Genomic DNA, 72,089 nt, shown 5'->3' with positions numbered 1-72,089 from the left:
GCCAGCCCGCTGCACAGCCCAGTGTGGCATCTCAGAAAAGGAAAGTTAATATCAAATGAAAACATTTGCTCTCTCTACACTTACGACTTACATTCAGTCTCTTGAAAAAGGACCCGCTTTTTATAGCTCTTGAGATAGGCTTATCTGCCAACCTCTACTCAGTCCCCTTCAGTTCTTGTAATTGTTTGGCTTGGAGGTGCATTGTGAACTCAAAGGCAAAGGCAGATGTTTTATGCCACGTGCCCTTTCTCCCCTACAACCAACTAGTAAAACAAAATTAACAGTGCCCAGTAAGTGAATCTATCTGAAAACCAAACAGCCCTGCTACTTCTGTGGCTCATTGGACACTCAACACCCAACTTGATGATGGGCATCTCAGTCCTTTGATTTCGGTGACTCAGGGATCACTCTGGGGTTTTAGAGCTGGAGGGGATTGTACAGATTATACAGGCCAGTGGTTTCCAAAACTGGTTCTGTTTCAGAGTCATTGGAGGGACTTCTAAAAAATTCATACAACTGAACTCAGGCCAGATCTGGCGGAGTTGAGTTCTCAGGCGTGGCTCTGGCAACCTCCCCTGGTGATTCTGGTTTGGGGACCAGTGATCTGGTCTTACATTTTTACTTAATAAAAGCCTGAAGAGATGGGATTGTGTATCATGGAAAACATGGGATTGTGTATCATGGAAAAATTTAGATTTAATGGAATTAAATGACTTGTCCAAGGGTTGGTTAGGGACAGAACTAGGACAACAACTCATATGTCCTCGATTCCAATTTTCTTTTCATACCACCATCCAGTCCTATGGCCAGCATCACTAGAAAGCACATAATTTGTACCCATTTGTGAATAAAAGAAGTGTACACACACACACACACACACACACATATACACACACACACACCAGATCTTTCCTGGGCTTTCTGATTGCCTTTGACACACCTTTCTCCAATTCCATCCCTCGATATTTTAATCATCTCCTTGACAATGTTCCCTGAGCTCCACCTTCTCTTTGGCTGTTTAACTCAGTCTCCTCTGAAGGCTTCCAAAAGCCATTCATCTGTTTCTACTCATTTTCCGCCAAGACTGTTACTCATGGTAGAGCTGGTCTTTACCGTGTCTCACCATCTTCCATTCTGTTCCTGTCTTCCATTCTGGAGGTGTTTAGGTCTCCTGTATTCATCTTCCAAGTGGTTCGTTTTCTCCCTGGTTATTTCTGTATCTTTATCTGCTTGCTTTGAGCTTTGAGACATTTCTTCCACCTGATTTTGCGATTCCCTAACCTGGTTCTCCATCAGGACCTTCTTCCTCTTCAATTCAACTACTGAACGTTTTAGTCCTTAGATGCTTAGTCCTTAAATACATATATTTATATTTTCTCTAAGGAATTGGTTTATTTGACTATGGAGGCTTAGAGGACCAAGATTAGCAGTTGACAGGCTAGAGACCCAGAAATACCGATGGTGTGGTTCCAGTCTGGTTTGAAGTCTTGATGGCCAAGCCATGTGTAAGTTACAGTCCGAGTCTGAAGACAGGAGAAGACTGATGTCCTATCTCAGAGAATGAATTCTCTCTTACTCAGCCTTTTATGCCATTCAGGTCTTCAAAGCATCGGACAAAGCCCACACGCATTGGGAGGGCAACGTGCTTTACTCAGTCCACTGATTCAAACATTAATCTCATCAGAAACACCCTCACAGACACACCGAGAAATAACGTTTAACCAAATATCTGAGTACCGTGTGGTCCAGTCAAATTGACACGTAAAATGAGCAAGTTCACCCCCTTGTGTACTTGGCATCCATACACAGCTCCTTAGCCCATACTCAATCTCCAAAAATAGACAACAATGAGGTCATAATTCTGCCTTACAGGATACAACTTACTGAGTACAACTGGAAACTCACTAACCCCTTCTTCAGAAGAGGTTATCCCCTAACCTCCTTCCTGTCACTTTACTGAGGATCAAACTAGAGCCTACCTACAGCCTTTGTCTTTTCAACATGGAATTAGATTCTTTCACCACATCATAGCACCAGGAGTAGATATGCCATTAGTATTCACAGTAACTGCAGTGACCAGCGATCATATAGTTTACTAGGTCACTAGGCCTTCATTTCAAATACAGGACGTCACCTTTTAGCTATTCCTCCACAAGGACCTTTTAATGTATCCCAATTAATTACCGACTTTTATAATCACCTGCCCGACTATGATTCCTTTGCCCGTTCTGGAGTCCCCACCAACTGACCATGACAGCGGTTAAGAGGTCAGTGTAGGATGACCTCTATGCTGTGCGGGGGTGGTCAGGATGAGCCATGGTGGTTCCAGCAGAATCAGTGGGCCTGTGGGCTCTGGGCCCCCTGCATCCCTGCTCAGGGACAGTGGTAGGCCCTGGGTACCACTTCCGTCCCATTTTGCCTCTTCAGTCCTTCCAACATGTCTACAACCAAATCACCGTCACAATTCTGTTTTCACATTTTTGTTACTAATCATTCCGTTCGAAATAACCAGAAAACTTTCTCTTTCCCTGGCTGGAAACCAACTGACATATTTAGATAATGAGACTTCTAGAAAAGAGTCTTGTTTACAGTGAGCTCGACCATGTTATCAAACAGAGCCATCAAACAGAGCCATGGGTCTTTCAAGCCATACTTGGTAGCAATTCCTCCACGAGCTGATTCTCTTCCCATGGCTCAGTCTAAGGTAATTGCACCTCGCAGAGGCAGCTATGCAGTTTCCAGGGGCTGATTTCTTCACATGGCAGCTCTGCTGTCTGTCCCTTCCCCTGTTGGGTAACTGCCCTGTCCCTCATGGAGGCCGTTCAGGTCGAGATCTTTGGCTAGCTGACAGCTTGCATCCAACAAAGCAGTGAAGTAGGAGAAAACATTGTGTCTGTCATCTACACTCATGATCTGACTGGTTAATGTAGCAATGACTTTCAGTGCATGGTAATCTCCAGTAGGTACTTTCTTTTAAAGCATTTAGTCTCTGATTTGGAATTAAAACCTTTTCCCACTGAAGGCATTTTAGGCACCAGGCAGAGGTTTTTCATCAGTGCACACTCCGGGGATACCGTGATACCACACTACTCGCCAAGCCAGTTCTGAGTTTCACCCTGAGGGGTCACTGCAGTGTGAATCCTTCTGAGGAGAGAGGGGTTGATGCCCCAGGAAGAATGGGAAGGCACCAATGGTGACCTTTTCTCACTGATTCATAAATATTTGTGAGAAACAAATATTTACAAATCTTCATATGCAGCAGGTACGTGCTGGGCACTTTTTGTTTTGCATATTCAAGGTTATATGCAGCCCTATTTGATGATACTTTTCTACAAAGACCCCTGTCCTCATATCTGAGACTTCATTCCTCAGCCTCCTGCATTATTTCTCCCTGTGATAATGAAGCTTCTCACAAAGCTGTATTCAACACATTCTCTTTATTAGTAATGATATTCCTGTATAAAAATTATTTTGGGGACTTCCTTGGTGGCACAGTGGTTAAGGATCTGCCTGCCAATGCAGGGTACACGGGTTCGACCCTGGTCCATGAAGATCCCACATGCTGCGGAGCAAGTAAGCCTGTGAGCCACAACTACTGAGCCTGCGCTCTAGAGCCCGGGAGCCACAACTACTGAAGCCTGCGTGCCTTGAGCCTGTGCTCCACAAGAGAGACCATCGCAATGAGAAGCCTGTGCACCACAATGAAGAGTAGCTCCCCCTCGCCACACCTAGAGAAAGCCCGCGCGCAGCAACAAAGACCCAATGCAGCCATAAATAAATAAATGAATTTATTTAAAAAAAAAAAAAGAGTGGTGATGGGGTGGAGAGCTGTGCGTCTTATTAAAAAAAAAGTTATTTTGCCAAGATAATGCCAAGGCACTGCTTAGTAATCAGAGAATATTCATAAAGAAGTCATGTTTGACGTTTCCCGATGTAAGACAAAGTCTAAAACAGCCACTGTATCTAGTGTAAACTCTACCTGCTGCCTGATCACCCAGTATAGCACATTTTTGGATTTAACACAGGATTGCCAAGGAGGATCTGGGGAAATGTCAGTGGCAGCGACACAATGATGGCTGTATATTCAAAACTTCCCCAAACGGTCTTTAAAATAATAAAAGGAGGAAATGAAGTCACACTGCTGCTGGGAATATTTATATAACACTACTCCTTTTCTAAATTAAAATGTGTCCCTTCTATAATATTAGAATATTATGGGTCATAGTTATAGATTTTTATGGCTATTTGACATCACTTTAATTTGCCCCAATAGACTCTATTTCCCTGTATTTCAGGGCACCCCTGAAAGCAGAGTCTGAGGAAAAGGGGTTAAGGTAGTCTATGTCGGGAGTGAACTTGGAAGTGAAATATGGAGAGGGCGAGCCCAGGCGAGGATACAATCCTGAGTCAGCGCTGCGAGGGACTGAGGCTGCACCACTGGCATCCTTGGGCATTGCAGAGGATGCTGGTCAGAACTGCCTCCTGGAGAGGAAGGGGAGGGCGTCTGCTCATCTGTGCTCCCATTGGCTGAGGGTCACCCACCGGGTGTTGAGTCCCCCGCAGGTGTCTGGGGGCTTGTGCGGAGCTGAGCGAGCCCGGACAGTGGGAGGTGTTTGGGGGAGAGGTGCTGTGAGGTGGGGCTGGACAGAGCTCTAAGGAGCTGCTGGTGGTGCGTCTGTTCCCCCCCTCAGGGGCACAGGAGGCCGTGGGGCCTGGTTCCAGAGTGTCCAACATGGGCTACCAGCGTTCAGTTGAAAAAAAAAATTAGATCAAAGGATAAAAATTGTTCATAAGGAAAACGATCCCGTTTGAAGATTGTCCACTTTCCTTAACTGCTAAAATCTGTATTTCCCTATTTCCATATAAAGACAACTCATCAGAGTTAGATCATTGAGTTAATTAAATATAATAAATCTGCGGTTTGAACACTAGGTAGGGTGATTAATTCTGTATTCCCTAGTCTAGCCTCATTTGAAACAGACCCCTGGGACACTGTTCTCACATTTATAAATTATGAACTCAGTGAACCTAATATTTTGCTGATAATGGGATATAATACATTAAGGCGTGCTTGCTTAAACAGACATTCTTCTTCGGAGCAGTTAGGATGGGGAATGTCTCTTGTGGTGGTACATCTTATTTTCAGGCTTTCTTGTAATTTAGCTTAGTAATTATAGGATCATTAAAGCAATGTGAATGCATTAACCCTCACAAATTTGAACAAAACAATTATAAAAATGAAAAGAGGAGTGAGAACTGGAATGGAAAGATATGGTGAGTGAGAAAAAGGAGTGTTTCCCAAGATCCACGTAAAAGAGTGGATTCGGAGGAAAGGACCCAGGGAGAAACCCTTGCACTCACACATCGGGAGAGAGGTCTGTGTTACTCTGCCTTTTACACCATTCAAAGTCCTCAACAGCTTTCTGTTGTTTTTCAGAACAAGCCCAGGTCATGTCACTTCAAGGACCTCAGCAAGCCAACCCCAGCTTACCTTTTCAGACCGGATCCCAGGGCTCGCTGGCAGGCACTGAACCCGCCTAAGTGTCTAGGAGGTGCCGAGGGGCGCACAGGTGAGTGATCTGACCCAGAGCATCAGCTGGTCGGTGGGGCAGCCAGGATGGGGACCCAGCCTGACTCCGGAGTCTGGGGTCTTCCTGGTCACATCCCTGCAGGGCTGCTTTCCTTATGTAGATGGTGGCCCTCCCTCCTTTCTACCTTTTGAAGCCCACTGGTCCTTCACGGCTGAAACCAAGTTCTACTGTCCTCCAGAAAGCCTCTGAGGCTGGACGGCTCCTGGTCAGCCATTCTTCCTTAGGTTATAGAGACTGCAAGTGGGCATGGGTCCCTTGGTCCCCCACCACCACAAAGCAGGATCTGAGTCCCGGCACGCATGCATTTCTCCCTAATCTGGACCTGCCCTTGTTGAAGGGAGGCCAGAACCTTATTTAAAAACAAGTTGCTTTCACTTTGCGGCAGAGTTGAAGTTGAGGACACCAGGACCCCAGAGGACAGGGCTTTGGCGGGGACACCTCTTTGGGCTTTCTGTCACGCCCACTGCCCTCTCTGCATTGTGCATAGCTAGTGTTCAGAATTCATGGACGTGAACTGTAGTTGGGAGCTGTGATGATTCGGACAGCCATGGCTCCAGTTCTATTTATTCAAATGAAAGTTTAATATGCATTCCAGATTCAAAATAAGTGCAGAATGGCAATCTGAATACCAGAAATGACAGGTAATTTTTAAAGTGCTAAGAGTTGCAGTGTGGGCCTGGAAATGCTTCCTTACTCTCCTTTTCTAGGGAGAAATTGCACTTTCACAGCAAGCGGCCAGTGGCCACCATAACAGTAGTAATTAAAAGTATGCAGGCTTAATGTAAATGAAAGACAAATATACATTCAGACACACAGATTTCCAGTGGTTTTTCTGAGGGGAAAATGGAGAGAGTTGAAATACACAAAGACAGCCTCTCTTGCTCATTTCCTGCCTAACACTCTTGGTGCAAAAGCCAAAAATGCATGTGTGTGTCTGACGCCTGGCATGTTGGTGGATTCAGTTTGCCCGTCTTTGTTCTTGGAGTCAGCGTTTCCAGGGAAAGGGAGGGCAGGTGACCTCGAGAGGGTGGCAGTGGATTTGGGAGGATGCTCTCCTCACAAAGGTTACTGTTTGCATCTCAGCCCCTTCCTGGCTAAACATATTTATTGTGCCGTATCTGATGAGAGTAACAATGGCACTAATGACCATCGACTTCCCCTGCTTTGCAGGGAACCACAGCACGCACTCCAGACCTGGACTGGTCTCTGATGTCTGTTCCCTTCCTCCTTCACTAGAGAACCTGGGGGAGGGCTGCTCAGTCAGACCCACCCAATCCCCAGGCCCGGGTGCAGTGGCCAAGGTCAGTTACTATTTTGCTTAGAAGTGACTCTCTCGCTGGTAATTTCCAGACCTCACAAATACGTGGTAAAGACTCCTTTCCTCAACCGATGTTTGATTTTGTCCCTTTTCCTCTGCCTCTGTAGCTGTCCCTTGCAAATTATATCACCTTCTAGATACAGTGAGCTCCGTGAATGCAGGGTCTGAGCCTCCTAGTTTCCCCTCTGCTTTGTGAGAGAGGCTCTCCAGAGAGAGAGAAGCCTCGCAGATGTGTGGGGTGGGACATATGTTATTCCCAGCTGTGAATTTCAAGTAACATCAATGGAGTAAGAGAATTTTTAAATTAACTTTCCACACATTGGATAACTTGTAGGAAATAAAATTATCTTGAAATGCTTTTTTTTGGCGGTGGGGAGGTCAATATGATTTTTCTTTTCTTGTTTTTTTTCTTCTTTTTTTGGGGGGTGGTCAGGATTGCTGACCTCAGGAAAGAGTGCTTTTCAGCCATTCTGACAAAAAGATGTTTTCCACTTGTTACCGGGTATGTGTATATATGTGCGTAGGGGGGGAGTGAGGCTGGGAATTTATTTCACCATTTCCCCTTAATTTAAAATTATACTTCTTAATTCTATACAAAATTTAACTGGATACAGAGAAAATTTCTTAGAAGCAATAGGCATACCTATTAAAAAAAGGCCACTTGTCGTATAACCAACAGATTCTCAAACATTACTGTTGATGTGACTCACCTGGGATCTTGTCAAAACGCAGTTTGGAGTCTGTGGGTCCAGCGTGGAAGCTGCGATTCTGCGTTTCTAACAAGCTCTGGGTGATACTCCACCCCGAGCAGTAAGAAGCCACACACAAGCCAGCATAACCCTTTATTTTAAAAGAATTTCATCATTAGGGCAGCATTTGTGGGGTTTTTTTTAGCCTATCTGTGGTGGGTTTCGCATAGGTAGTAACAGTCCGCTTTCCTAGGTTTGCAGGAGGACTCAGTGATGTCCGCCCTTGGTCCGCACAGTGTACTCTGTAGGTCAGGACAGTGGAGTAACCGGGAGCCTTCCAGAAACTCCGACTCCTGGGCCCCGCGTGGGTGGACGGACTCACCCGCATTTCAGTAAGGTGCCCAAATATTGTAGGCACAAGGATGCTTGGGAAGCATGGACACAGTCCAGATGAGTAACCAGTGCACGGGAAGCAAACAGTTATCCTCTGAGTTCATTCATTTTTCCGTTTACAGGTGAGAAGACTGTACCCCAGTTAGTTACAGGACTAGAGTTCCAACCCCGTGCCCTTAAGAGAAGTGAGTGTCCCGAGCAGCGAAAGCCTGGGTGACTCCCCCTTCTTCCAGCCCCCTTTGGCCCCGGGGAGCTCAGGCCCCTGACTGGTCCAAGTCCAGCTCCTGCACACGGGGTCCCCCATGGAACCTGTCCCCCTTTCTCCAGAGAGAGACCCCTGTGCCTTGTCCCATAGTTGAATATTCCAGTGGACTCTGCTGAACACTGACTAGGTCCTGGGCTCACCTCCCCAGAGGAGTGCGCTTTACACAGGGTTTTCTGAATATAGCCATTTTGCTCAAAGAGGCACTCCTGGGGGGGGAAATTCTAGACTTTGTAGGACTGGTGAGCGTGTACTTTAGGACGTAGGGTGTGTGTGTGTGTGTGTGTGTACTATGTGTGTGGAGTGTGTGTAGTATGTGTGGGTGGACTGTGTGTGTAGTAAGTGTATGTGTGCATGTGTGTGTGCATGTGTGTGTCATGTGTGAGTGTATGTGTGCATGCGTGTGTGTGTGGAGTGTGTATGTGTGTGCGTGTGTGGTGTGTGTGTGGAGTGTGTATGTGTGCCTGCGTGTGCCTCACGATGGCTGTGGAGACGGCTCCTAGCGTCCCTGCACCCCAGCTGGTGGCGGGCACCTGCCCTGTCATGTGTGTCTGGCCTTGGGTGTCCAGATGCTTGGAGAGAAGATGTTTCTGCAGGAAAAGTCTGAACAGAAAGGGACATGGGGGGCGAGGGGAGGAAAGGACTATGGCTCTGAGGTCTGACCAGCAACGTCCAGGGCGTGAAGGACATGATTTGGGGCCAGTGCTCTGGGGGAACAGGGGTATCGTGAAGACCATTCGTCCCACCCCGAGTATGCCATTTTCAAATTTAAATGCCATTTTTGTTTCTGATTTTCCTTTCAGGTTTTCAGAAACGGGCTAATCGGCTGCAGGTGCACTGTGGTCTGTTCAGCCATGTCTCGTGGTCTTAACTGCTTTGTATCTACACCTGAGGTGCTTTCCAATTTGCTCATGTTTCTCACCGCACGGGCGCTGATTGATTTGCTTTCGTTTTGCATTTTTGCTGATAGGAATCGAATGAGTTTGCTGATTCTCATTAGGCCTGTTTTGATAGCGTCATTTAAAACTCAAAATTTTGGTTTATTCTATGGTTTTGTCTCTTGGGTCAAGACCACTTGCCAGATAATGAATTCAGAGCCTGGAGGAAAACAGGTTAGGTCTCCAAGCCTTTCTATCCCTTTTGATTTCGTTGTGATTTATATTTTGATGTGTCTTTTTAAAAAATAAATTTATTTATTTATTTATTGGCTGCGTTGGGTCTTTCTTGCTGCATGTGGGCTTTCTCTAGTTGTGGCGAGCAGGGGCTACTCTTCGTTGTGGTGCGTGGGCTTCTCATCGCAGTGGCTTCTCTTGTTGCAGAGCACAGGCTTGAGGCACACAGGCTTCAGTAGTTGTGCCATGTGGGCTCAGTAGTTGTGGCTCACGGGCTCTAGACATGCGGGCTTCAGTAGTTGTGGCTCATGGACTCAGTAGCTGTGGCTCTTGGCTCTAGAGCGCAGGCTTAGTAGTTGTGGTGCACGGTCTTAGTTGCTCTGCGGCACGTGAGACCTTCCCAGATCAGGGATCGAACTCTTGTCTCCTGCATTGGCAGGTGGATTCTTAACTATTGCGTCACCAGGGAAGCCCTGATGTGTCTATTTAGGAGTTTGCAAGCATGTCTTGGTGTTGGTGATAGCACATGTAGAGGAAGAGATCATTTCACAGGTATATTTGGGTAGGTATGAGGTATGAAAAGCAGTTCACTACCCCTGTCCTAGATCAACTTGGAAAGGCATTTATTTAGGACTAAAATGTAATAGTACAAAAAGCTTGCCCTCGGTGACTGTGAGAGACTTAGGCAAATCTGCTGGTTTGCATCAAACTCTCTGGTTCCAATGATTTTTTTCTGAACAAGGATGGACTAGGCCACTATAATGAAGAAGTGGAGAGGACCATTTACAGTGCATTCAAATTCTGAATTAAGGGACTCAGAGGTTCATCTTTCTTCCTCTGACATCTCTCCTTCTCCAGCCCCCATCAGCACCTGCATACGTATACATAGACATATGCATATATTCACTCCTCTGCCTTTAGTACAAACCATTTTATAGGCAGTTTGACTTCAGAAATCTATGGGAATTACTTCAATGATGTAGCACATTGGACCTGTCATATAATGAAACACGAAAAGTAAGAGCTGTCATGTGGCACGAATATTGTACAGTACACACACACTGTGTGTGCATGTGTTTATTTGTGGTGGGCTGAACCTCAATCCACAATCTCAGGTGGGCAAGGGATGTAACCTTGTATTCTACAACCCAGCTTCAGTTTTTGATCTTGCGCCCTGGTGTGCTGGGAGTGGGTGAAGTCTCCACACCAGCCCTTTCTGGAGTTCTCCCTGCTTCCCTCCCTGGTGTTACTCCATCATCCAAGGTCCTTCCAGTTTCAGGAGCTGAGCTGCAAAGGGGGATGGTACCTGGTCCCTGTATTCCCACTGAAGTCTCAGCGTCCTGGAGCCCCTGGCCTCCTCACATACGACTTCCCGCTGCCTGGTGCCGTCAGTAGGGACTCTCCCCTGCCCTGTCCATGGTCCTGTTTCCTGGATGCACAGCACAGCCGCCATCTCTGGGCTCTGGCCATTTCTCTTTTCTCCGGGAACTCCCACTCTCTGTTTTCCTTGTTCGTCCTTCCAAGCTTGGTCTGAAATCCATCTTTCTTCATGGTATGCCTGCTCAATCCTCTGCTCTTGGGCTTTTGGGAACTGAGGCTGGGGTTTCAGCGGGAGGGCCCCTTTGCGCCCTCCTGAGGCACCGGACCTGGATGTAAATGCGACTGGGCGGGAGTCGGTGGGAAGAAGGGCTACCCCAAACAGAGGGAAGACAGCTCAAAGATCAGCTCTGTGCAATCCTGGGATCTAGTCGTGTGTGTTTCATTCTGTAACAACTATTCCAGAACACGGTGCTGATGACTTTTCGTTTCAGTTGCAGAATCTGCCAGCAATGAGAAATCAACAAGTGTTCGCACACCCTTTGTCACTTATCAGATAGCCTGCTTGGTAGAAGAGATCCAAATTGTAAGCTGTGCAGAGAAATTACCTTTCTATTGTAAGTTTCTAAGGACGATTAATTTTCAAAGGTGGCTGGCAAATACACGGTGAAAAGAAGTGGATTGTTAAGTACCTATGTGAGGCCAAGTGTTTTTTTTTTTTCTTCTAATAAGGCACTTAAAATCTTACCTTTTAAATACACTGCTTGATCAATGTGAATTATATCTGCAGCCTGACAAATATCTTTCAAAAACCATATTCATGGAGAGAAATAAAAGCAGAAGTAAATGGATGGGTGTGAAATCCTTTCATTACTAAAATAATAGGATAATTTATGCAATACCTCAAGCATCTAAGTCTTCTAATGGCTTTTTTGAAAATATAAAAGACTGAAAAAAATCAGTTATGCCCGTTCTCTCCTTCACTGAGTGTTTGTTTGAAAAACTCCTTGTTCAGTTAATGTTGTCTTGAAAAATAATAGTGGCCCTGTCTGGAAGAAAGAGGGAAGGATTGAATTCTTGTGGTTTTCTTTTCAGAAACTTCTATAGCTGTTTTGGGGAAATGTTTTCCCAGTTATAGTCCTTTTTTCTTCCAGTATTCTGATAACAGCTTATGATGTACATCCTCGCTCGAATCTTCAGCATGACTTCAAATCTGATGCACCAACTTCCATCATCAGGTTTCTTTTTTCACTTTGAGGCCCACATTGCTGCACCTCTGGATGTCCACGGTAGCTTCTCAAGCAATCCGTGGTGAAGCACCAAGTTCCTAAACCTGCACTGCTCTTCCTGTACTAACTTCCTCGCAGATTGGACACAGTAGCTGTCACTGGTGCCTGGGCCCATACATCGTAGGGGTAGCTAATGGTGATCTTTATAAGACATCTGGTGCTTACTTCAGGACCATTTTAACTTAAAATTGGCCACTTGTTCCCCTTAAATAAGACATCTCGATGGGTTAATGACTGATCAGCCCATGCTCACACATAACTGAGATTCCATACATTTGGTATTTTTTATTTTTCAGGGGAGGCCTGCACCGACTCAGATATGGCCTTAAGACTTGGGGTGTTCCGGGGCCCCGTTCTGGAGCCCACTGTCTCTGCCTTCCCCTCCTCCCCTGCCATCCTGGATACCTTCCCAAAGTACTGCTTTCTGAAATGAAATCCTTGCTCATAATGCCGGAACTCATAGACCCTGCCTGCAGCACCCGACAACACTTGGCCTGTGTCCTGGCCATTCACCCAGACCTTCTCTGTGGCTCTTCCCCTCCCCGGGGAAGCAAGCCCTCAGCACCCAGCCAGAGAGAAACCTGTGTCCACTACACTTGGCCGCTGTGATTTCCAGATGGCCTATAACATTCTGAACCACAAACACCGCTCTCTAATTGCCTTATGTTTTCAAATGGATTGCTTATTTTAATTAATGAATAACTAATGAATTTGATGGGGAAGAAGCATGGAGGGTTTCCAGTCAGGGGGGAGTGGGGCAGGAAGCAGACCACTGTCTGTACAGGGGACAGGGGTGGTGGTGTGAAGATGGACAGGAATTCTTCACCTGGGCTCTTTAGGATGGCCCCAGGGAGCTGTCCACCCCTGATGTGAAGAGGTGTGTGGGGCATTTATGAGGGCGTACACTACAACTGGTGTATAACCTTTTCTTAATTGAATTTTTATTGACATAACTAGACTCCCGTCTTGGCTGTAATGCCAAGAGATCCCACACACCCTGCCTGGCCCCGAGTGCAGCTCCCTGGCTGGACAGACGTAACACAGCTACACTCCAGTCACGTGAACAGGACGTCACCGTAGATTCAACCCACCAAGCAGAGGCAGATGTCCCCAGGTTTATGCACATTCAGCACATGCGTAGGTTTGGGTGGCTACGATCAGAGTAAAGAGAGAGAACAGCTTCATCACCACAAGGACCTGTCCTGTTGCCCTTTGAAACCACCCTCACTTGGTTCCTCCAGCCTCACCCTACTCCTCAGCCCTGGCCCCTGCTGAACTGTCCTCCATTTCTAAATTGGGTCGTTCCAAAAATGTTACGTACATGGAAGCATTCAGTCTGTAACCTTTCGGGATTGTCTTTTTTCACTCAGCATAAGTCTTTGGAGATTCACCCTAACTGTTGTATATATTGATAGTTTCTTTATATTGCTAAGCAGTGTTCCATGGTATGGACGCATTAGAGCCTGTTTAATCATTCACCTGCTAAAGGACATCTGGGCTGATTCCAGTTTTAGGCTGTTACAAATAAGGCTGCAATGAGCATTCATGTACAGGTTTTTGTGTGAACATGATTTTTTCTTTCTCCAGGTTAAATGTCCAAAAGTGCAATGCTGGGTCACACAGTAGTTGCATATTTTGTTTAATCTCTTAAACTCATTATTTAACGTTGTTTTCCTACTGTACGTTTTTGTATCATGATGCAAAGTCCAGTTGCTGGAGCAGTTATGGCTCTGATATTAATCCCTGAATAAAACCTTCTTCCTTTCTTAGTCTTTTTGACTCTTGGAAAATAATCTTAAAACTTAGATCTCATTTTATTCTTAAAGTAAATCTATAAGCTCAATGGCATTTTACAGGAAAACTGAGACACAGAAATGTTAAGTGACTTGGTCATACAGGGAATTAATGGGATGGTCTGAAGAAAATCCCCAAGACCCCTAAAATAGAATTCTTTAAACCATACCTGACAACATATTAATGGGTCATGAAATCAACAAAGTCAGTCTCAAAAAGAATGTTTTTATAAAGAAAGTGACTAGACTAGAATACAAAATACCATAGTGCATCACACATAATAAGAGTATGTACTGTGTAATCTTTGTTGCATTTTTACAAGACCAGTGCTAACGCCTGAGCTATGCAACCACTTTGTTGCATGTATATATAGTATGTGTGTGTGTATATATATATATAAATATATATATATAGTATGCATGTGTGTACGTAAGTATATACGTATATATGTATATAGTTGGCTGCTAGTTAAAATATATGTATATAAATCAGTGATGGTTAAAATATATATATTTATATAAAATCGAGCAGTGGTTAAAAATGTTAGAAACTCTATCCCTATAGATTCACTCTTTCCGTTAAAACCCACATATATTTACCTTACATTTTCCCTTAACAAGGACTTGCAATACTCCAACTAGAATGGAGGTTTAATTAAGAATTCTTGGTTAATATTGGTATAAATGTAGGTTTGAAGGGAGATCTCTTATCCGATGGGAATTTGTCCAACTCTTATTTGTCACTTTATAGAACTTTATTTTCTTCATCACTTGAGACAGACCTCATGTACAAACGCTTCCATATTATAGGAAAAAAGAAAACTCCACCCAGCACATATGATTAAATTACCCTCACATGGATAACAAGACATTCTGATGGCAATGCAAGGAGTCAGAAGTTAGAGGACGTCCCCAAGGTCACACATTTAGAAATGACTGGAGCTAAGACCCAAGTCCGAATGTCCAACTCCCAATAATATGCTTCCCTTGAGATCTTACCCTGGTTCTCCGTTGTGGTATTTTCAAAGTAGTTACACTGATCTTGTTATGAGCAGTCTACATGTGCCAGGATTTTCATACAGAGATGAAAGCTGCAGCCAAGAAGCCTAGGGAAGACAGACGGACAGTCTGCAGACACTGGAAGGGCTGCCATGTCGGAAAGGTGGATAGCGCTTCTGTGTTACAACAGAGGCAGAAGTAGGATGAGCGTTTGGCAGTTAGGACGAGGGAAATGGGTCCATCCCAAGGAAAATATTTCTAAGTAAACTATCCAGGAATGAGAGAGCTGCCTAGCGTGGTCTTGAACTAGCCAAATGAAGAAGTACTCATGGACTCATCAGGAAACCATCTACTCTAGCTGCAGGGAGACAAAATTCTGGGATTAGACCAAATGTTTTTTAAGATCTTTTCCAAATGCAACTTCCTAGGAATCTACCGCTAAATGACTTTCTACTCTGTGAGCCATTTGTCTCTGCAAATTCTGCCCACACACCAGATATCCTTGCAATCTGTTTAGAGTAAAGAAATTATTTCAAATCAAAACCTTAACTACAATGATTTTATTTCAAATAGACATCATTTATCAAAAACTGAGCTTGAGGAATATGGTTTTTTTCCTCGTTATATTTTGGGTTGGGTCATAAATCAATTAATTCATATTGTGGAATGGAATAGAACAGGATATGTGGAATTAGGTGTTAATGTGAAACAGAGATTTGCCCCATCATAAGCTTCAAGAAGTAGGTAGGGGCAGGGCTTCCCTGGTGGTGCAGTAGTTAAGAATCCACCTGCCAGTGCAGGGGACACGGGTTTGAACCCTGTAACGGAAGATCCCACATGCTGTGGAGCAACTAGGCCTGCGTGCCAGAGCTACCGAGCCTGCACTCTAGAGCCTGTGAGCCACAACTACTGAGCCCACGAGCCACAACTGCTGAAGCCCATGCACCTAGAGCCCATGCTCCACAAGAGAAGCCACCGCGATGAGAAGCCCACGCACTGCAACGAAGAGTAGCCCCCGCTCACCGCAACTAGAGAAAGCCCGTGTGCAGCAACAAAGACACAATGCAGCCAAAAAATAATAATATAATAAGTTAAAAAAAAAAAAAAAAGAAGTAGGTAGGGGCAGAAATTCCAACAGGGGGAGAAAAAGTGATTTTCTTTGCAGGGGGAGAAAAAGTGATTTGCTCAAGGTCATGGAACTAATAAGTGATCACACAGCTAATATATTGTCATACAGCTAATGAGTCCTGGGCTTGCTAACTGGTGACTTCTTGAATAAATATTAAACTTTCCACAGGAGAATATGTGTGAAGGACACTTCTTACTTCTAATGAGAGCATTTTCAAAGGGTTATGAGTCCAACTGTGAGTGAGTTATTATGTACATAATAAAACTCACCCCTGCTTTGCTTACTAATATGTTGCTAGAGAAAAACAGAAGCTACTTCCCCCTTCCATGGGGTTTTGCCTTATAAACAGACTCTTCTATTCCGAAAGCAAAACATTCTAAATCATAAGATTTTATGTCGTGGTTTTACATTTCAAATCCCTCCACAAAAGATATTGAAGTTCACGTCAAGTACTGTCAGGAAAAAATGTGAGTATATAACTAAAATGTTCAAGTAATCCAATCCGTACCTTTTTACACTGTAGTGTCAACTAGAAAACAATATTTACATATCTTTTGCTCTCACTTGGTTTCCATTTCATCTAGTTGTATTTGAGCTCAAACTCCTGTGCGCTGGCACCAGAGAAAAGAGCGGGTGTCGACTCCAAGGTCTGACAGATGTTTTTCATAACGTCTCTGGGCCTACAGTAGTAAAAGGAGGTTTGGTTAGCTCTGATTTAGAAAGTTCTAGAGATTTGACTTGGAAAAGCCTGGATGGAGAGATGAGGGAGTTGTACTGTGAGAGTGAGTGATTACTGTATATGTGCAGGGAGTGACCTAACAGAGAAAGGGTGGCCAGGCTCTGGGGAGAACCCTATTCTATGCCCTTGGACTCCCCATCTCTACCCTGGCTGTGTGGCCCCTTGGACGTTTTAAGACATGCACAGGCGAACGGGGAGACAGCATGGAGGCCAATTTGGAAATCAAGGCTCTGCTGCTGCTGTTTGAGCCTGTTTTCCTAGTAAGCGAACTGCTGCTGAGGGCATCATAGGTCTGGGCCTCGGCAGATCCCTTCCAACCCTCCCTAGTGTTGGGGGAATTTTCAGAAATTTGTCTTTGGGGCTTAAGTCTGTGAGAGGTTTAATAAATCCCACACGTTGCCACAACCCCAAGAAGCTACTTAGGCAGAGTCCAGTAGACACAGCTCACTGAGAACTGAGTTTCAGGGATTGTTTCGGGGGCTTTTGCTCTTTCTGCATCAAGAGCTGTAAGGAGAGTGAGTGCTGTGTGTCTGGGGGGAGGGGTGCTTAGCTCTCCTGTCCTCCCAGCCCACCATCCCCATCCCTCATCCAGGCAAAACCCGAGCAGCAGTTTCCACGTCTTACTCTTCGCAGGAGGAATTTTGGTGATTAAAGGAGGGAGCAAAGGTGGATGCTTATGTTAAATTCTTTTGTCTTTACCCAGAAATTTTACTCTAACTTCTAAAAGTTCCCTTTAGAGTAAAGAAATTTCTTTACTCTAACTTTTAAAGTTTAATTTTTAAACATTCTTGATCATTTTTATAGTCTCTTCTTTAGTCTATTCTATTTATTTAAATTGATTTTTTTTTTTAGAATGGCAGATTCACAAGAAGTTGTAAGGAATAGTAGAGAGATCCCAGTTTCCTTCAGTGAAAACATCTTATGAAACTCGAGCAGAATATCACAACAGGATATCGACACGGATACTGTCAAGATAGAGAACATTTCCATCACCACAAGGAGCCCTTGTACAGTCACTTCCTACCCACCTCATCTCCTCCTCAACCCCTGGAAAACACTACTCTGTTCTCCACTTCTGTAATTTTGTCATTTTCAAATGGAATCTTATATAATAGAATCATATGTTATACAACTTTGGGGGCTGGCTTTTTCACTCTGTAATCCTTTGGGAATTCACCCAGGTTGGTTGTGGGTATCAATAGTTTGTTTCTTTTGATTGCTGAATAGTATTCCATGATATAAATGCACCACCATCCGCCTGTGGAAAGACACCTGGACTAACTCCAGGTTTTGGTTATCATGAAAAATCCACTAGAAACACTTGTAGACAAAGTTTGGTATGAACGTAAGTAATGTCTTGCCAAGTTTTATCAATCTTTTCAAGCTCTTTGGGGTGTTTGCTTTTTCTATTGATTTCTTTTCTCAATTTCAGTGATTTCTGATTTTACCTTTATTATTTCCTTACTTCTACTTGCTTTCAGTTTATTTTGCTTTCCTTTTTTTCCCCCCGCTGGGTTCTTGAAATGGGAGCTTAAATGATTGATTTGAGACTTTTATTCTTTATAATATCTTCACTTAGTGCTATCAATTTCCCTTTCAGTACTGCTTTAGTTATGTCCCACAAATTTTGATATATTGTATTTTCATTCAATGTATTAAAAATATTTTCTTGAGACTTCCTCTTTTACCCATGGGTTATTTAGAAATGTGTTGTTTAGTTTCCAAGTGTTTCAAAAATTTCTTACTCTTTCTATTTTTGATTACTAGAGTGATTCAAGTTGGAGAACACACTTTGTATGATTTCAATTATTTTAAATTTGTTGGGGTATTTTTATGGCTTGGGATATAGTCTATATTAACATATGTTCTGTGGGCACTTGAAAATAATGTATTTTCTGCTGTTGTTGGGTGGAGTGTTCTATAAATGTTGATTAGATTGTGATGATGTTGAGTTCTATATCCTGTTGATTTTCTGTCTGGTTGTTCTATTAATTGTTGAGAGGAAGTGTTAAAGTCTCCTGCTATCACTACAGATGATACATTTCTCTTTTAGTTCTATTAGTTTTTGCTTTACGTGTCTTCCAATTTTTTAATTTGGTGCATACACATTTGAGATTTTTATATCTTCTTGGTGAATTTAACTCTTTTATTGTTGTATCATGCCCTTCTCTGTCTCTCATAAATTGCTTTGCTCTGATGTCTATTTTATCTGATAGTAACAAAGTCAGTTACGCTATCCTTGATTAATGCTTATATGATATGTATTTTCTCATTTTTTAAACATTCAACCTGCCTATATTGTTATATTTGAAGTAAGTTTCATGTAGACAGCACATAGTTGAGACATGTTTTTAAATCCACTCTGCCAATTTGTTTTTTTTTTAAAACATCTTTATTGGAGTATAATTGCTTTACAATGGTGTGTTAGTTTCTGCTTCATAACAAAGTGAATCAGCTATACATATACATATATCCCCATATCTCCTCCTTCTTGCCCCTCCCTCCCACCCTCCCTATCCCACCCCTCTAGGCGGTCACAAAGCACCGAGCTGATCTCCCTGTGCTATGTGGCTGCTTCCCACTAGCTATCTATTTTACATTTGGTAGTATATGTAAGTCCATACCACTCTCTCACTTCGTCCCATCTTACCCTGCCCCCTCCCTGTGTCTTCAAGTCATTCTCTACGTCTGCATCTTTATTCCTGTCCTACCCCTAGGTTCTTCAGAACCTTTTTTTTTTTTTTTAGGTTCCATATATATTTGTTAGCATACGGTATTTGTTTTTCTCTTTCTGACTCACTCTATTCGGTATGACAGACTCTAGGTCCATCCATCTCACTACAAATAACTCAATTTCATTTCTTTTTATGGCTGAGTAATATTCCTTTGTATATATGTGCCACATCTTCTTTATCCATTCATCTGTCGATGGACACTTAGGTTGCTTCCATGTCCTGGCTATTGTAAATAGAGCTACAATGAACATTGTGGTACATGACTCTTTTTGAATTATGGTTTTCTCAGTGTATATGCCCACTAGTGGGATTGCTGGGTCGTATGGTAGTTCCATTTGTAGTTTTTTAAGGAACTTCCATAATGTTCTCCATAGTGGCTGTATCAATTTACATTCCCACCAACAGTGCAAGAGGGTTCCCTTTTCTCCACACCCTCTCCAGCATTTATTGTTTCTAGATTTTTTGATGATGGCCATTCTAACTGGTGTGAGGTGACACCTCCTTGTAGTTTTGATTTGCATTTCTCTAATGATCAGTGATGTTGAGCATCCTTTCATGTGTTTGTTGGCAATCTGTATGTCTTCTTTGGAGAAACATCTATTTAGGTCTGTGCATTTTTGGATTGGGTTGTTTGTTTTTTTGATATTGAGCTGCATGAGCTGCTTGTATATTTTGAAGAAAAATCCTTTGTCAGTTGCTTCATTTGCAAATATTTTCACCTATTCTGAGGGCTGTCTTTTCATCTTGTTTATGGTTTCCTTCGCTGTGCAAAAGCTTTGAAGTTTCATTAGGTCCCATTTGCTTATTTTTGGTTTTATTTCCATTTCTGTAGGAGCTGGGTCAAAAAGGATCTTGCTGTGATTTATGTCATAGAGTGTTCTACCTATTTTTTCCTCTAAGAGTTTTATAGTGTCTGGCCTTACATTTAGGTCTTTAATCCACTTTGAGTTTATTTTTGTGCATGGTGTTAGGGAGTGTTCTAATTTCATTCTTTTACATGTCCAGTTTTCCCAGCACCACTTATTGAAGAGGTTGTCTTTTCTCCATTGTATGCTCTTACCTCCTTTATCAAAGATAAGGTGACCATAGGTGTATGGTTTTATCTCTGGGCTTTCTATCCTGTTCCATTGATCTATATTTCTGGTTTTGTGCCAGTATCATACTCCCTTGATTACTGTAGCTTTGTAGTATAGTCTGTAGTCAGGGAGCCTGATTCCTCCAGCTCCATTTTTCTTTCTCAAGATTACTTTGGCTCTTAAGGGTCTTTTGTGTTTCCATACAAATTATGAATTTTTTTGTTCTAGTTCTGTGAAAAATGCCATTGGTAGTTTGATAGGGATTGCATTGAATCTGTAGATTGCTTTGGGTAGTATAGTCATTTTTATAATGCTGATTCTTCCAATCCAAGAACATGGTATATCTCTCCATCTGTTTATATCATCTTTAATTTCTTTCATCAGTGTCTTGTAGTTTTCTGCATACAGGTATTTTTCTCCTTAGGTAGGTTTATTCCTAGGTATTTTATTCTTTTTGTTGCAATGGTAAATGGGAGTGTTTCCTTACTTTCTCTTTCTAATCTTTTGCTATTAGTGTATAAGAATGCAGGGCTTCCCTGGTGGTGAAGTGGTTGAGAGTCCGCCTGCTGAGGCAGGGGAAGCGGGTTCGTGCCCCGGTCCGGGAAGATCCCACATGCTGTGGAGTGGCTGGGCCCGTGAGCCATGGCCGCTGAGCCTGCATGTCCAGAGCCTGTGCTCTGCAACAGGAGAGGCCACAACTGTGAGAGGCCTGCGTACTGCAAAAATAAACAACAGAAGAAAAAGAATGCAAAAGATTTCTGTGCATTAATTTTGTATCCTGCTACTTTACTGAATTCATTGATTAACTCTAGTAGTTTTCTGGTAGCATCTTTAGGATTCTCTCTATATAGTACCATGTCATCCACAAACAGTGACAGTTTTACTTCTTCTTTTCCAATTTGGATTACTTTTATTTCTTTTTGTCTCTGATTGTTGTGGCTAAAGCTTCCAAAACTATGTTGAATAAGAGTGGTGAGAGTGGACAACCTTATCTTGTTCCTGATCTTATTGGAAATGGTTTCAGTTTTTCACCATTGAGAACAATGTTTGCTGTGGGTTTGTCCTATATAGCCTTTATTATGTTGAGGTAAGTTCCCTCTATGCCTACTTTCTAGAAAGTTTTTTTTTATCATAAATAGGTGTTGAATTTTGTCAAAAGCTTTTTCTGCATCTATTGAGTTGATCATATGTTTTTTCTCTTTCAGTTTGTTAATATGGTGTATCACATTGATTGATTTGCGCATATTGAAAAATCCTTGCATTCCTGGGATAAACCCCAATTGATTACGATGTATGATCCTTATAATGTGCTGTTGGATTCTGTTTCCTAGTATTTTGTTGAAGACTTTTGCATCTATGTTCATCAATGATGTTAGCATGAAATTTTCTCTTTTTGTGACATCTATGTCTGGTTTTGGTATCAGGGTGATGGTGGCCTCATAGAATGAGTTTGGGAGTATTCCTTCCTCTGCTATATTTTTGAAGAGTTTGAGAAGAATAGGTGTTAGCTCCTCTCTAAATATATGATAGAATTTGCCTGTGAAGCCATCTGGTCCTGGGCTTTTGTTTGTTGGAAGTTTTTAATCACAGTTTTAATTTCAGTGCTTGTGATTGGTCTGTTCATATTTTCTGTTTCTTCCTGGTTCAGTCTTGGAAGGTTGTGCTTTTCTAAGAAGTTGTCCATTTCTTCCAGGTTGTCCATTTTATTAGCATGGAGTTGCTTATAGTAATCTCTCATGGTCCTTTGTATTTCTGCAGTGTCCATTGTTACTTCTCCTTTTTCATTTCTAATTCTACTGATTTAAGTCTTCTCCCTTTTTTTTCTTGATGAGTCTGGCTAATGGTTTATTAATATTTTTTATCTTCTCAAAGAACCAGCTGTTAGTTTTATTGATCTTTGCTATCATTTCCTTCATTTCTGTTTCATTTATTTCTGATCTGATCTTTATGATTTCTTTCCTTCTGCTAACTTTGGGTTTTCTATGTTCTTCTTTTTCTAACTGCTTTAGGTGTAAGTTTAGGTTGTTTATTTGAGATGTTTCTTGTTTCTTGAAGTAGGATTGTATTGCTATAAAGTTCTGTCTTAGAACTGCTTTTACTGCATCCCTTAGGTTTTGGGTCGTCGTGTTTTCGTTGTCATTTGTTTCTAGGTACTCTTTGGTTTCCTCTTTGATTTCTTCAGTAGTCTCTTGGTTATTTAGAAGTGTATTGTTTAGCCTACATGTGTTTGTATTTTTTACATGTATTTTTTACAGTTTTTTTTTTCCTGTAACTGATATCTAGTCTCATAGTGTTGTGGTCAGAAAAGAAACTTGATAAGATTTCAGTTTTCTTAAATTTACCAAGGCTTGATTTGTGACCCAAGATACAATCTATCCTGGAGAATGTTCCACGAGCACTTAAGAAGAAAGTGTATTCTGTTGTTTTTGGATGGAATGTCTTATAAATATCAATTAATTCCATCTTGTTTAATGTATCATTTAAAGCTTGTGTTGCCTTATTTATTTTCATTTTGGATGATCTGTCCATTGGTGAAAGTGGGGTGTTAAAGACCCCTACTATGATAGTGTTACTGTTGATTTCCCCTTTTATGGATATTAACATTTGCCTTAGGTATTGAGGTGCTCCAGTGTTGGGTGCATAAATGTTTACAGTTGTTATATCTTCTTCTGGGATCGATCCCTTGATCATTATGTAGCATCCTTCTTTGTCTCCTGTAATAGTCTTTATTTTAAAGTCCATTTTGTCTGATATGAGAATTGATACTCCAGCTTTCTTTTGATTTCCATTTGCATGAAATACATTTTTCTATCCCCTCACTTTCAGTCTGTATGTGTCCCTATGTCTGAAGTGGGTCTCTGTAGACAGCATATATATGGGTCTTGTTATTGTATCCATCAGCCAGTCTATGTCTTTTGGTTGGAGCATTTAGTCCATTTACATTTAGGGTTGTTATCGTTATGTATGTTCCTGTTACCATTTCCTTACTTGTTTTGTGTTTGTTATTGTAGGTCTTTTCCTTCTCTTATGTTTCCTGCCTATAGAAGTTCTTTTAGCATTTGTTGTAAAGCTGGTTTGGTGGTGCTGAATTCTCTTAGCTTTTGCTTGTCTGTAAAGCTTTTAATTTCTACATCAACTCTGAATGAGATCCTTGCAGGGTAGAGTAATCTTGTTTGTAGGTTTTTCTCTTTCATCACTTTAAATATGTCCTGCCACTCTCTTCTGGCTTGCAGAGTTTCTACTGAAATATCAGCTGTTAACCCTATGGGGATTCCCTTGTATTATTTGTTGTTTTTCCCTTGCTGCTTTTAATATTTTTTCTTTATTCTGCTCTGTGGTGGTTATTTCTACTATTTTATTTTCCTGGTCACTTATCCGTTCTTCTGCCTCAGTTATTCTGCTATTGATTTATTCTAGAGAATTTTTAATATAGTTTATTGTGTTGTTCATCATTGCTTATTTGCTCTTTAATTCTTCTAGGTCCTTGTTAAACATTTCTTGTATTTTCTCCATTCTATTTCCGAGATTTTGGATCATCTTTACTATCATTACTCTGAATTCTTTTTCAGGTAGACTGCCCATTTCCTCTTCGTTTGTTTGGTCTGGTGGGTTTTTACCTTGCTCCTTCATCGCCTGTGTATCTCTCTGTCTTCTCATTTTGCTTAACTTACTGTGTTTTGGGTCTCCTTTTCACAGGCTGCCGGTTCTTAGTTCCCGTCCTTTTTGATGTCTGCCCCCAGTGAGTAAGGTTGGTTCAGTGGGTTTTGTAGGCTTCCTGGTGGAGGGGACTGGTGCTTATGTTCTGGTGGATGAGTCTGGATCTTGTCTTTCTGGTTGGCAAGACTTCTTCCAGTGGTGTGTTTTGGTATGTCTGTGAACTTATTCTCTTTTTAGGCAGGCTCTCTGTTAATGGGTGGGACTGTGTTCCTGCCTTGTTTTTTGTTTGGCATAGGGTGTCCAGCACTGGAGCTTGCTGGTCGTTGAGTGGAGCTGGGTCTTAGCATTGAGATGGAGATCTCTGGGAGAGCTTTTGTTGTTTGATATTACGAGAGGCTGGAAAGTCTCTGGTGGAGGAATGTCCTGAACTTGGCTCTCCCACCTCAGAGGCTTGGGCCTGACACCTGGCTGGAACACCAGGGTCAACCACATGGTCCAGAAGAAATGGCAGAAAAAGAAGGAAGGAAAGAAAATAATAAAATAAATAAAGCTGTTAAAATAAAAAAACAAAAATGTAATAATAAAAAGAAAGAAAGAAAGAAGAGAGCAACCGAACCAAAGAATCCATCAGTTACAACAAGTGCTAAAAACCTGCTCCAGTGGGTGAACAGACAAGCCTCTCGGGCTACTGAGTGCTGGCCGGCACTGATCCTCTGTGCAGGAATCGCTCTGCTTTGCCCTCTGCACCCCTGTTGCTGCGCTCTCCTCCGTGGCTCCAAAGCTTCCCCCCAGGCCACTCACAGCCTCCTCCCACAAAGGGGTTTCCTAGTGTGTGGAAACCTTTCCTCCTTCACAGCTCCCTCCCAGAGGTGCAGGTCCCGTCCCTATTCTTTTGTCTTTGTTTTTTCTTTTTTTCTATTGCCCTACCCAGGTACGTGGGGAGTTTCTTGCCTTTTGGGAGGTCTGAGGTCTTCTACCAGTGTTCAGTAGGTGTTCTGTAGGAGTTGCTCCACATGTAGAGGTATTTTTGATGTATTTGTGGGGAAGAAGGTGATCTCCACCTCTTACTCCTCTGCCATCTTGAAGGTCCCCCTGACTGTAAGCTTCTTGACAGCAGGGATTGCATCTTACTTACCCTTATATTTCCAGTATTAGAAGATAGAATCCTGCCATTTTGATGCCTTCAAGAAATACCTGTTGACTGTTGTATGAATATCAGTGGTCTATCCTTACTTCACTGCCACATTTTGTTTGATAGCTGAGACTCAGAAGCCGATATCAGAGCTTAAATTCTGGCTCCATCAATTAACATTTGGGTCAAGGGTGACAATCTCTCTATGCCTCAGTTTCCTCATTTTTAAAACAAGATAATTCATTAAAGTAATAAATACATTTACTAGTGCTGAGTGAAATGGTTGGCAGATAGTTAGTTCTACTATATGCTGGCTATTGTTATATTAGTTTTGTCTTTTATTGAGAGAATGAACGAAAGAGAGAGATAGAAGGATAAAAAGGAGAGAAAACACTACTTTGGTAGAAAGTATTGTATTCTGTGCAAGATCATTTAAACTAAGCACTGGCAGGAGGCGGTCTTTATGTGTATGTTTTTTTTTAATTTTTATATTTAATTTAATTTATTTTTTTATACAGCAGGTCCCTATTAGTCATCAATTTTATACACATCAGTGTATACACGTCAATCCCAATCTCCCACTTTAGAAATGTCTATTTAGGTCTTCTGCCCATTTTTGGATTGGGTTGTTTGTTTTTTTAATATTGAGCTGCATGAGCTGTTTATATATTTTGGAGATTAAATCTTTATCCGTTGATTCATTTGCAAATATTTTCTTCCATTCTGAGGGTTGTCTTTTCGTCTTGTTCATGGTTTCCTTTGCTGTGCAAAAGATTTGAAGTTCCATTAGGTCTCATTTAAAAATTTTTGTTTTTAGTTCCATTACTCTAGAAGGTGGATCAAAAAAGATCTTGCTGTGTTTTATGTCATAGAGTGTTCTACCTATATTTTCCTCTAAGAGTTTTATTGTGTCTCGTCTTACATTTAGGTTTCTAATCCATTTTGTGTTTATTTTTGTGTATGGTGTTAGGGAGTGTTCTAATTTCATTCTTTTACATGTAGCTGTCCAGTTTTCTCAGCACCACTTATTGAAGAGACTGTCTTTTCTCCATTGTATATCCTTTCCTCCTTTGTCATAGATTAGTTGACCATAAGTGTGTGGGTTTATCTCTGGGCTTTCTATCTTGTTCCATTGATCTATGTTTCTGTTTTTGTGTCAGTACCATATTGTCTTGATTACTGTAGCTTTGTAGTATAGTCTGAAGTCAGGGAGTCTGATTCCTCCAGCTCCGTTTTTTCCCCTGAAGACTGCTTTGGCTATTTGAGGTCTTTTGTGTCTCCATACAAATTTTAAGATTTTTTTGTCCCAGTTCTGTAAAAAATGCCACTGGTAATTTGATAGGGATTGCATTGAATCTGTAGATTGCTTTGGGTAGTATAGTCATGTTCACAATATTGATTCTTTAAATCCAAGAACATGATGTATTTCCCCATCTGTTTGTGTCATCTTTGATTTCTTCCATCGGTGCCTTATAATTTTCTGCATACAGGTCTTCTGTCTCCGTAGGTAAGTTTATTCCTAGGTATTTTATTCTTTTTGTTGTAATGGTAAATGGGAGTGTTTTCTTAATTTCTCTTTCTGATCTTTTGTTATTAGTGTATAGGAATGCAAGAGATTTCTGTGCATTAATTTTGTATCCTGCTACTTTACCAAATTCATTGATTAGCTCTAGTAGTTTTCTGGTGGCATCTTTAGGATTCTCTATGTATAGTATCATGTCATCTGCAAACAGTGACAGTTTTACTTCTTTTTTCCAATGTGTATTCCTTTTTTTTCATTTTCTTCTCTGATTGCTGTGGCTAGGACTTCTAAAGCTATGTTGAATAATAGTGGTGAGAGTGGACATCCTTGTTTTCTTCCTGATCTTAGAGGAAATGTTTTCGGTTTTTCACCATTGAGAATGATGTTCGCTGTGGGTTTGCTATGGCCTTTATTGTGTTCAGATAGGTTCCCTCTATGCCCACTTTCTGGAGAGTTTTTATCATAAATGGATGCTGAATTTCGTCAAAAGCTTTTTCTCCATCTATTGAGATGATCATATGGTTTTTATTCTTCAATTTGTTAATATGGTTTATCACATTGATTGATTTTCATATATTGAAGAATCCTTGCGTCCCTGGGATCAACCCCACTTGATCATGATGTATGATCCTTTTCATATGTTGTTGGATTCTGTTTGTTAGAATTTTGTTGAGGATTTTTGCATCTATATTCATCAGTGATATTGGTCTATAATTTTCTTTTATTGAAGTATCTTTGTTTGTTTTTGGTATCAGGGTGATGGTGACCTCATAGAACGCTTCTTCTAGGTCTTTGTTAAACAATTCTTGCATCTTCTCGCTCTTTGCCTCCATTCTTTTTTTGAGGTCCTGGATCATCTTCACTATCATTATTCTGAATTCTTTTTCTGGAAGGTTGCCTATCTTCACTTCATTTAGTTGTTTTTCTGGGGTTTAATCTTGTTGCTTCATCTGGTACTTAGCCCTCTGCCTTTTCATCTTGTCTATCTTCCTATGAATGTGGTTTTCATTCAGCAGGCTGCAGGGTTGTAGTTCCTCTTGTTCTGCTGTGTGCCCTGTGGTGGATGATGTTATCTAAGAGGCTTGTGCAAGTTTCCAGATGGGAGGGACTGGTGGTGGTTAGAGCTGGCTGTTGCTCTGGTGGGCAGAGCTCAGTAAAACTTTAATCCGCTTGTCTGGTGATGGGTGTGGCTGGGTTCCCTCTCTGTTGGTTGTTTGGTCTGAAGCAACCCAACACCGGAGGCTACCTGGGCTTCTTTTTGGGGATAATTGCAGACTCTGGGAGGGCTCACACCAAGGAGTACTTCCCAGAACTTCTGCTGCCAGTGTTCTTGTCCCCACGGTGAGCCACAGCCACCCCCTGCCTCTGCAGAAGACCCTCCAACACTAGCATGTAGGCCTGGTTCAGTCTCCTCCGGGGTCACTGCTCCTTCCCCTGGATCCCGATGCACACACTACTTTGTGTGTGCCCTCCAAGAGTGGAGTCTCTGTTTTCCCCAGTCCTGTTGAAGTCCTGCAATCAAATTCCACTAGAATTCAAAGTCTGACGCTCTAGGAATTCCTCCTCCCGTTGCCAGACCCCCATGTTGGGAAGCCTGACATGGGGCTCCGAACCTTCACTCCAGTGGGTGGACTTCTGTGATATAAGTGTTCTCCAGTCTGTGAGTCACCTAGCCACCAGTTATGGGATTTAATTTTACTGTGATTGCGCCCCTCCTACTGTCTCATTGTGGCTTCTCCTTTGTCTTTGGATGTGGGGTATCTTTTTTGGGGGAGTTTCTGTGTCTTCCTGTCAATGATTGTCCAGCAGCTATTTGTGATTCTCATGTTCTCGCAAGAGGGAGGGAGAGCAGGTCCTTCTGCTTCGCCATCTTGGTTCCTAATCCCCAGGTCATTCTTACTAGCAGGAAAGTTTGGGAAAAAACATGCCAGGATCCCTCATTCCACAGGACTTCCCAAATGCTCTATGTGTATGTTATTTTATTTGAGAATCTTAACCATCAAAAGGACTGCTGCTGTGATGTGTCCCGTATGGGATGGACTACAGTGCATGGTTGAGACAGCACAATAAACAAAGGCTATAAAATGGAGTAATTCAGAGTACAGATGGAGTGACACTTTTGTTAGTGACAGCTACCTTACTATCATTTATAATATAAATTAAAAGTAATCAATAGTAGGCACATGTACCTTATAAAGAATGTCAGTAAGGTTGCTGACAGGTGCAACGCCATCCAGGTGCAGTCGTCCACTGCTGTCAGTCTGAGCCAGCACCGTTTGAAACCAGGCAGTGGCGTCTCTCCTCTGCAGTGGCAAATTACATCACATTTTTCTTTCCTGGTTTGACATCTGTTTTTCAATACAGAGCTGATGAGTGAGTTAAAAAAGCGTCTTAACCCTGAAAATGATTTCTTTCTTCATATTCAGATTGTTATTTTGATGTATTGATATGTCTATCTCCATTTGGGGAATTAGAATCTGGTGGTGGCTCTTGGCTTTGGACAACTCAGGCCATGCCCTCTCCATTTTGGAGGAAACTTGGGGCATTATTATCCATTTTTTCGGTTAGGAAAACTAAATCTCGGAGACGTGCTGTTTGCCCAAAGCCACACGGTTCATAGTAAATAATAGAGTTTGGAACTAGGGTCTGGGTTTTGCAATTTCTAGTTCAAGGCATTTTAAATGAGTTTTGAGTTTAGAAGATGGTGGAAGAAAAGAGAGAAGGGGTAGAAAGAGGAATAACCCTAAGCAGGTTTTATTTATTTCAGTGGAGTTTAGCCTCTTTTTAATCATCAGTGAAAATCTATTGTAAGCTGCTGAGCTTCCCTTCAAGAAAATGAACATAAATTTTTTTGCTGACAATTTTGGGTGAAAATAGTCCCTGAAATCCACTGATAGGCCCTTATTGAAACATACCTAGTGTGAAAAGAGTCTGGCTTCTTTTTAAGGGATCATAAATAATGCCTCCAGCCCTCTGTACTTCATTATGCTCTGAAACATCTGCTGGAAAAGGGAACATTCTCAGGGGAGAGGGTGGATGAGGAACAGGTTTTATTATTCTCGATTATTGAAAACACTAACTGTAGATTGTACAGCTTCTCCTACTTTCATACCTGATGGGTCATGACAACAAGCTATGAAATTACACTGTAATACCTTTTCTTTTTCTTTAATAAGAAAGCATTATCATATGTTCCTTCTTACCAATAACATTTGAAGTTAGTTAATGTTACCGATTATTACCAAGGTGTATATATTTCAACAGCATTTGCTTCCTAGGAATTAAAATATTCTAACTCCAAGGAGTAAAAGTGGAAGATACATTTGCTACATGGCGCTTTCAAGTTTGTAAAATTGTACTAGGAAAAAAGCAAGAAAATATCTGAGATGCTTTTAATAATGCTGACATTTTAAGAATTTAAATAAGTTGCTAAAAGGATTAAAGAAATTGTGGTAAGTAACCAGATACCTCTTTAAACATGGATATTAGTGTCAAATATGAAATCCACTAACCGCAAGTTGCTGGTGGGGACAGTATAAAAATTTAAAGAGACATTATGAAGGTTTTATTACTGGTTTAAATCCTCATTTTTACTTCTTAATGGGAAAATATGAAACCACTTCTCAGAAGAGTAATTTTAAATTGTGTAAATGAGGAATGAAATCATGGTAAAGAAGTATGTACCTTTAATACCTGTTTTAGAAAGTACAATAAGCCATTATTTATTTATCTTAAATATATAGGAAATAGCTCCAGGGCAGCTTGGATAAAATTGATCTCATCTGTCATTGGAGGTGCTTTCTATTTATTTTAAAGGTACTGGTAGGGTCTTATGAAGAATTTTATTTCTTTAATAAACTCAGGCTATCCTTTCTTTCAGGACACACTCTTTCATGCTGAGAGAGAGAGAGAGACTGAGCGTTCACGTCTGCTCTCACACAAGTACGTTTCTGTAACACAACGGTGCAACACCAGTGTGCCCCTCCCTAGAAACAGTCTATAACCAGAGTTGTCCATTGTTTGTAAAGAAGGCCACACTCTAGTTACCCCTGATCATGGTGCAACGCTCTTTTTACAGCCTGATTTGATCTAAGCAAACAACTTTTAAAGTACACTCATAAAACAGATGGACTCACAAGTGAAAACATGTGGTAGGGCTTTAACTGTAGTGGTTTCATTCCTACAGGAGAACTGGGGGAAACCATGTCTTGTCACATCAGTTTTTCTCAGAGCCTAATATAGTCAGCGCAAAGACCAGCCCAGTTCAACACCTGTTTGTTGAACACTTTTTATACATCAGGCTCTGTGCTTGGTGCTGGGGATACCAAGATGAGTGGGACTCAACGACTGCCTTCAGGATCCCCACAGATGACGGGCAAGAACGGATTCATTAGGACGTGATTTTGATACAATAGACACGATGCCTTGAGAGAGGTATGCACAGAGCATAGTGAATATGAGAAGGTACCAAGGGCACCCTGGAGACAAGAATGCTTGTCATTCAAAGAAAAGAGTGCAGTAGGGGCACGCGGGTGTTAACAAGCATGAGGACCAGCGCGAGCAGAAGCATGGTGCTAGAAACAGCAACAGTTTGGGAGTTGCTGGAGTAAGAAGCAGCTATGGGGCTGGAGAGAAAAGCAGGGTCCATATGCCATTCCAAGGAGGACCTCGTACGCCATGCTCTCCAAGGAGTGGACTTTATTCCATGTCTCTACCTGTTTATAGGGAAGAAATGCGTGGGAGGCTCGGGGACAGCATCAGAGGTCTGGAGGTCCTCAACGTGTATTAGGAACCGCAGAATGGAAGTGACCAGTGTGGGAGGGTCTGTATAGAGTAGCCTGAGGAGAGCACGGGAGAACCTCGACACTCAGTGGGTGCTCGAGGAAGGGTAAGAAAAAGACTGCGGGGTAGGAGGACCACAGTGCAGCAACACTGTGGAGGCCGTGGGGAGCCCCGGGATTAAAGCCAGGAAGTGTATCTGGCCATGAAGGGGTAACAGCGTCTTAGTTTCAGGGGTTAGTGGGTTCGGGAGTGAGGGCCACCCTGCAATGAATGGAGAAGTGAAGGCAGGTGAGAAGCTTGGCTGAGCGCAGATGGAGAAGGCTGCGGCAGGAAGTCCGTTTTCTCGGAAGGAGGCTTCGGGGTGCATTTAAAGGCTGGTGGTGGGTCTGTGGAGGTGAAGGGGAGAGGGAGTATTGCTGGAGCCAGGTCCGTGCGAATTTAGGAGAGAGCGGGATAGAGGCTCTATGAAGTGAGTTGTCTTTCAGCCGCAGGGGGACCTGTCTTCCTCCGAGACTGAACAGAAGGAAGCGAGAGATGTTAGAGCAACTTTATAAAACATTTAAGTAATTTATATTTTGAGTAGATAATTCTATCCATGCCATGATTCAAAATTTGAGAGGTATAAAATGTTATACAGTGAAAAATGTTCTTCTGCTCTCTGCTCCTTCTTCATCTGTTACCTCCTTAGAAAACACTTTATTGAACATCTACAATTTACAGATGCTGATTGCTGTACTGGAGAAGCAACAGCGGATGAAATAGAAGAAGTTCCTGCTGACGTGGCGTGTGTGCATGTGTGTGTGTGTGCGTGTGTGCGTGTGTGTGAGAGAGAGAGAGAGAGAGAAAGAGAGAGAAGGAGAGAGAGAAGGAGAGAGAGAAGAGATTGACAATAAAGAAATAAAACAAATAGTTGAATAACAAAATATATTAAATTTCTTAGAAGAAAATAAAGTAGGCAAGAGTTAGAAGGAGGCAGACAGAGAAATTCTGTATATTTGCAGGGTGACCAAGGAGGGTGCTCTGAGAAATGGATGTGGAACTAAGCTGTAACTGCACTGAGTGTATTAGGCTCTGAGAAAAACGAGTGTAAGAAAGCATGGTTCCCCCCATCCTCCTGCAGGAATGAAACCACTACAATTAAAGTTCTACCAGATATTTTCCCACGTGAGTCCATCTGTGCTGTGAGTGTACTTGCAGGGTCTCTGATTCTATCATCTATTATTATTATTATTATTTTGGCCGCGCCGCGCAGCTTGCAGAACCTTAGATCCCCGATCAGGGATCGAACCGGTGACCCCTGCGGTGAAAGCGCGGTGGAGTCTTTTTTTTTAAGATGTTGGGGGTAGGAGTTTATTAATTTATTTATTTATTTATTTTTGCTGTGTTGCATCTTCGTTTCTGTGCTAGGACTTTCTCTAGTTGCAGCAAGCAGGGGCCACTCTTCATCACGGTGCGTGGGCCTCTCACCATCGTGGCTTCTCTTGTTGCGGAGCACAGGCTCCAGACGTGTAAGCTCAGTAGTTGTGGCTCATGGGCCTAGTCGCTCCGCGGCATGTGGGATCCTCCCCGATCAGGTCACGAACCCGTGTCCCCTGCATTGGCAGGCAGATTCTCAACCACTGCGCCACCAGGGAAGCCCGCAGCGGAGTCTTAACCACTGGACGACCCGGGAAGTCTGAGGTTCCCTGATGCTGACAGAACAGTGTCCCGGGCAGCAGGAAGGCCCTGACCAGGGACAGGGTCCTGTGTTTGAGGAGCGACAGGCAGGGAGCCTGAGTGGAGCTGAGGAAAAAGTGGGAAGACGAGGATCGGCCATAGAGGTCACTGGGGGCAACGTCTGGTGTGGTTTTGTCCTAACTTTGTGTGGTTTGCTTGAAACTGGGATTAGGATGTAATGGCAAGACACTGAACACATCCCGTTAGAGAGCTGCTTCTGACTCAGGAAGTCTCAGGTGGGGCTCGAGGGTCCAAATTGCCAACCAGCCCTGGTGATGAAGTGGCTGCTGGTCCAGGCCAGGCTGGGAGTGTGGTGGTGAGAGGCTGACTCGACTCCAGACACTGGGGATGCAGAGCTGTGCAAGAGCAAGCCGCTCTCCCGAGGGATGAATACAAGGCAGGTGCAGGTTCCAGACCAGTGGGCACCTATAGGCACGCTCCAGAAAGAGGATGAAGAAGGTGTCAGTGGTTTTGCTGCTTTGTGGCTGGTTCCTGAGGGCCCAGTGATGAGAGAGAGAGAGAGAGAGAGAAAGAGAGAGAAGGAGAGAGAGAAGGAGAGAGAGAAGAGATTGACAATAAAGAAATAAAACAAATAGTTGAATAACAAAATATATTAAATTTCTTAGAAGAAAATAAAGTAGGCAAGAGTTAGAAGGAGGCAGACAGAGAAATTCTGTATATTTGCAGGGCGACCAAGGAGGGTGCTCTGAGAGATGGATGTGGAACTAAGCTGTAACTGCACTGAGTGTATTAGGCTCTGAGAAAAACGAGTGTAAGAAAGCATGGTTCCCCCCATCCTCCTGCAGGAATGAAACCACTACAATTAAAGTTCTACCAGATATTTTCCCACGTGAGTCCATCTGTGCTGTGAGTGTACTTGCAGGGTCTCTGATTCTATCATCTATTATTATTATTATTATTTTGGCCGCGCCGCGCAGCTTGCAGAACCTTAGATCCCCGATCAGGGATCGAACCGGTGACCCCTGCGGTGAAAGCGCGGTGGAGTCTTTTTTTTTAAGATGTTGGGGGTAGGAGTTTATTAATTTATTTATTTATTTATTTTTGCTGTGTTGCATCTTCGTTTCTGTGCTAGGACTTTCTCTAGTTGCAGCAAGCAGGGGCCACTCTTCATCACGGTGCGTGGGCCTCTCACCATCGTGGCTTCTCTTGTTGCGGAGCACAGGCTCCAGACGTGTAAGCTCAGTAGTTGTGGCTCATGGGCCTAGTCGCTCCGCGGCATGTGGGATCCTCCCCGATCAGGTCACGAACCCGTGTCCCCTGCATTGGCAGGCAGATTCTCAACCACTGCGCCACCAGGGAAGCCCGCAGCGGAGTCTTAACCACTGGACGACCCGGGAAGTCTGAGGTTCCCTGATGCTGACAGAACAGTGTCCCGGGCAGCAGGAAGGCCCTGACCAGGGACAGGGTCCTGTGTTTGAGGAGCGACAGGCAGGGAGCCTGAGTGGAGCTGAGGAAAAAGTGGGAAGACGAGGATCGGCCATAGAGGTCACTGGGGGCAACGTCTGGTGTGGTTTTGTCCTAACTTTGTGTGGTTTGCTTGAAACTGGGATTAGGATGTAATGGCAAGACACTGAACACATCCCGTTAGAGAGCTGCTTCTGACTCAGGAAGTCTCAGGTGGGGCTCGAGGGTCCAAATTGCCAACCAGCCCTGGTGATGAAGTGGCTGCTGGTCCAGGCCAGGCTGGGAGTGTGGTGGTGAGAGGCTGACTCGACTCCAGACACTGGGGATGCAGAGCTGTGCAAGAGCAAGCCGCTCTCCCGAGGGATGAATACAAGGCAGGTGCAGGTTCCAGACCAGTGGGCACCTATAGGCACGCTCCAGAAAGAGGATGAAGAAGGTGTCAGTGGTTTTGCTGCTTTGTGGCTGGTTCCTGAGGGCCCAGTGAAAGTTGTCTGGGTGAGTAAGTGCGTAGTATTGGGTCAGATTATGGAATGTACAGATTTTATGAGAACGGTGGACAGATACCGAGGGTGAGCTGGCACCTAGAATTGCTCACAGTGACTGAGATATACAAGGGTGTGAGGAAGCGTGGGTTTACTCCCCATGCTCCTTTAGGGGAAAAGGTACCATCAGATCCAATTTGAGCCTCCTTCATAAGATTAGGATCTTGAACAGACTGTTGTAGTGTAGTGAGGCTGGGAGTGTTGTGTGTCAGGGGCTGGGGGTCTTTCCTGGACTAGGAGGAAGTCCGGGGGTCTCCTTTGCAATCACCCTAATGGCAGGGTCAAGGCCTGGGGAAATGAACAGAGCTCTGGGGGACCCATTTGCATCCCTCCAAGGCCACTTGGGTCCTTTCCTCAAAGCATCCAATGTTACTAGTCTCCTGTGTATCCTTTCTGAGCTATTTTATGCAGACAAATAACTCAATGAGGTTATAAAACATTTCAACAGCACTATTAACAAGCTCGATCTAATGGACATGAGAATATTATACCATCAGCTGCAGAACACACATTTTACTCCTTTCAAGGACCCATGGAAGGGAACTTCCCTGGTGGCGCAGTGGTTGAGAATCCTCCTGCAATGCAGGAGACACGGATTCCAGCCCTGGTCCGGGAAGATTCCACATGCTGCGGAGCAACTAAGCCCATGTGCCACAACTACTGAGCCTGTGCTCTAGACCCTGCGAGCCACAACTACTGAGCCTGCATGCCACAACTACTGAAACCCGTGTACTCTAGGGCCCATGCTCCGCAATAAGAGAAGCCATTGTAATGAGAAGTCCATGCACCGCAACAAAGAGTAGACCCCACTCGGTGCAACTAGAGAAAGCCCACGCACAGCGACGAAGACCCAACATAGCCAAAAATAAATAAATAAATTTATTTTTAAAAAGTGAAATGTGGAGCAAACTTTAAAAAAAGAAAAAGCTAATGGAAGGATTCTGTTCCAAAAAAAAGGACCCATGGAACATTTACACAAATTGATCCATACTGGGCCATGAGGCAAGCCTCAACAAATTTCAAAGGATTTGAAATTTAAGGAACACATTTCTGAAGATATCATAACAAATCAGGAAATATTTAGAACTAAATAAAAATGGAAATTCTTTTATTAAAACCTGTTGGATGCAGCTAAAGCAGTGCCAGAGGAAAGCTTTTAGCCTTAAGTATTTGTCTTAGATTAGAAGGAAACATGAAAGTTAATAAAGTAATCATCTATATTCAAAAGTAAGAAAAACAAAAACCAAAATTAACCCTGAAAACAGTAGAAAGAACGAAACAATAAAGAATATGGATTTAATAAAATAGAAAACCAACATGCCATAGAAAGACCAAGCAAAGGCAAAAGCTGATTATTTGAAAAGAGTACATTTGCTAAACCTCTGGTGAATTCAAGAAAATAGAAAAGGAGAAGACAAAGATTAGAAATAAAAACAGGGGCATATCAATAGAAGCAGCAGAACAAAATGATAATAAGAGATATTATAGACAACATTATTTATTACAGCATTGGACATATTCCTAGAAAAATATAATTTACCAAGGAAGAAATAGAAAATGTTAGTATTCTTAGATCCAATAAATTAATAAATTTGTAGTTAAAAGTCTTCCTATTAATAAGCACAGATTGATTTACCAATACATTCAGAAAATGCTAAAAAAAATGAGTAATTCCAATCTCAGGCAAACTATTCCAGTGGATAGAGAAAAAGGGAACGCTTGGCAAATCATCATTAGAGTTTAGTTTTCATAATCTTGACATCAAACCTGATGAGGACAGTTTGAAAAAGAAAAACCTAACTCACAAACTTGGGAGAAAATATCTTAAGCAATATTAACCACATGAATCTTACAATGAAGAAATAGGTGAGTAGTGCAGGAGGGGCCTTAGAAAGAAGAAAAAAAAGAGGACAAGTGAAGAGAAAGGTGTCAGAATCTCAGGATGAGGAGTTATCAGGAGACTGGTGGGTTGATACCAAAGAGAAATCACACCTCTGCAATTTTGCCACTTCTTGCCCTAACATTACAAAGTGTGAAGGAAATGAGACCTTGAACTTTTTTTTTTTTGCGGTACGCGGGCCTCTCACTGTTGTGGCCTCTCCCATTGCAGAGCACAGGCTCCGGACGCACAGGCTCAGCGGCCATGGCTCACGGGCCCAGCTGCTCCGCGGCATGTGGGATCTTCCTGGACCAGGGCACAAACCCGTGTCCCCTGCATCGGCAGGCGGACTCTCAACCACTGAGCCACCAGGGAAGCCCGAGACCTTGAACTTTTAAATTTGTTTATTCAAGTAGTTATTAAAGCCTTTCTATGTACAAGGTATATGATTTGGAAATTTTAAAGGTACACTCTGAGGATTCTGTGAAGAAGACAGAGGCATCTCCCCAGATTCCCCTATGAAACACGAAGAACAGCCAGGATAGAGAAATGCCGGGACGCAGACAGTCTTCACAACACAACCCCCAAATCGTGGGTGAGTCATGACAAATCACCAACAGCTACGGGACCTCCTGGGAATTAGCATCCTTCCAGGTGGAGCAGAGAGAAGCAATGGAGTGTCTGACAAACCTGAAGGCTTCCAAATAAGAAGCAAGCGTTTGCCTGGAAAACTCAGCTCTTGTGTTGAGAACAGCAACAAACTGGGAGGATTTTCATGGTCCCAGAGCATCTGCGGTGAGACTGAAGGGGCTTGAATGGTCTGAGCTGCCTGCATCCTCAAAGCTACCAAACCGAGTCCCTCTCAGGACAGAGCTAGGGTGGTGTCCACGCTGAGAACAAACTGCTGAGGAGAGAATCTAAACTGCACACGTCACGGACAATAGAGACCAAAGGAATGTGACGTCCAGACCAAAGCTGTGATGGAGAATAGAACCAGGAGCTCTGAGAATGCACTTGTTCACGTAGTTGAGTGAATACATTACCAACAAGAAGAGGGGGGTCTAGAGACGCCATATTGGGAAAACTGCTCTAAGCCAAGCCTCCTTTATAAAAGTTCAGAAAATCTAATTCTATGAATTAATTCTCAGAGTCTTATTCTAAAAATAAGCAACAGAAAAGGACAGGGTTCGAATCACATTCAAATTTATTGCAGGATAAAAAGAAAGAATAAGGGGCTTCCCTGGTGGCACAGTGGTTGAGAGTCCGCCCGCCGATGCAGGGGACACGGGTTCGTGCCCCGGTCCGGGAAGATCCCACATGCCGCGGAGCGGCTGGGCCCGTGAGCCATGGCCGCTGAGCCTGCGCGTCCGGAGCCTGTGCTCTGCAACGGGAGAGGCCACAACAGTGAGGGGTCCGCATACTGCCAAAAAAAAGAAAGAATAAGGAGTAGAATCTTTCTATAGATAATGAAGGCATGTCAGATATTTTATAAGATATCCTTACAAAAATGAAAACTATAATATTCTTTCAAACTGAGATAAAAGAAGATATGAAATCATATTGAAAAACTCAGTAATGAAGTGGTAGAACTCAAGAAAGAATTAGACATAAAAGAAAAAATTCATTTCAGAGATTAAAACTAACTAGAAATATAACAAAGAGCAAACAGGCACAACAGGTAATGCTTTACAATAAATAGAAAATGAAAAGGGGGAAAATATTTAAAGATCGAAAAGGAATGATGGTGTCAGGAACTTGGTGGGGTGAGGGGTCCCTGAGGAGTTATTGTTTAATGGGTACAGTTTCAGTTTCGTAAGGTGAAGAGCTCTAGAGCTGGATGGTGTGACAGCTGTAGAACAGTGTGAGGGTATTTAATATCACTGAACTGTACACTTCAAATTGGTCAAGGTGGGAAATTTTATGTTATGTGTATTTTACCACAATAAAAAGTTGAAAGGAAAGAAAGGAAATAAATAGAGAAATGAAAAATATTAACAAGAGTATGATTCAGAGGATAGGCAGGGAAAATCCAACGTGTGTGTGTGTGTGTGTGTGTGTGTGTCTCTGTATGGACTCCATGAATAACAAATCAAACTAAGTTAGAATAATTGCCTAATCATAATTTCATAATTCAAGAAAACGTTCATAACATGAAAAATTAAAATTATGTATAGAAAGAGCACATTGCGTACCTGGGAAGCTGACCCAGGACAAATATCTGAGCGATAGACTGATTTATGAGGGAAAGAAGAGGAGGCTGTCATCAGGCTTTTGCCTTAGAGCAGAAGAAGAGTAATGGTTAAGACCTCGTAGGAAAGAAACTGTGAACCAAGGATTTTATATTCAGTCAAACCAACTTTTAAGTATAATGGCAGCAACTGGCACGTAAGGGCAGGAACTTGAGGAAGGAGTTTTCCAGACGCCTTTCCTCGGGCATATATGGAAAACGAGCTTCAGCCAAACGGGGTAACTGCAGAGACACTGACTAGAGGTGCATGTACTTACACGCAGGACAGAGGAGGGGCATTACGACTAGAGTGGAGAATGTGATGGCTTCGTGCTCTGACCCTGTAGACACAGTGTACTCTGTAATCCTGAAGCAGCGTATGAAAAATATTTAAAACAGTTTTTTAGTAGCTATACTGATAGAAGTTTTGGCGTTGTTATTCCGAGGACATTTTGTGTGACATCGAAAAAAACCCAGGATTCTTGCTGTGGACAGAAGATTGGGATGAAAGAGAAAAGAGTTTCCGTAAATATGGACTTTGAATTGGGAGTATCGGTGTGAGCACACAAGATATTTTGCCTGTAAATAAATAAACAAAACATTTGTATATATAGTTGTCATAAAATTATAAGTAATTTTTACCTATTATATTGCACGTAGAATTACACAGAATTATACCAGCCATAATGCACCAAGCTGGGAGACAGGGTTACTTTCTGTAGGACAGAGTAGTAGATGTAATGATGTCCATTCTTGGATATTATTGGAAGCCCTTTCCTCTAGGTTTGCAAGCTCCTTCCTTGTACATTTTCCCTCGGCTCTAAAGACAGTAGTTGCCTCTTGAGGTTGCTACCTTTGCATATTTCAGAGCTTATACCTTTCAGTAGTTAACCGTCTTCACCTTGCTGACAACTCTTTATATTAAATTTTACCAGCTCAAATGATAGGTGTGTTTTCTGCCTGCTGATTGGATGCCGGCCGCTGCAGGCTGTGTTTGTCCCCGAGGCTATGGGACAGAATCAAACATTTACATGCACTGGTGAGCTGCCAAAGGATTTTTGAGGAAGCCGATGATGGTCTTAAAACTTTGTGTCGGAAAGTTAAAAGTGGCTGACCTGTCTAGAAGAGGGAAAGCCAGGACGTAAGCTGTGCCACTGAGAGGTAAAAAGAGTGATTCCGGGCGTGGGCAGAGGAGATAGGAAGGAGAGATGGGAGCTGAGAAAGCCTAGGGAAAGAATTAATAGGATTTAGGACTGCTCAGAGAGAGAAGCAAAGGAGATGCTGAAAATTTCAAGCTATAGAATTTCAACGTGTCAGAAATGTTGCTGACTTTAAGCCAGGGATACTGATAAGGATGTGAGGAGAAAGATCTTGTGTTGGGAGGACCGTGGTGATTTGGGTCTTAGACATTTTGGGTTTTAAATGAAAATGAGCTATTTGGGTAACGAGGTCTGAAAGGCAGTTGAGAATAAAGGTCCGGGGCCCTGGAAGAGGCAATCTTCACAGCTCTACTGCTATATTTAAAATAAAAGGCCTTTCCATGAAAAAAAAAATTTTTTTTTAAGTATTACATTTCGTTTGGAAAAAATAAAATTAAAAGAAGAGAAAAGACTAGTGATTCAGTCACTCCTTGGAGTGTCCGTGATGTTCTGGGTGTTGGGATTCGGAGCTGACTCAGCACGTACACGGCCTCTGCCTGAGCGAGCACACACCAGAGCAGGGTGCGTCCCGTAACCGAGAGACGTCCTATATATAACTCATTCACTCGGGCATCTCCTTGTGCAGCTGACACTGACTCCTGGGGACCTCACTGGCTGCCCATGGTTTCTCAGATTTGACACCAAGGTTCAAAATCGAATCCAGGTATTCTAAATTAAGTACGCTTTCCAATCCTAGGCTACCTCTCTGCACACAGTAGGTGGTTAATACTCCACTGCCTACCCCACTAATTGAGAGAGGATCTCAGCTCTTTATTGAAATGACTTCTGCAGCAGGTGAGGTGCTTCTTCTTCCAGGGGCATTCTACTTTTGACAGACATTGAAACTTTAAAGGATGAAACTACGGTGGTGGAATTTCAGAAAGTAGCCAAGTCCTGATAGGGCCCAAGCAAGTGTCTGCTTTCTCCAAGGTTGAAGCACCCTCAGCCTGTTCCCTGGGCGTATACTCTCCCGGGTTCAGACCAAATAAAAGCAAATTAGTCAAATGGAGAAGTGCCCAAATGCATCAGGCTAAATTCCAACTCTAACTCCCCTTTCACTCATCAAAAGCTAACGTGTTTCTCACAAGGAAGTGAGAGACACCTAGTGTGTTCGTGATACTCGGGCCAACTAAGTGTTTTCTTATTTTATCAGAAGTTGAACATGTAATGAAAGGGAACAGAAAATATATTGATGTATTTGGAGGTAGACAGTCCAAATATATATATATTTATATACGTAAAATGGAATCCCTTTGCTGTACACCTGAAACTAACGTTATAAATTAACTATATTCACTGTAAAAAATGGTTTAAAAAACCCTGAAAAAAAAGAGTGGCCCCTCGCAAACACGACATAAGTGTTAATATTATTAATACTGCAGGGTCTATTATATCCCACGTACCTGATGTATTTGGTTTTCCCGATTTGCCTGTTTGTACCGCTGGGCTGGGGGCTACACGGATACGGTTGTACTCTAGGAATTTCACTTTATTTGGAAAGAGATTTACACCAGTGAAGAGAGACCCCATAGCGAGCATAAGTAAAAATGCCAACTGCACAAGCAAGTCAGTGCTCCCTGGGAGGGCGAGAGGTGGGTGGGCTTTCGTGGTGGAGATTCCCTGGGGCCAGCACAGGTGCACACACAGGTGTGTGTAGGGAAGGCTGCGGGGACGACCGAGGCATTGGGCTGAGCCTAGGTAGCAGGTGGAGGGATGGTACCACTTACCAAAATAGCAAAACCAGAGGCAGAAGCTGGCTTTGAGGGGATAACACTTTTATTGCCACGCAGGTTTGGCTGTTGGGAGGCTGGGATGAGACACAACAGGTAGATCACTCGGCACAGTGCCTGGCACAGAGGCAGCACCCATTACATGCTAGCTACAATCATCTCTGCTCTCCAGAGGGTGCAGGGTGGCAATTTCAGCGCCAGGCTAAGAAATGCTGGCCACTGATGCGTATAGAAATGTGCACATTTTCTGAATCTGTTTGTACACTTGGGTCTTTTTTTTTATGAAATAAACAAAGTATATCTTTATAGCTGTAAGATTTCACTGGAATTCTCACCACGGTTTTAGTTGTCATTGGAAAAACTGGGAGAATAAAACAGTCAGACCACAGGTGAGGACTTGCAAGCGGCCTTAGGGAGGCAAGTTAGCCAACATCCTGTCACCTTTTCGGGTTTTTTCCCACCTAGAATAAACGAAAAGGAAAGTCTTTGACGGCCTTTGCTTCAGGAACAGCTGCTGGTACTGTTTGCACAGGCACATTCATTATGGGCTCTAAACTTGCTGAGCTGGCTGACGGCACGTACAGAGCCAAGTGGGAAAAGGCCCGGGAGTCCTGGTTGCATTAGAATCCCATGTATGTGGTGCAATGAGTTTAATTCATGCAAAATAAATTTAATAATTTGTTGACTTTGTCTTCCTTCTGGACTCGCTCCTTTGCATTGTACTTGAAAAAGCATTGACTTAAATGCTGCAGGAGCACTGAAGGGAGGCATTGGAACTCAAGCCTCACGCCACGGACTCCGCAAGATTATGAGCCCCAGTGGGGAAGGTGAGGTGTAAGGGGTAGGCAATTAACACTGTTTCTTTTAAGATGTTTTCATTGACAGCTGGTATTTCTTTTTAAAAAAATGGTACATCACTACAAATAATTCAATTTCCTTCCTTTTTATGGCTGAGTAATATTCCATTGTATATATGTGCCACTTCTGCTTTATCCATTCATCTGTCGATGGACACTTAGGTTGCTTCCATGTCCTGGTTATTGTAAACAGAGCTGCAATGAACATTGTGGTACATGTCTCTTTTTGAATTATGGTTTTCTCAGGGTATATGCCCAGTAGTGGGATCGCTGGATCATATGGTAATTCTATTTTTAGTTTTTTAAGGAACCTTCATACTGTCCTCCATAGTGGCTGTACCAATTTACATTCCCACCAACAGTGCAAGAGGGTTCCCTTTTCTCCACACCCTCTCCAGCATTTATTGTTTGTAGATTTTATGATAATGGTCATTCTGACCGGTGTGAGGTGATACCTCATTGTAGGTTTGATTTGCATTTCTCTAATGATTAGTTATTTGTAGTGAGGTGGATGGACCTAGAGTCTGTAATACAGAGTGAAGTAAGTCAGAAAGAGAATAACAAATACCGTATGCTTACACATATATATGGAATTGAAAAAAAAAAAAAAAGGTTCTGAAGAACCTAGGGGCAGGACAGGGATAAAGATGCAGACGTAGAGAATGGACTTGAGGACACGGGGAGGGGGAAGGGCAAGCTGGGACGAAGGGAGAGAGTGGCATGGACATATATACACTACCAAACGTAAAATAGATAGCTAGTGGGGAGCAGCCGCATAGCACAGGGAGATCAGCTCAGTGGTTTGTGACCACCTAGAGGGGTGGGATAAGGAGGGTGGGAGGGAGACGCTAGAGGGAGGTGATATGGGGATATATGTATATGTATAGCTGATTCACTTTGTTACACAGCAGAAACTAACACACCATTGTAAAGCAATTATACTCCAATAAAGATGTTAAAAAAATAAAGAATTATACAATGTTATATGCCAATTATATCTCAGTAAAGTTGGACAAAAAGGAAAAAAATGGTACCTCAGCTGTGTTTTTCCTTTTCACTGTCAAAACAAGCTGAGATTCTCAGCTCCATGAACAGGAGAGCTGAGACCCTGCACTCTGTAGTGAGGGCAGTGAGGGTTATGCGGCGTGTTCAAGGCCACAGCAGAGCCCAGATCAGGACAGAACCTGGATCCTGTTGCCTGCTTGCTGGCTGCCCGTGCCCCCTCCATCCCCACCCCTCTGATGTCACTGAAGGCTCATTGTTGGCAACTAGGCGAGCATCGTCTGAGGCATTAAAGAATGTCAGAATTGGAAGGGGCCTTGGAGAGAATCAGCCTCAACCCTGCGAAGCTCTGGGGCTTGTTCAAGGTTGGGGATAAGGGAAAGAGCTTTGCTGACTGGATCCTGGGCCGTTTGCATTTCTTTAGGCCACTCCCGGTCTGGTGGACACGATTCAGAGAGCTCCTGTCACCGTAACTGCCACAGGGCTCGTCCACTCTAGGACTTGTGTGTCTTGCGTTTCCTCTCACTCCAACTCCCTGGGCAGGGTGGTCTCGTTGCAGGTGGTCCACAGGCTCTTCGGGCCCAAACATCCGGCACTTTGGGGGTTCCGGGTACAGCCCGTGATGGAATTCCCTAGATTCCTTCCAGAAACCTTCTGGTGCAGACAAACGAATCATTTCTCTTTCACACAACCCCTGGCATTTTCCGCCTCTGTCCCTGTGCAAAGTCGTTCCCTTTTCCTGGAACCCTCTTTTGCCTCATCTTAATGATGTACTGATGCTGCCCTGGGATATGATGCCACAGGAGCTTAGGCCTGTCTGTCTTCCCCTCAGAACAGTGCTCAGCGCATAGTAGGCACTCACCAAATATTTGCTTAAAAATGGGTCCAGAGGATTATCGGTGCTGCTTGGTTCCCATCTTTTGGAGGCTTGTTCATCCATAACGAGGGTCCTTGATCCTGACCTGTGGGCTCAATCCCACCTTCGACTCTGCTCAATTCTCGCCCAGATGGAAGAGTCATTAGGCCTCTTGCCAGGAACAGGTATAACTTGCTATCAGGTTCGTTCTGCTGCCACTCAGGCTCTGCCCTTGGGCCTTATCTCCGGGACTCTGGTTTCCTACTCAGCTACTCCGATGATTGAATCTAGTGCCCTTCCCCACCAGGTGGCGGTTTGGTGTATCTTGTTTAACTTTAGGCTAAAAAGGTCATGCTGTACCCCTGGCTGTCAAGTTCTGCTTGCCAGACTGACCTTTCTTGCGGCGTCTGTCACAGACTCTGTCCCCGCAGCGCCTGTCCTACGCTGGGGGTGGGTGACTCTAGGTCTCCACTCCTCCCTGTCATGTTCTGTGTGGGAGTCATTCTCTCTCTCTCTCTCTCTCTCTCTCTCTTTTAATAAATTTATTTATTTGTTTTTGGCTGCATTGGGTCTCCGTTGCTGTGTGCAGGCTTTCTCTAGTTGCGGCAAGCGGGGGCTACTCTTCATTGCAGTGCGTGGACTTCCCATTGCGGTGGCTTCTCTTGTTGCGGAGCACGGGCTCTAGGCGCATGGGCTTTAGCAGTTGTGGCACGCAGGCTCAGTAGTTGTGGCGCGCGGCCTTAGTTGCTCCAAGGCATGTGGGATCTTCCCGGACCAGGGCTCAAATCTGTGTCCTCTGCATTGGCAGGCAGATTCTTAACCACTGTGCCACCAGGGAAGTCCTGGGAGTCGTTCCCTTGGTACCTTGATACATCAGTGTCTGTTAAGATGATGCTTTGCCCCATCCAGGGTTCTCGCCCTGAATTCCAGTCTGCTCTCTGACGTGTGTCCTGGAAGGTGCTGCCTGCTTGATTTAGTGGTCTTGCCGCCTCGGGGCTCCAGCTGTGACTCTTGTGGGGTCACCCTCGCCTCCTGGCGTTGGACTGGCAAAGCCAACCACCGCCTCTGTAGTGTTTCATTGTAAACTCCACTGGCTACACTGGTCTTTCTCCCAGAACTGCGACCATTTCCCCATCACCTTCAAGTCCAAGACCCACATCTGGGATCACCGTTAAGAGCCTTGACACCAGCTGTGTGACTTAGGCAAGTTACTTAACTCCAAGCCTCAATTTTCCCATCTGTGAAATGGGGGAGAAATGTAGGCAATCACTGTATTTTGTCTCGTTTGGTCATGATGAGGACTGAATTAGCAGGAAGTGTAACCTGTAAGTTTCGCACCCAGGGTTTCCGGGCTCCCCTGCTCATCTCAGCCCTCCAAGCTGCTCTATACCCTTGAGCTCCCATAATGCTTATTCTCCAAACCACTCATTTTGGATTTAAAGGTCCTCTCTGGAAACTGTAATTTCCATTTTTTAGACCCACGTCTCACATCTCCAGCTATATCGTCAGGTCCTTTAAGTAAAAACAGTGTCTGGTGCCACCTTGTATCTTCCAAGGCCGGCCCCATGCACTGCATATACCAGGTACATAAGAAATGCTTACTCTTATTGAGATCTCCTTTAGTCTCAAAGTCAAACACAAGCATCCCACAAACGCTGACGAGCTGGCTCACCCTGGAGTGCATTTCCCTTGCTGAGTGTGCAAGGACACACACCAAGGCTGACAGAACACTTATTAACCACCCCAGGGATTGATTCTGCCGGTGGCAGCTGTCCTGGGATGGTGTTCCTCGTTAATGATGTTCTTAGATGCAGGGGTGAGAAGTCACAGCAGCTAAAACTCTGCTTTCCCATCAGCTCAGGGAAAATGACGGCTCTAGAACTCAGCTTGCTGGGAGCTAAGGACTGACTCCCAGTGTTTCAAATCCTGCCTCACTTGTGATGGTGGAGTCCCATCCTTACTAGGATGTTTCAGATCTGGCCATGTAATTGATCATTTTCCTCAAACCATACACCTTGACTTTACCTCCCGTTGACCAGTAAGAGGATGAAGCTTGCCACATGTGTCATCAGTAAGTTCAATAAAGTCACATGGACTTTCTTGGAGAAAGGAATTTAACACAATTAACAACCTGACACATGGCAATGGTTTAAAGAAAAGCTTCTTTGGGTTTTGAGTTGAAAAGCAACTGACATTGGTGCTCTCACACTATAAGGTCTCTTTCTTCTACAAAATAGGGGGAAAAGTATTTTCCTGCCCTGCCCTCCACAGGAGGTCGTTGTAAAGGTCATACCTGGTAACATCTGTGAAAGATCCTTCTGAGCTTAAAAGGGCTGGTGGGCATAAGGCAAACAAGATGGTTTTGTTGACTACAGACCCTCCCAGGCCTGGGGCCTGGATGGAGAGGCCAGGGTTGGGGAGGGGCGGGCAGGGTGCACCGTGAAGGTGGTGTCATCATGTAACTCAAGCCTGGCTCATCTGAAGGATGGCCAGGCATCCTTTCGGGGGTAAGCCTTGCTATTCCCTTAGAGTTTGCAAATTCTGATCTAGGGACCTAGAGGCTTCTGTTCCAGATCTCGGTGGGAGGGTTCTGAGGAACCACAGCCTGGGACAAGACTTCTCCTACCTGAATATTTGTCCTTAGGACAAGAATTCTCTAGATACACTAAGAAACACATGCTTGTTTTTCTATGGTCCATCTTCTCTGGGAAGGAGAGGACCAAGAAAAATGGACCTAAAATTACAAAAGGGATATTGTTTGGCAAAGTGGGGAGAAAGCAAAGCAAGAAAAATGTGACGGTAGACAGAGCAGGGGAAGAGTTTTATGTCCGCTCCAGGGTTAGAGGTATCCCAGCCTGTTAACAACAGAAGCTGGGTTGGCTCCTGGATACTGCGAGGGAATTACCTTTCTGAGATGACTTAGGGGCATTTCGTCTCAAGGTCTCTTCAGTTTCTTTGCCGAGTCTATAACCTTTGTGAGGGAAAATAGAAACGTACATCCACTTCAAGAACAATGCGACAAGCTATCTTTTACAGTGGATTCTTGCACTTTTTAATGTTTTAGGACTGAGAATTCTAAGAAATGAGGAAGGAGAGTGAATATGGAAGCAAGGTGTCATGAGAACACATTAGTAACTAATTTGTTAAGCATGTCAGGTAGTTTCCCATGAGGTTGTTTGCCTTAAGCACGAACTCCTAGAGATGTTACCCTAAATGTTACCTCTACAGAGGGGCGGATACTGAAGAACCAAGAACCAAATATCTCTCAGAGACAGATAATCTCCAGATTGAAGTGAGCATTGTCTGCACGCTCGGGGCTCAGAAAGAAATTGCCAACATCAGACTGTCCACCTTCCTCGCAGAGAAAGTACGAAAGTAGCGTTCAAAGAAGTAGAGTTCAAAAAAAAAAGAAGTAGAGTTCAAAGAAGGCATATAAATAACTGACCCAAATAATAGCCTTCGGGGGTCTCCAAAGAGGCTTCCTTAGCGAGACATGCCTCTAACACTTTTGCAGAAAACTTCATCTTTCGTAACAGTGGTAATAACACGACAGCTTTAAGAAGTACTTCTAAAGTTTGGGGGAAAAGCCCGCTCACCCAAGGCAAGAAACAGCTCATGTTAGATGATCCATTAACCCCTGAACGAGGCCTATAAACAAAATGGTTTACAGAGAAAGGAATTAAAGAATTTACAATCTTTGTCAAAACCCTCAAATAACTCCCGTGATTTCTCTGTTTCAAATAAAGATTCATAGGCAGATCTAAAGAGTAATGATTTTTAAATTAAAAATTTTTATGAGCTTTTCAAGCAGAGAAGTAAAATTATAGGGTCAGGCTCTTTCTCTGCAGAGAAAAAAGAGAAGAGTGGGAAGGGGAAGACAAAAGCCATATGGGGCGAGTAACCGTATTGTTCGGAGAGCTCCTGAGAACATATTTATGGTGGATGATAAAACCACTGAATCCTGACTTTGTGTTGCTTAGAGGACGGTTCTCTAAGCAGATTAATAGCACAAAGTCTATTCCAGGTAGGACCCCGAACTTAATTATGAGAAGAAGTCACGCTTACCATTAACAGCACAGTTTGCAAACCAAAAATGTCTCACTCGGTGCTTCCGTGTTGACGACAGAAGGGCTGGGAGCAATGCTACTTGACCACACTTTGGAGAGTCGTCAGTTGGAGTTAAAAGTTTATAACAGGAATCATAGATTTTAGAGAGTGGGGGACATCACAGAAAACCTAAATTGATTCCACCTCTCCATGTGTAGATGAGAAAATGTTTAAGGTTACAGTTAGTTGGTTAAAAGGGTCTAAGATTACATTTTAGAACGTCTTGTTCACGTTTCTCTTCTCTACCATAATGGTTTACTTAAAGCAGTCAAGGAATCAGAGTGTTTTACTCAGGTTGGAAGAGGCCTTGAAATTCGTCCTTTCGGTAACTTTCTCGTTGATGTATAACACACGTACAAAAAAGTGCACAAGTCGTAAGAATACAGGAAACACATCCACCTCAGAAGGGAAACAAAACGTCATCTGAACTCCAGGAGATACCTTGGGCCTCTTCAAGTCATGGCCTCTTCAAGTCATGGCCCACACCCAGGGTCAGATATCTCTGTGCCCAGTTGAGGAATCAGCAAATTGAGGTCCACATTGGATAAACGATTTGCCCAAAAGCACGCTATTAGTGATTTTGTGCCACCTATGTCTGTACTTTTCCACTAAGTTAATTCCATCTAATTTAACTAAGAATACAAAGCTTAGCATGGTGTAATACTGCAGTAAGAGTCTCCCCAATGTTTGTTGAGTGAATTAATGAACTCATTCTGGAGGTTCCTTCTGTTTCATACGTCACTTCCGTGTCCTCTGTGTGTTTTTACTTGGCCTCCTCCCGACATGGCAGGTCTCATCCTATCTCCTTGATGATTCTGGGCCATCCGCATGTTTCTGTGAGAGAATTGAAGCTGTGTGCATGGCTGGTGTCACCCTTTGTAGGGCTTTTCTCTAGTGGGTGGAATGTGACCCATTTCTCTGGGTAAACTCCCATGTTGGTATCCAAAGAAATTTTCTCTGGGGTTATTTTATTTTATTTTTTTAAATGTTGAGCCTTCTTTTAATTTATTTATTTTTATTTTTGGCTGTGTTGGGTCTTCGTTTCTGTGAGAGGGGTTTCTCTAGTCGCGGTGAGCGGGGGCCACTCTTCATTGTGGTGCGTGGGCCTCTCACTATCGCGGCCTCTCCTGTTGCAGAGCACAGGCTCCAGACACGCAGGCTCAGTAGTTGTGGCTCACGGGCCTAGTTGCTCCGCGGCATGTGGGATCCTCCCAGACCAGGGCTCGAACCCGTGTCCCCTGCATCGGCAGGCAGATTCTCAACCACTGCGCCACCAGGGAAGCCCTCTCTGGGGTTATTTTACTTTGATAGTAAAGAATCCCTCCATTGCCGGGGGACACGAGGACTGCTAGTATTTTACAAGCAGTGTGGGAGAAGGAGTGGCGACCTGCTCCTCACGCAGGAGATTTCACTAAACGCTGTTTCCATTCCTACCTCTCCTTCCACTCTCCTCTGGGGGAGACCAAAAGTTGACCTGCTTTTTATTGTTTCCATGCGATAGCAGTCCCAAACAACGGCAGTGATAAAACACCCTTCTGCCCTCAAACATTACATTGATCTGGTTCTAAATAACTGTGGTTGCTATTAATTGTTTTTAGCTTTATGGAGATTTAATTGACATACTGTAAAAGTCACCTACTTCAAGTGTACCTGTAATGACTCTTGGACCTTGCACACAGTTTGATGAACTTCGGTAACTGTACTCAAGATACAGAACACTTCCATCACTCTGAACAGTTTCCTTGTGCCCCTTTGCACTGGAGCCTGTGCTCCGACTTTCAGTCCCCGGCAACCACGGATCTGCTTTCTCTCAGGATGCTTTTTACCTTTTCTAGAATTTCATATAATGGAATCAAGTGGTATGTAGTCTCCTGTGTTTGTTTCCTTTCACTTAACATGGTTTTGAGATCCATCCATCTTATTGTGTGTATTAGGATTTTATTTTTTTTTATTGCTGAGCAGTGTTCCATGATATGGATATCTTACAATTAGTTTATCCATTCACATGTAGGTGAATGTTTGGGTTGTTTCCAGTTTTTTTTTAATTAATTAAATTAATTAATTAATTAATTTGGGGGGCTGCATTGGGTCTTTGTTGCTGTGTTCTGGCTTTCTCTAGTTATGGTGAGCGGGGGCTACTCTTCGTTGTGGTGCGTGGGCTTCTCATTGCAGTGGCTTCTCTTGTTGCAGAGCGTGGGTTTCAGTAGTTGTGGCACATGGGCTTAGTTGCTCCACAGCACGTGGGATCTTCCCAGGCCAGGGCTTGAACCTGTGTCCCCTGTGTTGGCAGGCAGATTCTTAACCACTGCATCACTAAGGAAGCCCTGTTTCCAGTTTTGGACAATTGTGCATGTTGCTGCTGTGAATGTTTGGTACAAGTCCTCATGTGGATGCACAATTTTATTTCTTTTTGATAAATGCCTAAAAGTAGGATTGCCGGAACTTGTGTTTAACTCTGTAAGATACTGCGATATCAACTCAGAATGGCTGTGCCACTCTGCATTCCACCAGCAACGGATGAGAGCTGTCATTGAATCATCTACATGTGGAGTTGTCAGTATTTTTAATTCAAGCTATTCTAGTGGTGTGTCGTGTTATCTCATCCTGGTTTTAGTTTCATTTCCCTGATAACTTGTGATGTCATGTTCTTATTCGTCATTTATCTTCTTTTTTGAAGTGCCTGTTCAAGTCATTTTTTGTCTTCCTATTATTGGACTGTTTGCCTTATTACTGAGTTGAAAGAGTTCTTTTTATACTTTGGATGCAAGGCTTCATCAGACGTATTTTGGAAATTTTTTTTTCCTAATCTAGACTTACCTTTTTGTTTTCTCAATTATGTCTTTCTAAGAATAAAGTATTAAATTCTGATGAAATCTATTTTGTCAGTTTTTTCTTTCATAGGTCATGCTTATGGTGTCCTATTTAAGAAATCTTTGACCCAGGCCACAGAGATTTTCTGTTTTCTTCTAAACATTTTATAGTTTTGCTTCCAATGTTATGGTCTATTACTCACTTTTTTTTTTTGCGGTACGCAGTCTTCTCACTGCTGTGGCCTCTCCCATTGTGGAGCACAGGCTCCGGACGCACAGGCTCAGCAGCCACGTCTCACGGGCCCAGCCGCTCCGCGGCATGTGGGACCCTCCCGGACCGGGGCACGAACCCGTGTCCCCTGCATCGGCAGGCGGACTCTCAACCACTGCGCCACCAGGGAAGCCCCTGTTACTCATTTTTGAGTTAATTTTTATTGGTGTAATGCCTGGATTGAGGCTAATTTTTAAAATAAAGACATCCAGTTTTTCCAGCATAATTTAAAGACCATTTTTCCCTGTGGAATTACCTTGGCTTGAGAAAGGACTCGGCATATTCCACAGATAGAAAGGAGGTCAGTGTGGCCTGAATAGAGCAAGAAAGGAGGAGATGTTGTATCGTGTTGCTGGAGAGAAACACAGGTGCCAAACCTTGTAAGGTCTTATGGGCCTTGATAAGAAATTTGGATTTTATGCCGAAAGCTACACAATTGCCTCAAGGGTTATAAGCAGGGGTGCTGGAAGATCTGATTGATAATCTAAAATGAAAATTCTTTATCTGTCTGTATGAATCCATTGCAACCTCTCCAAATAAAGTAGGTCATTACTGACCATGCAAACAGTGTGCCAAGTTTGATGAAGTTTTATTGTTTACCCAGTGGAACAAAATTTGACCCATACCTCAGCAGTTCTTGAATTGCCAACTGCACATTCACCTTTCCCCCTCTCCTTGTAGGAGTCTGTATAAAACCAGAGCTAATGCACTTTTCTGAATGCTAGCTTATATGCTGCTACTGCCAGGAATTTTTGCCAGGGATATTAAAAACACTACCTGGTGTTTTTATGTCCTTTGGTTTCTCGTTTTGCTCTTTCTTTATCACCAAGGTAGACATTGTGCTAATGCCAACAGGAAAAAGCTTCAGGAGACTCTTTAGTTATTAGAGATTGCATACCCCTTGGTGATTATTACCAGCTTAAGGTATATGAAATTAACTAAACATGAGGATAGCATTCCTAGAATAAAGAATATTTATGATGTACTGTGAACCTGAAAATGATTAAATTAGCTTAAATAAAAAGAGAGATTTTGATACAGAAAATTTTTCTTCTGTATTAGAGCAGGTTATGAGAGAAATTGTAGAGATCTCTAACAATAGAATCATTTTGGGAAAATTTTGTTGATGAATGGTTAACCAGTTAAGTTATATCTAGATACTCTTTTCAGCTCAATTCTCAAAGTCTCTTTATTTAAATGTATAACTGTGCCTAATCTATTGCAGTGTTAATAGATGCTTTATCTTTTAGAACATTTTACATATTGAAGTTAAGAGAGAAGAAATGAAAGTTAAATGAAGTTGTATAAATAGGTTATTATTATTTGTTCTTCTACTGAATGAGTTCTATATGATTAATATCACAGGTTGGGCTGATCAGTTCAAAATTTGCATCATAAGTCATAATTTGTCTAACACTGTGAAAATGCTGGCTAGGAGGAAGGACACTTTATTCAATAAAATGTTGCTACTGGTCTTAATAATCCTGACATTCCTTAACTTTACTTTCTTGATATGAACTCTACAATAATTCAAATTTCATTCTAAAGATTTAAAATCTTTACATGTAGAATATAGTTTTAGTCTTCTAAAATTTTCTCATTTATTGAGATAGTCTTGCTAGAATGGAGTTGAGAAATTTTGTAATTTAAAGAGATGTAGAGAAACTTCCACTTCTTTTGGGCTAGATATTGTGAAAATTCTCCCACTAATGGCATCTGGAATTTACGAGATGGATATCTTCAAAGAGAAAATGGAAATTAGAGTGGTAAGCTAGCACAGAAACTCTGATTTCCCTGGCAGTGTTTACAATACCAGAAACATAGACCAGGGTTTTGATAGCCTCATAAAGAAATAGGGGCAAGAACATTTGTCTAGCAAGATGAGCAGATAACGAAGACTCATGCATAAAGCTAGCATGCTCAAAGGGCTAGACTCTCAGTGAAAGGCTGAGCTGGGAAAAATAACCATATCTTGTTGAAGGGATTCAAAAGGAAATTTTTAAATTCTTAGTTCTTGAAGGGCATAAAATTGCTTCTCTATTCCTAACAGTATTCTCCATTGTGTTACTGAAAATGCAGTGTTAGCAAAGAGGTAGGTTCTGTTTTCCAGGTGAAATTTCCAGCTCCATGACAGGCCAAAATAGCCCATAGTTATCTGTGTACACAGTTTACAGCTACAAAAACTGACTTTGGTACTTATTACAGAAAAATGCTCAGTTAAATGTAAGTGTTATTCCTTTAGCTAAATATTCACTGACCCAAAACCTTGGGTGGCATTTTGCAGAGCCCACAGTCTGATGCATGTTTAGACAGGCGGGTTTACACTGTCTTAAGAGGATAAGGCCTGCCCCTGAGATATTACCTCATTATGCAAAAATAACATATCCTTCATGACAATTTTCACAGACGTTTAAGACACATCTGATGAAGTTCAACTTTCAGGAACCAAGGACTGCCAGAAAATATTAGCCTCTACATTATGCATGCATTTAGAAGCTTACCTGAAACCTGCCTTTTATAAAGGATTAGTGTGGATAAGTTGAACTATACATTTTTTTAAACTCGACTGCCATTAAAGAAGAAATTATAAGGTTGCAACAACAACAAAAATAATAAATAAATTCTTAGTCCTTGGCTTCAGGGGGGAAAATGTCTCACCTGAAAATTAATTACCAGCCTATCTATACATGATAATTTACAACACACGTACAGTTCGAAAATCACCATGCTAACAATCGAATTTAAAGTACTTCCAGGTAGGTAGTGTACCAGTGTGGTAGAGCAGTGACCAGAAACAAATATATATTCATTTGGAGAAAGGCATTCTTAACTTGTTTTCTTCAAATTAAGGTCAGCAAAATAGGAGGAAACAAGCCACAGTGAGCAGAGTCAACAAACTAGCAAACAGTGAATTACAGACCTGACTTAGGACCTGACAGAGCACATAAGATGTGATTACCTAATGAAGAATGTAAAATAAGTAAGCTTAAAATGTTTCTGTAAATAAAAAGAATATTGTAAATATGACCAAAGACTAAGACCGAGAGAACATTTTTTACAATTATATACGTTTGGAAAGGAACTGGAGAGAATTTATAGAAGTAAAATGTATTCATTTAAATTAAAACTCTGGGGATGGGTTGAACATTAGATAGAGCTTCAGATAAAGCTGAAGAGAAATTAATTAAATGGAGAAGAGCTTGGTAGAATTCTGCAGAATTTAGCAGAGAGTAAGAAAATACAGAGGACAGGTTACGAGGCATGAAAGACAGGATAAGAAGGTCCAACACATGCTTACTTAGAGTTCCAGAGTAGAAGAGGGGTGAGAAGAGGAAGAGGAAGTATGTTTTAAAAAATATTTTAAAAAAAGAGACTTCTCTACAATTGAGAAAGACCCAAATTCTTAAATTTAGGGAAACAATAAATCCCAAGCAGAATAAATAAAAACTAGTCTTACCCCTGTCATATTGTAGTCAAAGTGAAACCATTAATGACAAGAGAAGATTAAAAAGCAACTTGTTAAAACAGGCAACCTACATTCAGATAAAAATTAGACTGATGTCACAGCAGCAACAATGGTAGTTGGAGAGAATAGAAACATATCTTCAATGTGCTGAGACAAAATAAAAGTTAATCTAAAACTGGGAAATTAGTTATCTTTCAAGAGTGAAGACAAAATAAAGACATTTTTCAGACAAACATGAATTATAGGAGTTAACCACAATAGACTTCACTAAAGGAATTCCAAAATGATGTACTTAAGGCAGGCGTAATATGATCCCAGGTGGAAGGTCTAACATTCAAGAAAAATGGTACAAAAAAATTGCTAAACATGAGGGTAAATATAAAGATGGACTGGATAAAAATGGAAATAACTTTTATTTGGGCGTAAAGGTATAAAAATCTCATAATAATAACTTTTAAGATGAGAGGGAAGTTACATGTTGAATTATATCCCCCCCTAAAAAGATCTGTTGGAGTCCTAACCCACAGGACCTCAGAATGTCATTTTATTTGGACATAGGGTCTTTACAAAGATAATCAAGTTAAAGTGAAGTCATTAGGGTGGGCCTAATCCCGTAGGACTGGTGTTCTCATAAAAAGAAGAAATTCAGACACAGGCAGCCCACAGGAAGAGAACCATGTGAAGATGAATGCAGAGATCACAGTATGCTTCCACAAGTTGAGGAGCACGACATTAGCAGCAAGCCCCTAGAAGCATGAGAGGCATGGAACAGACCCTCCCTCACAGCCCTGGGAAGGAACCAGCCCTGCTGACACCTTGATCTGCAACTTCTAGCACCAGAACTGAAAGACAATACAATTTTGTTGTTTGAGTCACCTGGTTTGCGGAACTTTATTACAGCAGCCCTTGCAAACGGATACAGCAGTGTTCAGAGTCAAATTTCCAATGTGATGAGAGTTCTAAAATCTTTATATTATATACAAAGATAGGACTATATATTTTTAAGCAAACTATGTAGGTTAAATTTTTTCTTGGAAGTCACTAAAAATGGAAATATAATATATATATTCCACAGCAAGAGAATAAATGAAAAATTTAAAAAGTATTCCCATTGGAAATACGGCTGATTCTACGTCTGGGACAGAAAATGTACAAGATGATCCTGGAGTATCTTCATACCAGAAAGCAAAGAAACTCAAAGACAAAAGGATTTGTGAACTGATCTGATTAGGCTACACTGCCCAAAGATGGGAAAACTTAAATGTCAACAAAGATAACAACTGGGATGGATTGAAGCACACCAAATTATTTAAATTCAGAGGTTCAAAATGATACTAATTTTTTTTGATTTATAGAAAGAAAGAAAGAAATTCATTGGTCGCCTGTGGAGGGTGCTAGAGAACATTCTCATTATTATGGAAACTAATAAAAAAAGGAAAAAAATCAATAATTAATCCTAAAAGTATTTCCTAAAAGATTTTCTGAGTCTTTAGACTATTAGAATGTGTTGTTCTTTATAAAATTATTCCAGAAAGTAAATGGAGAAGTTAAAACAATTTTAATGGCACCATTTTAAAAACTCCTGATGAATAAGTTCCTGTAGGTAATGACCATCAATGGTAGACAAGACCATAGAAAAGAAAGAACCCAAAGGTCACATGTGACAGTAGAAGTGTAATCCACCACCTATGAGGTGGCCTTGCCAAAGTGGGGAAATTGAACCAAAATCTGGGGAAGGCTCTAGCTCTAGAGAACAATTTGAGGAAACACAAAGGGATGGAGGGATGTGTTGAACGCACCACGTGATGCAATAACAAAACCACACCATAGGAAACCAGAGGACAGATGACTAGCTTATTCAACACATCAAATTAAATTAAATTAAATTAAATTAAAGGAAGGAGAACACACAGATTAAAAGAGACTTAGGAGACATACCAACCAAGAAGTATAGACTTTTTTTTTTTTTTTTTTTTGCTGTACGCGGGTCTCTCACTGCTGTGGCCTCTCCCGTTGTGGAGCACAGGCTCCGGACACACAGGCTCAGTGGCCATGGCTCACGGGCCCAGCCGCTCCGCGGCACGTGGGATCTTCCCGGACCGGGGCACGAACCCACATCCCCTGCATCGGCAGGCAGACTCTCAACCACTGCACCACCAGGGAAGGCCTAAACCCTTTTTTGATATTTATTGTTTTAAGAAAAAAAATGTATAAAATCATCAGGGAAATAGGAACATTGGCTGGATATTTTATGATATTAAAGATTCAATTTTAACTTTTAAAAGTGCAATAATGGTGTTGTGGTTTTGTTAAAGGAAGAGCAGTTTAAAATAATCTGGAGATGGAGTGTTTGGGGGGACAAGTAAAAGTCTAGATAGAGAAAAACTGGCCATGTATTGATAATTATTGAAGCCAGGTTACATTGGGTTAATTATATTATTCTCTCTATTTCTATATATGTTTGAAAATTCTGTGATAAAAAAGTTAAGTGAAAAAATAACATTTTTTCATTCACAGGGTGATAGGGAGAGCAAAAAGTTAATTATTGAATTTATTAGCACAGAGGTTCCTGTGTAACTTGTAACCAATTTTTAAAAAGCCTCAGTTATAAACAAGGCAGAAAAGAAGGAAAAATATAGAAAATCCAGGGAAACAAGAAGCACAAAATAAGGTAGAAAACTTCAAACTTATTAACCATTAAAAGCCAGTTTTAAAATTTGTATGCAAGCATAAAGAGCCCAAAGACAGAAGGCAATTTGAAAAAGAATAGGGGGAGAAAGAGGGAAGTTGTCTACGAGTTACGCAGACTTTACAAGCGCAAACTGTTGACCTGGCATGGGACCGGCACAGGGACAGGAAAGCAAACAGGGACAGAATAGAGTGCAGGGCAGAGCCATGTGTCTCATATAGTGTGTGGTCAAGACACCATTGTAGTCTGGGCAGGAAGTGATGGGCTACTCTGTAAAGGACAGCTATTTAGGGAATTATCATTTTAAAAAAATGAAACAAAATCAGATTTCAGATCCCTATTTCATACCATATAAAAAATAAGTTCTAAGTGGACTGAAGACCTTGGAATAAATATAACATAACCATAAGGTAATAGATAAATATGAATTCTGAGTAGGAAATTATTTCTTACACAAGACCTAAAAGGAACAAACCAAAAAGGAGAAAGATTGATTATATATGCCAATTATATCTTTTATCAAAGTAAAAAGAGATCATATTTACAGCACATAAAACTGATAACTGAATCAATAAAACATACAACTTGATCAATTAAAAAAAGACGAATTGGGCTTCCCTGGTGGCGCAGTGGTTGAGAGTCCGTCTGCCGATTCAGGGGACACCGGTTCGTGCCCCGGTCCGGGAAGATCCCACATGCCGCGGAGCAGCTGGGCCCGTGAGCCATGGCCGCTGAACCAGCGTGTCTGGAGCCTGTGCTCCGCGATGGGAGGGGCCGCAACAGTGAGAGGCCCGCGTACTGCAAATAATAATAATAATAAATAAACAATCAACCAATTATATATAAGTGCAAATAGTACAAGGTGAATCAGCAACTCATAGAAGACAAAACTAAATGGTCAGTAAAGAAAGAAAGAAAGACAAAAACCTCAAGAATAATTCAGCGAATTCAACATAACATAATGAGATACTATTCACACATATCCAATCAACAGAAATTTAAAAGGGCTGCAATCCCGCGTATCAGTGAAGAGGCTGACCGACACTGGCCAGCACATATATTTCTTGCTGTAAGCCTATGTAAAGAAAGTCCCTCACATTACACAGGAGAACGCACAGCAACGTGTATAACATCTTTATCTATAAGAACAAAGTATTGGAAACAAATGTCCATCATAAGCAAAACTGACAAAACTTGTGTACAACCGCACAATAGACTACTATCAGGAAATCAAAATTAATTAACTATAGTCACAAATATCAACATGGGTGACTCTCAGAAACATAGTGTTGAGGAAAAAAACCAAATAACAGATTAAATAAACATCACAATAATATTTATATAAGGTTTAACACTTCCATGAATATATATAACAGAATGGGAGTTTGGGGTTAGCAGATGCAAACTATTATACATAGGATGGATAAACAACAAGGTCCTACCGTATAGCACAGGGAACTATATTCAATATCCTGTGATAAACCGTAATGGAAAAGAATATGGTAAAGAATATATATGTATGTATAACTGAATCACTTTGCTGTAGAGTAGAAATTAACACAATGTTGTAAATCAACTATACCCCAATAAAATAAATTTTTATAAAGTAAATATATACAGTAGAATTACAAAGAAGCACCCTAGAATGCTAACTATAAAATCCAGAATGAGTAGTCACGGTTCAGGGACAAGGTGACATGATCAGAACAGGCTATAAATGGATCGGTGATATTTTCTTTCTTAATCTAGTTGCTGGATGCATGGGTATTTATTACATATAGAATTTTTATATAACTTTTATTAAGTATTAAAATTAATTTAAAAAGTTGTAAAACCAACAACTTAGTAATAATAAAATATTAATAAAAACAGTTAGAGGGCTTCCCTGGTGGTGCAGTGGTTGGGAGTCCGCCTGCAGATGCAGGGGACATGGGTTCGTGCCCCGGTCCGGGAAGATCCCACATGCCACGGAGCGGCTGGGCCCGTGAGCCATGGCCACTGAGCCTATGCATCTGGAGCCTGTGCTCCGCAACGGGAGAGGCCACAGCAGTGAGAGGCCCGCGTACCACAAAAAAACCCCCAAAAAACAGAAAAAAAGAAATTTTCATTGAGTTTCTTAAAATGCCAGGCATTGCTAGACAATGGAAAGGAACATCCTGCTGAACAAGAAAGACATTGTTCTCGGCCTTACAGATCTTGAAGCCTATCTGGAAGGATGGACGTTGAACAACTAGTTACCACCACTCTGGATGACTTGCCGTTCTCAAACACATGGTTTTTAGCGGATTCCTGCTTCCTCTTGGCCTTGCCTGTTCTCCTGTGATCCATCTTGTAGCACACATGTCTCATGACTACAGAGTTTTCCCTGATGTCCCCCCTCAGTATTGATCCTGCCTCTCAGGTCACCGGGCTTTCCTTTTTAGCCTCCAAATTGCAGTTATTAGCTTACTTTTGTCCCTGCCAGTAGTGTGTGAGCTCCTTAAAAACAAGGACCACTTTGTGTCTATCCTGCATCATGGCACATAACAAATGTTGGAAAGCTGTGTTGACACTTGAAAAGAGAAATACTGAGGCAGCTGTGTAGATAACACAAGGTTAAAGTGACAGCAAGATACAAAGTCATTTGCCTCAAAAATTAGAATATTATTGGGCAAAATTTTATTTTAACATAACAAATATAAACCCAATGATACCACTAAAGGTTTTAAAGTTGTAACAAAAATAAGAAAACTGTTTTATTTTATTCTATTTTCTTTTTGGAGTTTTCTTTGTTAAAATATGGACTTTCCCCTGCGCATGGAACTTCTTTTATATGCCATCAAAATAAGTATGTAAATTTAACGGAGACTTCAAGAAAGTTTTGAAAAAAATGTTTTCATTCAAGGACATTTTTTTTCTATATTGCATTCATACAGAATGTTTTTCATTATTAACCAATTTCCTGGAAAAATACTTTTTCTTTATAAGTATAGCAGTAAGAAAAACACTAGTATTTTTAAACCAGTGTTTTCCTTGATCTGATACACCATAAGAACTTCTCCGAGTTGCTTTATATGTATAAATATTGATATCTCATTATAGCATATATTTTTACTATGAATTTGATTATTACTTTGCATAATGTGCTACCTTGGTGTGACATAACTTTTTTCAAACTACTCCCAAGGATTAAACCTTATTAAATAAAATTTTCAGAAAATCTGCTAAGTACAATACTTATACTGGAGTCCCTGTGATTAAAAAGATCCCAGTATGTTCCTATTTATGCTCATGTGTTTGCAATAGCGACTTGAAATTGAGGTGACAGCCTTGGTATTACGTGAGCTTGGCCGAAACATATTATAAAAGGTACACTCTCTGCTGCCCTGTGACTAAAATATTTGTTTCAATGTTGCCGACACCAAATAATCTCCATTCACATACACATTTAAGAAGAGAGTGGGGTTTCCCTGGTGGCGCAGTGGTTGAGAGTCCGCCTGCCGATGCGGGGGACACGGGTTCGTGCCCCGGTCCGGGAAGATCCCACATGCCGCGGAGCGGCGGGGCCCGTGAGCCATGGCCGCTGAGCCTGCGCGTCCGGAGCCTGTGCTCCGCAACGGGAGAGGCCACAACAGTGAGAGGCCCGCGTACCGCAAAAAGAAAAAAAAAAAAAGAAGAGAGTGGATCAAATACCTTAAAATCATAAAAACCCAGATGAATTCAGTTTTCCATTATCCTACTGTAATGGGAATCCGCCTCTAGCCCTGAGACTTGCTCTCACAGAGGCATATCCTATTCTTATTGGCAGGACCTCTATGGCTTTGACTTAACCACCTCATCCACACAGAGACAGGAAGACAGCAATTTGGTGCATGTAATTCAAAAGGATTTCTCCAAGACTTCTTTGAGGTAATATCAGAAAGTTCCCTTTATTTCCATCTCGAAAGAAAATTGGATCTTAAATTTAACTCCACAGAAACACATTTTCTGTAGTGTCACAAATAAAGCAGGTTTCCTGCCTGGGGACACCTGCTTATTGCTCTAGCAGATTTCACTCACTATACTATGGGGAATAGAGCATCGCTACATTTATCTGCCTCAAAAACTGCCCCAAGAAGGATGCCCCCACCTCCACTATTATTTCATGTCAAATTGGGAGTATTAAACATTGCACTCAGACGTGACGAAAGGAGCAGAGGTATGAGAATTAGGAAAAATAAAGAAATAAAACTAGCCTCATTTGCAATCGATGATATTCTTGGAAAACCCGAGAGACCTATAAGTTAACACAACATAAGTTCTGTGACGTACAGAACACAATTCTAACCTACAAAAACAATAACCTCATATAAATAAACAATAACCAGCTAAAAGACATAATAGATGAAAAATTCCATTTGCAACAATGAAAAATAGAAAATACTTACATATAAACTTAAAAAAAATGCCCAAAATCTATATAAGAAAGGCTTTAAAATATACTTGAAAAGCACAAAAGTACATTTTACTTTATTTTTTTTCCCAAGTGGAAATTTGTTTTATTTAAAGTTTTATCTGAAGTTGAAAATCATGTGTACATTCTACACACACACAAACATTCACATATACATATATCTTTCTATCTAACCAATCAGAAAGAGGCTCTTTGGCTTTGTTCCAAAGCCTTAAGATTAATCAGAAAAAGGAGCCATTTTTTTTTCCTCTTATGTACATTTTTTAAAACAATGCAAATAACTATTTCACTGACTTCTATATACATTGAAAGAGTCTGGATCACTCCTCTTTACATTTTCACTGTTACTGTAAATTACATCATTAATGTAATTAATATAAGAGTAGGACATTTGAGAAAATGCTGAATTAAAAAATTTTATTGGATTATAGTTGATTTACAATGTTGTGTTAGTTTCAAGTGTACAGCAAAATGATTCAGTTATACATATACATATATCCGTTCTTTTTCAGATTCTTTTCTCACATAGGTTATCACAGATACTGAGTAGAGGTCCGTCTGCTATACAGTAGGTCCTTGTTTGTTATCCATCTTATGTATAGTAGTGTGTATATGTTAATCCCAAATTCCTGATTTATCCCTCCCCGTACATTTCCCCTTTGGTAACAATAGGTTTGTTTTCAATATCTGTAAGTCTGTTTCTGTTTTGTAAATAAGTTCATTTGTATCATTTTTTAAAAACTAGATTCCACATATGAGTGATATCATATGATATTTGTCTTTCTCTGTCTGACTTATGTCACTTAGTATGATAATCTCTACATCCATCCATTTTGCTGCAAATAAGTGGGATTTATCCCAGGGATGCTAGGATTCTTCAATATCTGCAAGTCAATTAGTGTGATATGCCACATTAACAAACTGAAGAATAAAAACCATATGATCATCTCAATAGATGCAGAAAGAACTTTTGACAAAACTCAACACCAATTTATAATAAAAACTCCCCAGAGGGTGGGAATTGAAGGACCTCAGCATAATAAAGGCCATATATGACAAAGCCACAGCTAACATCATTCTCAATGGTGAAAAACTGAAAGCATTTCCTCTAAGATCAGGAACAAGACAAGGATATCCACTCTTGCCATTTTTATTCAATGTAGTTTTGGAAGTCTTAGCCATGGCAATGAGAAGAGAAAAAGAAGTAAAAGGAATCCAGATTGGAAAAGAAGAAGTAAAACTGTCACTGTTTGCAGATGACATGATACTATACATAGAAAATCCTAAGGATGCTACCAGAAAACTATTAGAGCTCATCAATGAATTCAGTAAAGTTGCAGGATACAAAATAAATGCACAGAAATCTCTTGCATTCCTGTACACTAATAACGAAAGATCAAAAACAGAAATTAAGGAAACAATTCCATTTACTATCTAATCAAAAAGAATACGGCTTCCCTGGTGGTGCAGTGGTTGAGAGTCTGCCTGCCGATGCAGGGAACACGGGTTCGTGCCCCGGTCCGGGAAGATCCCACATGCCGTGGAGCAGCTAGGCCCGTGAGCCATGGCCGCTGAGCCTGCACATCCGGAGCCTTTTGTTCCACAATTGGAGAGGCTACAACAGTGAGAGGCTGTACCAAAAAAAAAAAAAAAAAAAAAGAATAAAGTACCTAGGAATAAACCTACCAAAGGAGACAAAAGACCTGTGTTCTGAAAACTATAAGTCTCTGATGAAAGAAATCAAAGATGACACAAGCAGATGAAAAGATATACCATGTTCTTGGATTGGAAGAATCAATATTGTGAAAATGATTATAATACCCAAGGCAATCTACAGTGCAATCCCTATCAAATTACCAATGGTATTTTTCACAGAACTAGAACAAAAAATTTCTAAACTTTATATGGAAACACAAAAGATCCCGAATAGCCAAAGCAATCCTGAGAAAGAAAAACAGAACTGGAGGAATCAGGCTCCCTGACTTCAGACTATACTACAAAGCTACAGTAATCAAAACACTATGGTACTGGCACAAAAACAGAAATATAAATCAATGGAACAGGATAGAAAGCCCAGAAATAAACTCATGAACCATGGTCAACTAATCTATGACAAAGGAGGCAAGAATACACAATGGAGAAAAGACAGCTTCTTCAATAAGTGGTGCTGGGAAAACTGGACAGCTACATGTAAAAGAATGAAATTAGAACACTACCTAACACCATACACAAAAATAAACTCAAAATGGATAAAACACCTAAATGTAAGCCCCGACACTAAAAAACTCTTAGAAGAAAACATAGGAAGAACACTCTTTGGCATAAATTACAGCAAAAGCTTTTTTATTTTATTTTTAACAGTAGGTCCTTGTTGGTTATCTATCTTAAATATAGCAGTGTGTGCATGTCAATCCCAAATTCCCAATCTATCCCTCCCCACACCCTTCCCCCCAGTAACCATTAGTTCATTCTCTAAGTCTGTGAATCTGTTTCTGTAAATAAGTTCATTTGCATCATTTTTTTTAGATTCCCCATATAAGCGATATCGTATGATATTTGTCTTTCTTGGTCTGACACACTTCACTTAATATGATCATCTCTAGGTCCATCCATGTTGCTGTAAATGGCATTATTTCATTCTTTTTTATGGCTGAGTAATATTCCATTGTATATATGTACCACCTCTTCTTTATCCATTCCTCTGTTGATGGACATTTAGGATGCTTCCATGTCTTGGCTATTGTAAACAGTGCTGCCATGAACATTGGGGTGTATGTATCCTTTCGAACCATGTTTCTCTCTGGATACATGCCCAGGAGTGGGATTGTTGGATCATATGGTAGCTGTATTTTTAGTTTTCTAAGGAACCTCCATACTGTTCTCCACAGTGGCTGTACCAATTTACATTCCCACCAACAGCACAAAAGGGTTCCCTTTTCTCCACACCCTCTCCAGCATTTATTGTTTGTAGAGTTTTTGATGATGACCATTCTGACTGGTGTGAGGTGATACCTCATTGTAGTGTTGATTTGCATTTCTCTGATAATTAGAGATGTGGAGCATCTTTTCATGTGCCTCTTGGCCATCTGTACATCTTCTTTGGAGAAATGTCTATTTGGGTTTTCTGCCCTTTTTTTGGTTGGGTTGTTTTTTTCTTTTGATATTGAGCTGCATGAAATGTCTGTAAATTTTGGAGACTAATCCCTTGTTGGTCACATTGTTTGAGAATATTTTCTCCCATTCTGTGGGTTGTCTTTTTGTTTTGCTTGTGATTTCCTTTGCTGTGCAAAAGCTTTTGAGTTTCATTAGGTCCCATTTGTTTATTCTTGTATTTATTTCCCTTACTCTAGGAGGTGGGTCAAAAAGGATCTTGCTGTGATTTATGTCATAGAGTGTTCTGTCTATGCTTTCTTTTAAGAGTTTTATAGTATCTGGTCTTACATTTAGGTCTTTAATCTGTTTTGAGTTTATTTTTGTACATGGTGTTAGAAAGTGTTCTAATTTCATTCTTTTACACATAGCTGTACAGTTTTCCCAGCACCACTTATTGAAGAGGCTGTCTTTTTTCCATTGTATAGTCTTGCCTCCTTTGTCACAGATTAACTGATCATAGGTCATTATTCTGAATTCTTTTTATGGCAGGTCACCTATCTCCATTTCACTTTGTTGTTCTTCTGGGGTTTTATATTGTTCCTACTTTTGGGACATATTCCTCTGCTGTTTCATTTTGTCTAACTTCCTGTGACTGTGGTTTCCATTCCACAGGCTGTAGGATTGCAGTTCTTCTTGCTTCTGCTGTCTGCCCTCTGGTGGATAGGCTATCTAAGAGGCTTGTGCAGGCTTCCTGATGGGTGGGGCTGTGTTCCTTTCCTGTTGGTTGTTTGGCCTGCGGTGACCCAGCGCTGGAGCCTACAGGCTGTTGGGTGGGGCCAGGTCTTGGGAAGAAAATGGTGGCCTCCAGGAGGGCTCATGCCAGTGAGTACTTCTCAGAACTTCTGCTGCCAGTGTCTTTGTCCCCACGGTGAGCCACAACTGCCTACCACCTCTGCAGGATACCCTCTAACACTAGCAGGAAAGTCTGGTCCATTCTCTTTTGAGGTCACTGCTGTTTTCTCTGGGTCCTGGTGTGCACAGGACCTTGTGTGTGCCCTCTAAGAGTGGAGTTTCTGTTTCCCCCATCCTGTGGAATTCCTGCAATCAAACCCAGCTGGCCTTCAAAGTCAGATTCTCTGGGGGCTCCTCCTCCTGTTGCCTTTCCTCCAGGCTGGGAAGCCTGACTTGGGGCTGAAGACTTTCACTCCTGTGGGAGGGCCTCCATGGTATTATTGCTCTCCAGTCCATGGGTTGCCCATCCAGTGGGTATGGGGTTTGGTTCTATTGCTTTTAAGCCCTTCCTACTGTCTTGTTGTGGCTTCTTCTTTGTCTTTGGCTGTAAGGTATCTTTTTCGGTAGGTTCCAGCACTTTTCTGTTGATGGCTGTTCAGCAGTTAGTTGCGATGTTGGTGTCTCCATAAGAAGGTGTGAGTCCATGTCCTTCTACTCTGTCATCTTGAGCTCAGCAATAACTTTTTTGATCCACCTCTTAGAGCAATAAAAATGGAAACAAAAGTAAGCAAATGGGACCTAATTAAATTTAAAAGCTTCTGCACAGCAAAGAAAACCATAAACAAAGCAAAACAAAAAACAACCTACAGAAAGGGAGAAAATATTTGCAAACGATGTTTTTTGGGGACCCATGTTTTCCTTAAGAGAGGCGGTACTAGTTTGGAATGAGTAGAGGTGTTGGGATGGAATTGTAGCTATCAGTGTGAAATCCTGATATATATATATATCATATATATGATATATATCAGTATATACATTCACATTTTAGCTCTATGCACTGAATTGGTTTAGAAGAAGGACGTTCACTAGCCATCCACACACCCAGCATCCTGATCTCAGTTTCTAAGTACATTCCCCACTAAAAGGAATCAGGGCTGCTCCTTGCAGAAATGCCTGGTTCAGAGAAGGATCAGGAAGGTTCAAGGTGAGTCTGGGACATCTTTTGTCAGAAGTATGAGGACATGTCAGAAGGACTCAAGAGATGTTTTAATAGAATTTTACTTGCCACATTTTGGACAATTAGAGTATCAAAAAGAATAATGTAGGTAATGGATTACAATGTAGTGAACAAAAGAAGAAGCCATGAATCCATTGCAGTACTGATAATAAGGCAGAAGTGTATGAAAAGTACTTCTTTACAAAAGAATGCCAACTAATTAATGTAGAAATAATGAAAGAATTAGATATTTTTCAAAGACCAGTGTAATCATTTATTCAGGCAAAAATCATGAATGAATGGTAAAAAAATTGAGTGAACATTCTTGGGCATAGAATACTTACAGGGACTCCCTGGCACAGGGATTATTATCCCACAGATTATTATCCCACAGATTATATATTCATTTCAAAGTGTAAAAGATTCTTTTACAATGTGGGGATCTGAGGAACACCACCATAACTAAGTAATTAATGTTAGTATTTCCAATAATGGGACAAATCGACATTCTTTACTTCCTGATGTGAAGCAGTGAGAAGTATCCTTACAAAGTATCCTTGTCAAAAATGTCTAACATGAATTAAATCATAAAGATACAATCAAATTGAAATTTGGGGCACTATATAAGACAATTGGCCTGAAATGTTGAAGAAAAAAGAAACAAATGTCATGAAAGACGAATGAATGAATACATGAATGAATGGCGAGGAGGAATTTCCTGTACTGAAGGAGGCTAAAGAGAAAAGAACACTACTGCAATGAGTGGTTCTTGATTAGATCTTGGAAAATAAAACTGATATAGGAGACATTTTAGAATAATTGAGGACATTTGAATATAGGTTTCAAATTTGATGGTGTTACTGTATCAGTGTGAATTTCCTTGTGAGTGACAGTCTCATGATATTGACACAGACTGGGACCTGGGACCCTTTGCTGCAGTGCTTGCACCTGGACACACCTCTCCTCAAGCAACAAAGTACACAGAAACTACATGGGACTAAAGACAACGGTGTGCATGCACAGTTAGGGAAAATCCTGGACAAAAGATACAAAGAGACCAAAAAACCCAGCTGCCACTTTTGAAGAGCCTGGAGCAAAAGCAGGGTCCAGTGCATGGCCCCTGCTCACAACACCACCAAAGCGGTGGGCACACCACCTAAGTCACCCCTCTGGCCCGACCCCTGGACACACTCCTATCCTCACCCCATACGAGGAACAAGCTCACGTCCCCTCAGGGAGCAAGCAAGCAAGGGAACGTGTTGTTTGTTCTCGCTCCCCCCTGCTGCAGCAGGGGCCCCAGTAAAGCCTTGCCTGAATTCCTTGTCTGGCCTCTAGTCAATTTCTATTGATTGCGGAAGGCCGAGAACCCTGGTCAGTATGAATATTGTTGTTGGGAAGATATTGTGCTTATGAAGTAAAATGCCTGTTTTTAGGTGACACATGGCAAGTACTCAGTGCTGAAGTACTAACACAAGAGGAGAGCTGCAACTTATTCTCAAATGTTTCCGGGAGGCTGAGGTGGAGGGGGGCAGGGGAAAGAAATACGTAGGAAGAAAAAATGAAACAGCGAACTTGGCAAAATGTTAAAAGTTGGTGAATCTAAGTGAAGGGTATATGGAGATTCATTGGTTTCTGCTTTTAACATTTTTTTCTTGGTTTGACTTTTTTAAAATAAAAAATTGAGGAAAAACAAATCACACGGAAAACATAATGTTTTTGTTTTTTTTTTCTGAGCGTGTTTCTATTCTGTTGAGCATCCCAAGACAATTTCACATCATTTACATTCAAGAAGTATGTAGCAACTTTTCCTTAGAGACTGCGTTCAGATTGGCCCCATCCCAAATTACCAGAGTGGAAATTTATATTCTCATGTTTGTGCTTCCTTTCCTCAGTCCCTCACCTCTGCTTTCATAGACAGCAAGGCCCTCTTCAATCCCTAATGCCCAGTTCTAGTTAAGGAGGGAAGCTATGTGATAGAATTTCCCTAAAATGAAGAACCTTCATTTTTGTCATGCCTCTGAAAAGGTTTTACATCTTCAGAGAGACTGTGGAAAAGGTAACAAATGACTCTTAGATTGGGAACACATTTTTGAGGGGGTCCAGCTCTTCTCAGTGTGTCTTTAAACCCATATTGGAAGATTTTTACATTGATTTAAGTATCCCTGTCTCTTTGAGGCATATTTCTTACCCTGTAGGGCCAATTAAATTTGACTAGATTAGTCGTTTGTACTTTAGAAAATCATGAGCTGTTCCATGACAATATATGGTCTCTGAATGGCTGGTTTCCCTAACCTTATTTCTTTAGGGTTTTTCCTTAAATGTACTCATCACTTCTCCAAATGGCAAAGTGTATGATATGAAGCCCATGTAACTCATGACCAGGGCCAAATTCATGTGTGTGGGAGAAGTGAGCTGTCCTTTTATAATTATTGACCACTAGCCTTGCCAGTGAGATGAACCAGCAGGTAGACTACCCTTCAATTGTTTTCCCTTTACCAATCTTCTGAGAGTCAATTCTGATCATCTTCTTTGTGAGAAATCAGATAAAATGCAAAACATTGTTAAAATGCAAAACATCGTTAAAAACTTTGAGACACTGTTTTTATTCTACTGAATCTCAGAGTTTCCCTTTTTGTAAATATAGTAAATCCGATACACATGAAGAAGTTCCGTTCCGAGAGCGCTTTTGTAAGTCCAACAAAGTTAGTCTAGGTACCCAACTAACACAGTCGGCTGTATAGTACTGTACTGTAATAGGTTTATAATACTTTTCACACAAATAATGCACAAAAAACAAACACAAAAAATAAAGCCTATTTAATCTTACAGTACAGTACCTTGAAAAGTACAGTAGTATAATAAATCAGCTAGCATACAGGGGCACGTTTGCATCTTTGAACGTGAAGTTTCGTATATAGGGGACTTACTGTAACATACAGTCCCAAAGCATGGTGAGGGGTGGGGAGGAAGTCTCTTCTAGTCTCTCTTTTAATTTTTGTCTTTTTGTCCAGGACTGTGCCTAACTCAAAGTAGAATGTCCATCTGGGCTAGTGGAGCTGTGTTGTCACCAACAGGATTAAGGTTTACTGGAGCCTGAAGTTTATACGATTTTTGTTTTATGATTCATTTTCAGAAAAGTAATAAAAAATTATGAATAGAAAATTAGGTACAAATATGCATGTCTATTTAGGATGGGAAAGAAGTCATATCTAATATAACTTTTAAGAGCTAACTAGTAAGGGGACATGGGTTCAAGCCCTGGTCCAGGAAGATCCCACATGCCACGGAGCAACTAACCCTGTGCGCCACAACTACTGAGTCTGTGCTCTAGAGCCCGTGAGCCACAACTACTGAGCCCACACACCTAGAGCCCGTGCTCCGCAACAAGAGAAGCCACCGCAGTGAGAAGCCTGCGCACTGCAACAAAGAGTAGCTCCCTCTCGCCGCAACTAGAGAAAACCCGTGCGCAGCAACAAAGACCCAACACAGCCAAAAATAAATAAATAAATTTATATTAAAAAAGAAATGGAAAATTAAAACAAAAAGAGCTAGCTAGTACGAAGAATCGGAAAAATCCTGAAAATAATATTTTTATTAGTCAACTGCATAATGCATATTTTTATTCTTTGGCTGTAATCTTTTAATCATCTTTTCATGGAACATCAATTCTGGAATATTTTCTACAAAGATAATAGAAAGTTGAATTCAGTCTTTCCTTAAGCACTGCTGATCTAAATTCATATAATTCAATTTCTCAAAAATGTTCTGCTTCCACAACTTGTTATTGGTAACGTCCTTAAGTTTTAAGATTGCTGTCAAGATTGGAAACATCCCTACCAAGTTTCTCTTATGTATGACTTGTAAGATATTAGATCATCATTGAGTACACTTTGGATAGGAGAGAACTTGTGTTTTGACTGAGAGTTAATAAAAGCCAGCCCCTCACTCATAGTTTTATTGCATCTTTTTATTGGAAGAATCTTCCTCAGATTAATTTGTGTTTCCAGATGTCTCAAACCTCATTTCTCCTTCACTACCCACCCAGTTCTGGACTAGGAGTTGTGGGCACCTTTGTGAGTTGTTACAGGAAATGATAGGAGCTTTTCTGGAAGCAAATCCTCGGCAGGGTAGCTGGTGGTAAGTGGGCATGGAGTTGATCGTGAACCACGGAAGTCTATCCCCTGAACTGGACACCTTCCACAGTGGCTCTAGGACCTCCTGCCAGGAGGGAGTGTACGATGCAGGGGACACTGAGGTAGAAAATAACAATAGTCTTAACTGATTATAATACAAATAGCTTTTACA

Source organism: Neophocaena asiaeorientalis, unplaced genomic scaffold (assembly GCF_003031525.2).
Source record: "Neophocaena asiaeorientalis asiaeorientalis breed wild unplaced genomic scaffold, Neophocaena_asiaeorientalis_V1.1 scaffold450, whole genome shotgun sequence".
Lineage (NCBI taxonomy): Eukaryota > Metazoa > Chordata > Mammalia > Artiodactyla > Phocoenidae > Neophocaena > Neophocaena asiaeorientalis.
The sequence above is the reverse complement of the archived record's forward strand: the minus strand, read 5'-3'. Positions refer to the sequence as shown.